Here is a 72,089-nt window from a genome sequence, read left to right as displayed (position 1 = left end):
TGGTATTTATTAAAATAACTCATTTGCTAAGCGTTTTATACTTGCTTTCTTTAGTTTAAATGAATTATATCATTTTTATTTATTTCTAACGACGCCATTTTAACGTACGTTTCCATGGAAACGAGCATGGTGACCCCCATTTTTTATTTCATTTTTGCACTTGCACAACTTACAAGAATATTTGTGCAAAGTTTCAAGAAAATGACACCACAACCTAATTTTGACGTAATTTCGTACGTACTTCACCTTAGTGAGCATGCGCGAAAAAGTTCAAGACCCCCGTTTTATAGTCCGGTCATTGTACGCTTTCGGTAGTTTCGAGACATCCAAACAATGCAAATGCATTACAAATGCACGGTACGATGCGCCTAGAGTTGATTGAAGTCGGTGAAATGTTAAAAATTAAAATAATTTTTAAAATCGTAGTTTCTTTGGTGTCTCTCCTATATCCATACGAACCTATTTGGAATTAGGCAGTGCTGGCCAGGTTTCCTAGCAGTGGAATGCGTTATCTGAGTCTGTGCAGTAGTGAGTTAGTTTCAGTCGGGGATTCGATATATATCGGATATTTCACCACTTTACATGTACATGTTTTCATAAACCGACTTCATGGACTGACTGTAATTTGATACTAAACGATACTAGATTTTGTCAAATCGCGGGTAATATCCGATATATCGGAAATTTCACCGCCTTACTGTTCTGTAAAACCCGACTTATATAAATTCCAGCATGCTATTTTTTACATCCATGATTCCAGGGACTGACTCTAACCTTGATACTAGCGATACTGAATTCTGTCAAATTACGGGTAAATATCCGATATATATCGGATATTTCACCACCCTATAGATCTAGCCGAGCCAATCTAACTTCGATATTGTATAATCTAGTAGCCGTAAATATTGGATATCATATAAAAAGTGCAATGTCGCGGTGTCCTCGGGATTCCGGGATAAACTCCTTTGTGTAGCGCTCATCCCGCCCGCTATCGCGTTCACCACACTCAGGTGTCTCACATCGCCTTCACCCACTATTTAAAGCATTCACAAATCACAGTTTACGATGCAGCAAGAAGGCAGCTCCATTTTCATACCAGTTCAAAATAAAATACTCATAGACTTGAGATATTTGTGCATGTTAGACTTTGATACATTCGCTTTACGCTTGAATTTAGCATGGAGCTTTAATGAAATTATATTACTACATAATTTTCTAACTTTCTTCCTGTCGCTTTGAATGGTGTCATTTTGACCAAACTTGGCGAATAACATCCCGACATAATACCATTTAGTTTACGCTTTTAATAAAAGGGTGTTTGGCTGTAGGTGACTGTGTAATTATGGATAATTGCGGTTTCCACCACGCGCGATATATCGAACACAATCTCCAACTACTATTGCGGAAAGTCTACCGTGAATTTTGAAAGTTAGGTAAGGGCAAAAGCATACGACTTATTTCACAAAGTAGAGCGAGTAAGGCACTCCTGAACGGCGAAAATGTTGGTGGTGCATTGCTGGCAACAAGACAATATCTTTACTGACGTTAGAAACTTGTGTTATTGGCTTCCGTAGAGATAAATTCGCGAGATTTTTCAGTGTATTGTGACGTGATATCGGAAACAGATTTTCAGAGAAGGCGCTCGCTCGTCTGCCGAGTCAACGTACTTCCGCATTCATATCGTGCAAATGCGCAATTCTTGTCGCGATATTTGAGCATTAAACTTGATCGTCAGTGAAACAAAAAGATGGTTCTCAATATCAAAACATTATGTATTTCATATTTTAGGGTTCTGTTTAAGTAATAGACATGAACATTTGGATTTGATTTCCGCGATCCGTGGCATGATTCAAGCTGGTCGTGAATACGCACTGATTTTCAGTTTTTTGTGATGACCCCTGACCCAAGTGTCATCGATACGTTGTGCGCGCTGTCCGAGCATCGCTTGCTAAAATTCATGGAGCTACCAAAGCTCCATGCTAAATTCAAGCGTAAAGCGAATGTATCGAAAGTCTAACATGCACAAATATCTCAAGTCTATGAGTATTTTACTTTTGAACTGGTATGAAAATGGATATCTAGTTCGTTTGAAAAACTGGTGTGATGAAGCAGGTTTCGTGCTGTTAAAGCGCGACATGTACAGTACAGCACTGATAGCGATTGCAGGTTTGTTACCAAGGCTGCGTTCACATAAAAAAAAAAACGGTTAGGGGGGGGGGGGGGCTGGAGAAATTAAGGAACAGTGATTCGAAAATTTTGAGGGTAGTAGAGAGGGAACTTGAAATATTGCCCCACCTGTAGGGGGCACTTGAAAATGTTTTGGTTTCCTTTTATGTTTTACATTTTCCGATTCCAAGTTTTTGTAGGTAATTAAATGAACAATGAATACCATTTTTATGTCATTCAAATGTTGTAATGTTGGTAATAATTTAACAGAATCTACAACCATTTTGTCACATTCCATGACTTTTATCTCGAAAAAAATCTAAACATTTGTGATTTGTCGTATAAAAATCAGACTTGAGCCTAGTAACAGGGCACAAGCTCCAACCGTTGATGATTTTTGCAATATTTCTATCCAATATATCAACTACAGTTTCTTGCTGTCTCCTACAGCATGCTCAAACACACAATGTTCAGTTTCTCGACAAAGCCAGTATATATAAATATGTATCAGGTGATAGTTTAATTAGAGTCCAGACTGACAGTCAGTTGTCAGCATTGGTGCATGGTACACATACACTGGCTGTGCCAGCAAGCTGAATACTGGACAGTTCAACATGCTGTAGAGAGTAGAACACGAACGCAGTTGTATAAACTGAACATAAATATTGTCAAAATTATCAAAGATAATACCGCTACTGCCTATGGGCAACTGTCACTATCAGATACTGCCCTGTTATTGGTACAGTAGTGTCACTGTTACTGCATACGTGAGCAGTGACAGAGAGAGCTCTGACTCTGATGTACATGGTAGTTGAAGAATAGTGTGTGTCAAATGACGCTCATGACAGTGAAACATTATACCTAAACAAGATCAGGCCAGAAAGCAATACAAGGAAGAACACATGAAAAATTTTTGAATTCTGGCATATTAGAATAATCAAATATTACAAACAAAAGATGGAGTCACCATGCTTGATATTCTAAATTTTCACGTTCTTGTCATAAAATTATACAAAAGTAAAACTTTGAACACTAAAGATGAAAAGGAAAATTAAAGCTGCAAGCAGCGTTGGCGGGCCCAAGCGGTTAACAAGGTTGAAAAATCTTGCACTAATGATATTTATGTGCAAAATTCGAGCTTTAAAAAGTAGGATTTTGAACATCATCTAATAGTTACTGTACGTTTCACTTGGAATTTAATATTTTACGGAAAATCCAATATGGCAGCCAAACCACGTGACCGATCCAAACGCCTTTCACTTTTGCAAACTTGAAAGAGATCACACTTAAGATGTTACACATAAAATTTCAGCTCAATCAGTGTGTTTGTTGTGGAGAAGAAAATTTTTATAGATTAAATCATGATTTTCCTAAAATCCAATATGGCGGCCAAACCACGTGACCGATCAAGATGCCTTTCGCAAACTTGAAAGAGATCACACATAAGATGTTACATGTGAAATTTCAGTTGAATCGGTGTGTTGGTTCTGGAGAAGAAGATTTTTAAAGATTAAATCACGATTTTCGCAAAATCCAATATGGCGGCCATTCCACGTGACCGATCAAGATGCCTTTCGCAAACTTGAAAGAGATCACACTTAAGATGTTATACATAAAATTTCAGCTCAATCGGTGGGTTGGTTGTGGAGAAGGAAATTTTAAAGAGTAAATCATGATTTTCCTAAAATCCAATATGGCGGCCAAACCACGTGACCGATCAAGATGCCTTTCGCAAACTTGAAAGAGATCACACTTAAGATGTTAGATGTCAAATTTCAGTCGAATCGGTATGTTGATTCTGGAGAAGAAGATTTTTAAAGATTAATCACGATTTTCGCAAAATCCAATATGGCGGCCAAACTACGTGACCGATCCAAACGCCTTTCGCAAACTTGAAAGAGATCACACTTAAGATGTTACACATAAAATTTCAGCTCAATCGGTGCGTTGGTTAGGGAGAAGAAATTTTTAAAGATTAAATCATGATTTTCCTAAAATCCAATATGGTGGCCAAACCACATGACCGATCAAAAACGCCTTTCGCAAACTTGAAAGAGATCACACTTAAGATGTTACATGTCAAATTTCAGTCGAAGTGGCGTATTGGTTCTGGAGAAGAAGATTTTTAAAGATTAAATCATGATTTTAGCAAAATCCAATATGGCCACCAGGTCACGTGACCGATTAAACGCCTTTCGCAAACTTGAAAGATATCACACTTAAGATGTAACATGTGAAATTTCAGTCGAATCGGTGTGTTGGTTCTGGAGAAGAAGATTTTTAAAGATTAAATCATGATTTTCGCAAAATCCAATATGGCGGCCAGACCACGTGACCGATCAAAACGCCTTTCGCAAACTTGAAAGAGATCACACTTAAGATGTTACATGTCAAATTTCAGTCAAATCGGTGTATTGGTTCTGGAGAAGAAGATTTTTGAAGATTAAACACGATTTTCTCAAAATCCAATATGGCGGCCAAACCACGTGACCGATCCAAACGCCTTTCGCAAACTTTGAAGAGATCACACTTAAGATGTTACATGTGAAATTTCAGTCGAATCGGTGTATTGGTTCTGGAGAAGAAGATTTTTAAAGATTAAATTGATATTTTCGAAAATCCAATATGGCGGCCAAGGTCACGTGACCGCATGCGATTTTATCGGCAAATTCTTAAGACCTTAGGCCATGCTTGCTATACAAAAAATTTCAAATCGACTAGACCCCTGGGTATTCTGGAAAAGCCATTTTTAGGTTTTTGGAAAATCCAATATGGCCGCCAGGTCACGTGACCAATCAAAATTTGTATACCCAGGTGCACGAGATCTCATAGTTACCTATTAGCCCTGCAAGTTTCAGAAGTTTGCGGTAAGCGGTGTTTGAGTTCTAGGTCGACAAAAAAAGAGCGGAAGAAGAAGAAGAAGTAGAAGAAGAAAGTTGAATTCCTATAAAACCAATAGGGGCCCAGCCGGTAGGCTTGGGCCCCTAAATATATGACTAAATGGAATTACAACAAAATTTGCAATTATTACACTCAAAATTTCAGAGATGAATACATTAATTTGATGCAATATTTCAGCCTTCCAGTATTGTCAATTTTGAGTAGCATCTAATTCATATATGTCTTGTACTTTTGAAAGACATTTTTGGTAGCTCACCGTGCTCAATTTCAGACTCCACATTTGATTTTGCGAAAATCGCAATTTATCTCTAAAATCTTATTCTCCAGAACCAAAACACTGATGGCAATGAAATTCCACTTTTGTCATTCTTAGTGAGAGCTCTTTCAAGTTTGTGAAAGGCAATTTGATCGGTAATGTGGTTTTTGCTGCCATATTGTATTTTGCATGAAACATACGATTACGATTGAAACAGACAGTAAATACGAGATGATGTTCAAAATTCTTCTTTACAAAGACTTGACTGTTTTCAAGCTGAAATTTTGCACATAATGAAATCACTGCATGAACTGGAAACCATCTTAATCGCTTGGGCCCCGCCAACGCTGCTTGCAGCTTTAATTAGGGGCCCAAGCCGACCGGCTGGGCCCCTATTGGTTTTACTGGAGTTCAATATTCTTCTTCTTCTTCTCTTTCTTCTTCTTTTCGTTCTTCCGCTCCTTTTTTGGTGACCTAGAACTCAAACACCGCTCACCGCAAACTTCTCAAACTTGCAGGGCTAATAGGTACTGATAAGATCTCGTGCACCTGGGTATGCAAATTTCGATCGGTCATGTGACCTGGCGGCCATATTGGATTTTTCAAAAACCTAAAAACGGCTTCTCCTGATGATCTAGGGGTCTGGTAAATTTGAATTTTTTTCTGTAGGAAGCATGACCTAAGGTCTTCAGATTTTGTAAATAAAATCGCGTGCGGTCACGTGACTTTGGCCGCCATATTGGATTTTTGAAAAATACCCATTTAATCTTTAAAAATCTTCTTCTCAAGAACCAAAACACAGTTTGAGCTGAAATTTTACTCTTGTCATCCTTAGAGTGATCTCTTTCAAGTTTGCAAATAACATTTCGATCGGTCACGTGATTTGGCCGCCATCTTGGATTTTGCGAAAATCGCAATTTAATCTTCAAAACCTTCTTCTCAAGAACCAAAACACCGTTTGAACTGAAATTTTACTCATGTCATCCTTAGAGTGATCTCTTTCATGTTTGCAAATAACATTTCGATCAATCACGTGATTTGGCCGCCATCTTGGATTTTGCGAAAATCGCAATTTAATATTCTAAAATTTTCTTCTCACGAACCAAAACACCGTTTTAGCTGAAATTTTATCATATCATCCTTAGAGTGATCTCTTTCATGTTTGCAAATAACATTTCGATCGATCACGTGATTTGGCCGCCATATTGGATTTTGCAAAATCGCAATTTAATCTTCAAAAATCTTCTACTCAAGAACCAAAACACTGTTTGAGCTGAAATTTTACTCATGTCATCCTTAGAGTTATCTCTTTCAAGTTTGCGAAAAAGATTTGATCGGTCACATGATTTGGCCGCCATATTGGATTTTTTTTAAATACCCATTTAATCATTAAAAATCTTCTTCTCAAGAACCAAACACCGTTTGAGCTGAAATTTTACTCATGTCATCCTTAGAGAGATCTCTTTCAAGTTTGCGAAATAGATTCGATCAGTCGCGTGATTTGGCCGCCATATTGCATTTTGCGAAAATGGTGATTAATCTATAAGAATCTTCTCCTCCAGAACCAACACACCGATTCGACTGAAATTTGACATGTAACATCTTAAGTGTGATCTCTTTCAAGTTTGCGAAAGGCGTTTTGATCGGTCACGTGGTTTGGCGGCCATATTGGATTTTCCGTAAAATATAAAATTCCAAGTGAAACATACAGTAACCAGTAGATGATGTTCGAAATCCTACTTTTCAAGCTCGAATTTTGCACATAATATCAATAGTGCAAGATTTTTCAACCATGTTAACCGCTTGGGCCCCGCCAACGCTGCTTGCAGCTTTAATCCTCTTTTCTTCTTCTTCTGCCGATTCTTTGTCGACCTAGATCTCTTAAACGGCTGAACGAAAACTTCTCAAATTTGCAGGGCTAGTAGGTATCAATTAGTACTCGTGCACCTGACCCTTGAAATTTTGATTGGTCACGTGACCTGGTGGCCATATTGGATTTTCCAAAAACCTAAAAATGGCTTCTCCAGAAGACCTAGGGGTCTAGTCGATTTGAAATTTTTGTATAGTAAGTATGACCTAAGGTCTCTAGAATTTGCAAATAAAATCGCATGCGGTCACGTGACCTTGGCCACCATATTGGATTTTCTAAAATAGTCATTTAATCTTTAAAAATCTTCTTCTCCAGAACCGAAACATCGATTAAGCTAAAATTTTACTCATGTCATCCTTACAGTGATCTCTATTAAGTTTGCAAAAGACATTTCGATCGGTCACGTGGTTTGGCCGCCATATTGGATTTTTGAAATCACAATTTAATCTTTAAAAATCTTCTTCTCCAGAACAAATTCACCAATTGAACTAAAATTTAATAAATGTCATCTACAGTGTGATCTCTTTCAAGTTTGCGAAAAGCGTTTTGATTGGTCACGTGGTTTGGCCGCCCATATTGGATTTTGCAAAAAATCGTAATTTAATCTTTAAAAATCTTCTTCTCCAGAACCAAAACACTGATTAAGCTGGAATTTTACTCATGTCATGCTTACAGTGATCACTTTCAAGTTTGTGAAAGGCGTTTTGATCGGTCACGTGGTTTTGCCGCCATATTTGATTTTGCAAAACTCGTAATTTAATCTTTTAAAATATTTTCCTCCAGAACCAATACACAGATTGAACTAAAATTTTACACTCATAATCCCTAGTGGTAGTTCTTTCTAATTTCCGAAAGGCGTTTGGGTCAGTCAGGAGGTTTGTTCGCTGTAGTGGATATAGCGAAAATCGCAATTTAATCCTTAAAAATTTTCTTCTCAAAAACCAACACACAGATTTAACTGAAATGTTACTTCATATCTTTCTTAGTGCGAGCACTTTCAAGTTTGCAAAAGGTATTTGGATCGGTTAAGTCGCCCCAATGTTCATAAGGCAGCAGTTTAAAACCTCGTCAGTCAGAAGATCGATCAGTGATGTATGTTATATTGTACACTTGAGAGTCAAAGACGGAACAACAGACTGCAATGCCCGCTGTCAAATTCAACTAGCAGTCGCACGAACCCTAATCTCGGCCCATTGTGTATAGTAACTTCAGCGCCCAGGTTTTGTACGCCAGGATGACGTTGTCAAGTATACTGCCACGGAAGTACTTAGAAGAGCATGCCACTAACTTTAGGGGTGGCCGACTGCTGTTATTGACTGAAATAGAGCGGGACAAGGTCCTGCCACAATTACTGGGGTCTACACACAGCTGTTTTGTGAGTGTCAAGGATCATAAATGAAGCTATTCGGGTAATTTTGTATGTAGGTGTCTGAATGCACGCTCACTTGTTCATCACGAATCAAAAAGTAAGATATATGACATTGCAAGGTGTGGTGATTTTTTATGTTTCTCTATCTGACATGCATGGAGTGGCCCTGGTGTGTTGTGTAACTGAGAGCATGTAGCTGATTAAAAATGTAAACAAGACCACATCAAAATTGCTGATACACATCGATTAAAACAACACTTTGTGTAATGAAGTTCGTGGTGACGTTGAGATCTAATTGAAACTAAAATGTCAATATTATGAAGTAAGGGTATGATAAACATTATAGGCTGTTTGTCATAAACATTTGAAATCGGAAAGTGAGAAGTAAAATACTTGTAGAAAAATGTATTGCGTCACTGTTGCTGAAATAACAGGCTATCGACTCAATGCCGGCGAACTGCAAAATCGTCACTCACAGCCTGCAGGTAGAATGGTTAATCAGAGCTGGACGCTCTTGCCATTGTTCTAGGTCTAATTAGGTGCGACCATATCAGTTGTTAGTGTAGCTGTTCAGAATGTTTGTTTGCGCAGCTTATTACAATGGGAACACTCAGTAAATATGCACTTCCTCAATTCCAAGGTTTGAATATTTAAGCATGTGGACTTGAGTGACACCAACGTTCAGAAACAACAATGCTAGAAACTTTTGCTCCAAGTACCACTACTGTCACTATTCAGTTTCAACGATCAACTCCATGAGTAATTTAGAACGTTCTTGTGTATGTTATCCAAACACTCTACATTAGGTGCCATAAAATAAATTCTTTGTTTGCCGTTCGCGTGCTGGTAGGATTTTCAATGGATTAAATCTGAAAAACAAACATAAATCGCCTGCTTGAAAATAAGGTGCGTTGTGGCCTTCCTTTGTTCGCAATGACGCAGGCAGTGTTTCCGCTGCCTGCTCGCAAAATCGCAAATGCGAGAAAAAAGTAGCGTTTGCCGAGAAGATTTAGGCAAATATTATCCAAACTTGCGGATCGAAAATTGCAGATGACGTCATCACTTAGTCTGTCCACGCGCTGTCCTGCACAGTACAATAAATTACCCACAATTCTCTTTGATTTGTATCCATGAAGGTTACTTTTCTAAAAACTTTTTCAGTTCTGCATCTAAGCACTAATGTTCAGCATCAGAATAACTGTTAAATAATATCCAGTAAAAGTACGTTCAGAAATTTCAGCAAAAGTTTCAAAATAACCATGAAACAACCATGGAAGTCGTGTTCTGTAGGTACTACAAATGCCATATTTTTTAGGCAGCAAGTTATGACGAACTGAAGGGGTCATTCTCTGAGAAAACTTAGAATGCAAATTTCTTTTGTCATTTCCATTGGAAAAAATCAATATCCTTTTGTTTCAAAAAACAGTGCAACTGGTCTCCCTACTTTCCATCACATTATTCTGTATGGCTGAAGACACAATCAGTGGAAAATTTTACAAAAATGCCATCTCCTCTCTCAATCTTGCATTATTTTCGAAATCATTTAAAATGAGAATTGAGAAGAATGGTGCCCTTAAAAGTACGTTTTCAGAATTTTTACAACTAGTCTATGATTTGTCTACACATGGGAGACCTGGTAGACTTCTCTGGGGAATCTCCGAGGATACAAATTGCAATGAATTATGGGAAATTTACAGTACTGTGTCCTGCATTCAACTTGAGAAGTAATACTGTAAGCTTATCTCTGTGCATCCCCGACCTTATGCGTCAGAAGATCGTATTTGTAACACATACAGTAATGAATAAAATTGTTACGAAATAGCTAACAAACCAAAAGTACCCATGTTTACCATGACTATTTGACTAAGATGTTACTAAGTTTTGGGTTGGACAACTTCGCACAATGTACCTACAGATTGCTCCGTGCACTGTGCAGTACAACGTCGTCACAGGCGTGCTGTTTACTTGGTAGTTTGTATAAGTATAGTTTGACGTTCTCTTCCGTAGAACGTCAGAACATAGCATAAACTACACTTATACAAATACCTAGCTCTGCATGACAGGGCTGTGTGTTACCGGCGTTATACGATGTGGTGGGAGGCCGTATAACGCCGGTAACACACAGCCCTGCCATGCAAACAGCACGCCTGTGAGTGTCATCATCAACACTGAAGGATCGTAGTGACGGCAAAAAAAACGGCAAACTTTCGTATTTGACTTTAGGCAGCTCCACCAATATTGGGGAGAAACCACCCCAAACACAGGTTCCAAGTGCAAGTAAAGCTATGAAATGGAAAAAAGATTATGATCAGAGTAGGAAAGTCGACTGGAATTTGCAAAGTTAGGAACCGCATGGTTAAAAGCATACGGCTTTTTTCAACGTAGAGCGAGTAAGGCACTCCTGAACGGCGAAAATGTTGGTGGTGTATTGCTGCCAACAGAAAATATCTGTACTGACGTTAGGAACTTGTGTGAATTGGCTTCCTTAAAGATGAATTCGCAAGAATTTTCAGTGTATTGTGACGTGATATTGTAAACAGATTTTCAGAGAAGGCGCTCGCTCGTCCGCAGAGTACAGTCGACGTACTTCCGCATTCATATTGTGCAAATGTGCAAGTCTGGTCGCGATATTTGAGCATTTAACTTGACCGTCAGTGAAACAAAATGATGTTTCTCCATATCAAATCATTATGTGTTTTATATTTTCGGGTTCTCTTTACGTATTAGACATGAACATTTGGATATATGATCCGTGATTTTCGCTATCCGTGGCATGATTCATATCAAGCTGGCCGTGAATAGGCACTGACGTTTTTGATGATGACCCCTGACCCAAGTGTCATCGATGCGCTGTGCGCTGCCAGTGTCCGAGCATCGCTTGTTAAATTCATAGAGCTACCAAAGCTCCATGCTAAATTCAAGCGTAAAGCAAATTTATCGAAAGTCTATAATGCACACATTTCTCAAGTCTAAGAGTATTTTACTTTTGAACTGCTATGAGAATGGATATCTAATTCGTTTGAAAAACTGGTATGCAGAAGCAGGTTTCATGCCGTTGTCTATAGCGATATGTGCAGTACAGCATTGATAGCAATTACAGGTTTGTAACTATTAAATATAGCTGCATCGCATACGCCTAACTTTTGCCTCAGGACTAGTATTATTTGACACTTAAAAAGGAGGATTCGTACTCAAGGCTGTTATGATTTGTTCAGCTACCCACTCTTCTTACTGCAAAACTTGTAATCTTATAAAAGAGACTGTAGTTTCAACTTTTACCACAATGTTTAGCATTTGTTTCCTAAGTAACAACTCCATACTTTGTTATTGCCAGTAACTTTTGCATTTTAATATTTGGAATTTTCAAGTCTTGAAGAACACCCTTTTGTTCTACCCAACATTTTGAAATTCATAGTGTACAGGTCATTAAAACAACTAGTACTACGCCAAGAAAAATAAAACGTTTCTTTCTTATTCTAGACATATTTCAAAAATGATGTGGTGACGAGGGTTTCTTTTTTCATTCTTCAATCAACAACGCAGGAAAAAATGACAACATCATGATGCACGCAGAGACAAATGTACAGCAGTGTTGCTTTATTATTTTTGTACAGCAACAGTTCAGCGGTTTAAGTGCAGCATTTGCACAGTTTTCACAGAGTAATATGAGTGAAATATGTATACAGTTCTGATTGGAATGTTAGTGTCAATTATTTGTACGGTTCTGTTTTATACATGCACTATCGTGATGTATTTTTTGCAGGTTTTTTTCATGTATTTCCTCATTAGCAGAAAATAGGACGCAGAGGAAGAAAAAAAACTTTATTTTTCTTGTCATCACATCAGTCTGTATGGCTGACAAGTGACCACACAATTAATGGACTTTTATTGTAATACTATTTCCCATTTGTCTATGACACACACTTTTTAAAGTCATGTAAATGGGAAATGGGGAAAATGATCTTTGACACGAAATTTTCATGTATAACAACTAGTTCAAGGATATATCAACACATAGGACACATATTAAATTTACAGAATGAGCTAGGATGGTATACATCAATTTGGCTTAAAATGCTGGTTCGCCTAGACATAAAATGATGTGGTGAGGCAGGAATTTGTTACTGTAATTTTTTTTTTATTCTTCAATCAACAACACGGAGTTAAACATGACAACATCATAGGAATGCACGCAGACTGCACAGCAGTGTTGCTTAATTATTTGTGTATAACAACAGTTCTTTGATTAACTTAAGCGCAGCATTTGCACAGTTTTGACAGCGCAATATAAGAGTTACATATGAGTACAGTTCTGAATGGAATATAAGTGTCAATTATTTTTTTAAGCTTCTGTTTTATACATATACTATCGCCGAGTTTTTTGTGTTTATTTTGTTTTTTAATTATTTCCCCATGAGCAGAATAAAGGCTGACGCGGCGGATCTGAATTGACGGGCACGAGGATGACAGACAAAATTTTTATTTTTCTTGTCATCACATCAGTCTGTATGGCTGACAAGTGACCACACAATCAGTGGAAATTTATTGTAATGCTATTTCCCGTTTGTCTATGACACACTTTTCAAATTTATTTAAATGGGAAATGAGAAAATGATCTTTGAATGGAAATTTTCACTTTTAACAACTAGTCCAAGGATTTGTCAACACATAGGACACATGGTAAATTTCCAGAATGAGCTACGATGCTCTACATCAATTGTACTTAAAATGCTTGTTCGCTCTCTCTGTCAAGCATACTTTTCACAATCATTTCACATGGGAATTGAGATGCGTGAGCTTATAAATGTATTTTCACATGTGTTAACAACTAGTCTAAAGATTTCTCTACACATGAAACACATGGAAGCTCAAAATTTGCACATTGTATCATCAATGCAAGTACTTTCAACCATGGCAACCGCTTGGGCCCCGCCAACGCTGCTTGCAGCTTTAATTTATTGTATAAGTTTCGTGTGTAGGTCTTATGGGTTCCACTCTCCCTGTTTCAAGCAGTTTATTTTTCATATTCATTACGTATTTGCATTATAATAGAAGAACCTTGCCCTTACCGTGTGTTATTACTGTCGGTTTTTTGCTTAAGTTTTCTTAATAAAATTATCCCCGTTGTACAGAGACACTTGAAGTATGTGTCGCCTGTGTTCGTCGTCCGCCCGCTTTCAGGCTGTTGTGACAGCGCCGCCACTGTTTGGAATGAGTGGAGCGTCCCTGTATTTAAAAATGGTTTCTGACACATGTTGTGTATAGCCAACCATATCACTGGTACCTGCCGCACCTCCAAAACTTTATGGCCGGGTCGTGCAGTCCACTGAATAAACAGATCCCGGAGTGCAGTGATGACAGTAAGACACAGTTTTGCTTTGGCAATCGCGGATCAGACAGGACCGCGTTCTTCGATGGAGCTTCAGGTTAGTTCATGGTTAACACAAAGAAACCACACAGAGACTGGGTCAGGCCTAAGGCTAAATCCAGGAGCGAGGTCGAGGGCACGTACATTTAGCTTTTGGTCGTCCATAGCTGTGCAACAAGGCAGGAATCCCGTCTAGTCTGCAGCCTAGTGTAGCCCTACGAGTATGGCGAGAGTGTCCGGCTTTGGCTACGCCGCCTCCCACCTCCGGAGGCCGTATAACGCCGGGAACACAGACCTGTATGCAGGGCTACGCGTAGCTGTGGGTCCATAAACTGAGAGATTCATCGTGTGATATCGATGACCATCGTTCGTCTTATGGACATTCCCAGTCTCACAAAACTGAAACCAAACTTTTACTTGGGGGGAAAAAAGTTCAGTCCTAGGATCTATGATTATTCGTGGCGCCCCGCGCGGATGCTGGCCGTAAGTTAGTTTGTGTTCAGAAGTTGAGAGGTCACGGCCCTACGTCACTGTAGTGATGTTCTGCAGGGATCCTCGACCAACAGTTTACCGTACGCTAGCAAAATGGCGGTCTCCGTGTAGTCATGTCGCGCAAACGTAGAAAAAAGGCGATATTTCAGTGAATTTTGAGCGGATTTCTGGTCTGGTGAGTCCCTAATAACCAAGCTGTCGATGAGTGTTGGCAATTTGTAATTTGGATGGAAAATTTTTCGAAATATCGTCGAACAAAGTTGCGCAAAGGGTGCTTGCGGCGGAACATGGATGCTAGTCTATGGAATATCCCATAGCTGTGGTGGCGGGGTTAAAATCGTAAAAGTCAAACCAGCCCGTAAAAGGCATGAATCCCGTCTGAAAACACCACAGCTATGGACCCACAGCTAGGCTACGCGTAGCCCTGCGTACGATGCTGTGTGTTCCGCTACATCGCCCCGCGGGGCGATTAGCTGTAGCGGAACACACAGCATCGTACGCAGGGCTAGGCTACGCGCACCTGTACTACAGGCCAGGCTGTAGAAGGATATGTGTAGAAGCTAGTGACTGCGTGTGACCATGGATGTAAATCTATTTTTTACATCCATGGTGTGACTCAGTGACTGGCTTCATCATGGCGACGGGATGTGCCCTAGCTGTGGATCCATCCATAGCTGTGGTGTTTTCAGACGAGATTCCTGCCTTTTACGGGCTGGTTTTGACTTTTGCGACTTTTGACCCCGCCACCACAGCCTATTAGATATTATACTTACCTATAGGTATCACTTTATTCCATCTGGAAATTTTAAAAAAGCAAGGCTTTCTTTAAAAAACAAAGCACTGCGTTCACTATTTGCTTTTATGAATAACCTTTAACTCTCAAAATGGGACGCCAGTGGTGGTACAACTGCATCTCTTTTTGACTCTGTAGTCAAACCATGCAGTGTTATTGTATGGATCAGAGGTTGGGGGAGTTACTTATTCAGAAAAGTAAGTTCAAAAAGATTTAATGATTACTTCCTGAAACCTAACTGTGAATTGTTCAGATGAAGGCATGCAAACACATTCTTGGTGTTAATAAAAGTGCATGCATCCATGCCTGTTTGGGAGAACTTGGGCGTCTCCCACTTCTGCTATATATGTATTATCGTTAATGTGATTATATATTGGAGTCGTTTAGTAAGCCTTAAAAATAATAGTCTCCTTGCTGTAGCATTTGAACTTGAAAACAAATTGCACGAGAAGGATCAATCTACTTTTTTAGACTTCGTTAAATCTGTTTTTTTTTATTCTGTGATTGTTTGCGCTTAATGAGAGTGAAGAATTACATGTATAAATTGTCTATGTATTTCCAAAACTACTCATCTGATAGCTTTGCAATTTGATATACAGGTTCCTACAGATGAACTTAATGATATTTATTGAAATTCTGATGAAATCTTCAATTTTGTAATTTTGGGCCAATTTTTGCCATTTTTGGTCAAAAATGTATTCCTCAAAAAGTGCTGGTCTGATAGCTTTGAAATTTGGTATACATGTTTCTATCGATGAATTCAATGATATTTTTTGAAATTATGATGAAATCTGCAATTTTGAATTTTTGGAGCAATTTTTGCCATTTTTGGTCAAACAATGTGTTTCTCAAAAAGTACTGGTCTGATAGCTTTGAAATTCGATATGCATGTTCTTACAGATGAACTTAATTTGACCTTTTGAAAATTATGATGAAATCTGCAATTTTATTTTTGGGGGCAATTGTTGCCATTTTTGGTCAGAAAATTTTGTTCTCTAAAAACTACTCATCAGATAGCTTTGGTTGATGTGTTCTTAGGGATGATCTGCTTTGATATATTCAAAGTATGATGAAATCTTCAATTGTGTATTTTTGCAGCTATTTTTGCCACTTTTTTCTGGCCACTGCATTAAGCTATCAAAGATTTCGACCTCCTTCATCAACATGTGTCATTCATTCATTCATTCATGTTTATTGCCATTGAAGCAAAATATATATATACACAAATTACTTATAATTATCCAAACTACAAAGCACAACACTGAAATGGCAATTTGGAGTCCAAAAATTAGCTTTTCGCTTGTCAAGTTTGGCTCCACCTCAAAAAATTATTTTGCACGTAATACAATACTGTGTCAAAAATAGTTATTCTCTATAAAACACAGTGGAGCTATATCGGCCGCTAGGTCATTTGTTTATGTAAAACTGTCGAAATTTCATGTTTTGCAAAGGAAATCCGTTTTGGAAAATTTTGCAGAAAAAAAATTGATAAACCGCATAACAGTAGTTTAAATATATCATTGCGCCATTTGATGATGAAAATTGTTCCATTGTTAACAGATTTTCGTCTAAGATGGAAATAAAGCATTGGATTACCGGTATCATTTGCCAATAAATCTAAATATTTTGAGTGAAAACTGTGTGGCATGTAATAAAAACATTATAGCCCAAACATGGGACTATGTACCCTCAGGGCAGGAGGACCATTTGCCCTCCTTACGTCCGACAAATGGTCATCTGCCCTCGGGCACATAGTCCCATCTTCGGGCTATAATATATAATGTTACCTTGTGCAGTATGTAGTAAAGTTTGCGATAAATCATTGGTATATATATACACATACCAGCCATGAATGGCATCATTCAATTGCAGTTTTCAGCGTGCCCTTTGGGTGCATAACTTTAAGATATGAGAGATATGTGCTTCCGTATTTGTAAAATTGTCGTGTTTTGATGCTTTTTAATTTCTCTCCTTAATTACGCTAAAATATATATGGCACAATGTACACTCAATCACATTCATGCCATGCTGTGCGTATTTAAACATCAACAATAGTTAAAATGTGAATGACAATGCAATACCCATCAGAAGATGGTTCCATATCACGTGATGAAAGCAAAAAGCCTTTTCTCATAACTCAGACAAAATACCGGTATATTGAGTTGATGAAGTCCTAAACGGAATCTTCTGCTACTATTTTAATCCATTTTGTGAAAAATCGCACAGGTTATAAATTACAAAAATAGCTTTTCGTACATGAGCGACACCAAAGCCAGCACATATGTAAAAATCACCCTTGATGATCTTCTCTTTTAATTAATATGATCGTTATTAATGTTGGAATTTATAGACTTTGCACTACAAGTTTGATTGTTCTTTTTGTGGTTCATATACAGCCTTTGAAATCCATTGATTGTTTACCTCTGGTGCCGATCAAAAGAATAATATTACCTATTGGTCTGGTATTTTTGATTCATACAGATGTGTACCATGGGGGTTAAGACAGGGATTATATTCATCATCACTCTTGTAATTATGGTGTTTGGATGTCTACTTACAGCAGTGTCTGGTAGGTTGGATCTGAAATTGTATTTTTTAAAATGGGGAACTACGTACGTCTTTATATATTTGTTGAAATTTAGAACTCAAATCTTGTAATATTGAAGGTCATGTTTTTTTTTTTCTTGACACAATGCTAACATTTTTATATACAAAGTAGAAGGATCAGCTGGATTCATAGAATGCTTTGTGTATTTGCTTGACAATGGAGCTGTATGTACTAGTTGTTTTAGGGTGCAGGAACCTCATTATTTCCCAGCAATTACACCACATTTTGTTTAAAGTTTTCAAAATAAAAAACTGCTTTGCTAACAATGCGAATAAAAAACATATGCCTACAGGTGTAAATAATACTACCATAGACTATGGTGCATAATGTGTTATTACCTGGCCTTTTTGTATTGAAGTAGGTTTTACTCTAGGCAAGGCTAAGGTTATCATACTTGTCATGAAGGTGTAAATTAGTACAGTTCTCCATTATCAGTTGTTATTATGGTATTTTAATGTCTCCAGTGTATCTTCTCAGCTTTCCTGTTTCTTCATAGCAATTTATTCCGGATGGTAGCTGTGTTTTATAGCTATAAGCAAAACTAGCAAATGATGGTTATCTTTGTTTCATTTTCATTAAAGAATACACCAGTCATTATTGCTATGATATTGTTAAATACACTTGTCAATTTTTTGGTACGTTGTGCTTGTGTCATACTGAGAATGCTCTTTGTAAATTATATTTAGCAGGTTACCAATATGACTGCACAGAGCCTGACATGTTCCATTGTGCTGATGGAAATGGATGTTTCCCCATTGATCATTACTGCGACGATCATGATCACCCAGATTGTGAGGACCGCTCAGATGAACCTGCTAATTGTACTTGTAAAGTAGCAAACATGTTCTTATGTGACGGAGAGTGCAGGACTAAAAACCAGCTATGCAATGGTCAGAGAGATTGTATTGACTATGCAGATGAACGGGATTGCTGTAAGTTTTTCAACCAAACTTGTAAGATTCTTAGCCAAACTTGCTCAGTTGCAAAGTTGTTCATATAGTTGGCATCTTGATCATTGATGTAATATTTCAGAATGCTGTTTTAAATTTGTTTTTAAATACAGAGTTTCCTTACAGAGTGAACACGCATGCATTTTTAAGATGTCCACTGAGTTGGGTCATTCAAAAGGTTACATACTTTGTACATCGTATGATATATATTCAAAACATACATCCATGCAGGTTTTGATTAAAATACAGACCCATATGATACTAAATTTAATTGATATTGATCGATACAGGTCATATTAGCATCAATATATTGTGATCAAAAAGAGAGTCCCTTGTCTTAAACACAAATTTTTCAGTTAATTTAATTGAAGACTGTCTTGAACAAATATAGGTATTCTGTACTTGAGAATGTATTTTTAACTCCTCAAGGTAATGTATTGGAGAAAGAAGAAAAGTTTTCTTGCAAGGATGGAACTGCTTGCATCAAGAAGACTCTTGTATGTGACAACAAAAACAACTGCCGAGATAGATCAGATGAGTCAGAGGAGCTTTGCGGAACAACTGGTATGCATTATAGTCACTTTTTAATTTACTTTTGTACAAGCTTGGCCTTGTCCTTGCGTCCCTCAGTGCGTGCGTTCGTGCGTGCGTCCGTCCGTTCACACAGATATCTCAGAGACGCCTGTAGCGATTTTGTCCAAACTTGGTACAAGGATAGTACCCTACCCCATACAGATCCACGTCGATTTGTTTCACAATGCGATCAAATTTGGCCGTGCTAGAGGACTTTTTAGTTTACACCTCCATAGACTCCCATGTTCAAGGCAGTTCTCCATAGACTTCCATGTATAAGGCCAAGAAAAATAAAAATTTAGTTTCTCATCATATTCATATTGCAAAAACGATGCAGTGACTCAGTTTTTAGTCCCCATGGATGAAGTCCAGGGGGCTTATAGATTGGGTCATGTCCGTCCGTCTGTCCGTCCATCCGTGAGTCCATCTTTTCACGCAGATATCTCAGACATTTTGACAAAATGTCACGTGACCTCGGTGACCTTTGACCTCAAATATACATATTTGTCCGTAACTCAGTAACCACAAGTGCTACAACCTTCGTATATGGTATGATGGGACACCTTATGACGCCACATATTGTACCTCATTAATTATGTGCATATCTAATTTTGAGCGAGCTAGAGGTCTTATTTTTGGTATATAGGGATAACTTAGCAATACAATTGTTTTGACAAAATGTCACGTGACCGCAATGACCTTTCACCTCAAATATACATATTGTCCATAAATCAAGTGCTGCACCCTTTATGTATGGTATTATGGGAGACCTTATGACGCCACATACTGTATGTCATTAATTATGTGCATATCTAATTCTGAGCAAGCCAATAGAGCTGCTGGATGTCTGATTTTTGGTATATAGGGATAACTATAGGATAGAAATTTTTTGACAAAATGTCATGTGACCTCGATGACCTTTTACCTAAAATATACGTTTATGTCAATAAATAAGTAACCACAAGTGCTATGTCCTTTATATTTAGTAGGATGGGAGACCTTATGACAACACACGCTTTACCTCATTAATTATGCACATATCCAATTCTGGGCAAGCGAATAGAGCTAGAGGTCTGATTTTTGGCGTATAGGGATTAATTATTAATACAATTTTTTTTTCCAAAATGTCACGTGACCTCGATGACCTTTGACCTTGATTATACATATATATGCATAACTCAGTAACCACAAGTTCTATACCCTTCAATTTTGATAGGATATTAGACCTTAAGATGTCACATCTTGTACCTCATTTATTATGCACATATGTATTTCTTGGCTGGCCAATACAGCTAGAGGTGTGATCTTTTTCCCGATTTAGAACCTTAACTTAGACATGCCTCATGTGTTTCAAATTGGGGACAACGACATAGACCTATGTGCCCATTGGTCTCAACATATACACTCCAGTGATACTTCTTAATGACCAAATTTCCCTGCCCCATCAAAACTAATACTCCTATTACAAGTGGGGACTATGTCATTGTAATGACTTGTTTAAATGAGGAACCACATACGTTTTTATATATTTGTTGAAATTTAGAACTCAAAAATCTTGCAACATCGAAGGTCATATTTTTTCTCTGACACAATTCAGACAGTTTTCTCTACAAATTAGAAGGATCAGCTGGATCCATGCACATAATGCTTGGTGTATTTGCCTGACAATGGAGATGTATGCAACATTTGTACTAGTTGTTTTAGGGTCCAGGAACCTCACTATTTCCCGGCAATTACACCACATTTTGTTTAAAGTTTTCAAAATAAAAAATGATTCGCTAACAATGCAAGTAAAAATTAAAGCTGCAAGCAGCGGTTGGCGTGGCCCAAGCGGTTGCCATGGTTGGAAGTACTTGCACTGGTGATACAATGTGCAAATTTTGAGCTTCCATGTGTCTCTATGTGTAGAGAAATCTTTTGACTACCCTACCGTAGGGTAGTTGTTGTATGTGAAAATACGTTTATAAGATCACGCATCTCAATTCCCATGTGAAATGTTTTTGAAAAGTATGCTTGACAGAGAGAGGCGAACAAGCATTTTAAGTACAATTGATGTAGACCATCATAGCTCATTCTGGAAATTTACCATGTGTCCTATGTGTTGACAAATCCTTGGACTGGTTTTTAAAAGTGAAAATTACAAGTCAAAGATCATTTTTCTCATTTCCCATTTACATGATTTTGAAAAGTGTGTCATAGACAAATGGGAAATGGCATTACAATAAATTTCCACTGATTGTGTGGTCACTTGTCAGCCATACAGACTGATGTGATGACAAAAAATAAAACGTTTGTCTGTCATCCTCGTGCGCGTCAATTCAGATCCGCCGCCTCAACCTTTTTCTGCTCATGGGGAAATAATTTTAAAAAAAATAAACACAAAAAACTCGGCGATAGTATATGTATAAAAACAGAAGCTTAAAAAATAATTGACACTTATATTCCATTCAGGACTGTACTCATATGTAAGTCTTATATTGCGCTGTCAAAACTGTGCAAATGCTGCGTTTAAGTCAATCAAAGAACTGTTGTTATACACATTAAGCAACACTGCTGTGCATTTATCTCTGCGTGCATTCCTATGATGTTGTCATGTTTAACTCCGTGTTGTTGATTGAAGAATAAAAAAAAATTACAGTAACAAATTCCTGCCTCACCACATCATTTTTTCTGATATGTCTTGGCGAACCAGCATTTTAAGTACAATTGATGTATACCATCATAGCTCACTCTGTAAATTTACCATGTGTCCTATGTGTTGATATATCCTTAAACTAGTTATTATATTATACATGGAAATTTCGTGTCAAAGATCATTTTCCCCATTTCCCATTTACATGACTTTAAAAAGTGTGTGTCATAGACAAATGGGAAATAGTATTACAATAAAAGTCCATTAATTGTGTGGTCACTTGTAAGCCATACAGACTGATGTGATGACAAGAAAAATAAAGTTTTTTCTCATCCTCGCGCGTGTCAATTCAGATCTGCTGCGTCCTATTTTCTGCTCATGAGGAAATACATGAAAAAAACTGCAAAAAATACATCACGATAGTGCATGTATAAAACAGAACCGTACAAATAATTGACACTAACATTCAAATCAGAACTGTATACATAATTCACTCTTATATTACTCTGTGAAAACTATGCAAATGCTGCACTTAAACCGCTGAACTGTTGCTGTACAAAATAATAAAGCAACACTGTTGTACATTTGTCTCTGCGTGCATTCGTATGATGTTGTCATTTTTTCCCGCGTTGTTGATTGAAGAATTAAAAAAGAAACCTGCGTCACCACATAATTTTTGAAATATGTCTAGATAAGAAAGAAACGTTTTATTTTTCTTGGCGTAGTAGTAGTTGTTTTGATGACCTGTACACTATGAATTTCAAAATGTTGGGTAGAACAAAAAGCTGTTCTTCAAAACCTGAAAATTCCAAATATTAAAATGCAAAAGTTACTGGCAATAACAAAGTATGGAGTTGTCACTCAGGAAACAAATGCTAAACATCGTGGTAAAAGTTGAAACTATTGTCTCTTATGTAAGATGACAAGTTTTGCAGTAAGAAGAGTGGGTAGCTGAACAAATCATAACAGCCTTGAGTACGAATCCTCCTTTTTAAGTGTCAAATAATACTAGTCCTGAGCACTGTTTCTGTTGAGTGAAATGCTCCCTTAACTGTAACTTTAAAGGCTATTTAAGTTAGGTGTATGCGATGCTGCTATATTTAATAGTTACAAACCTGTAATCGTTATCAATGCTGTACTGTACATATCGCGCTATATATAGAGAACGGCACGAAACCTGCTTCAGCATACCAGTTTTTCAAACGAATTAGATATCCATTCTCATAGAAGTTCAAAAGTAAAATACTCTTAGACTTGAGAAATGTGTGCATTTTAGACTTTCGATACATTTGCTTTACGCTTGAATTTAGCATGGAGCTTTGGTAGCTCTATGAATTTAACAAGCGATGCTCGGACACTGGCAGCGCACAGCGCATCGATGACACTTGGGTCAGGGGTCATCACCAAAAACGTCAGTGCGTATTCACGGCCAGCTTGAATCATGCCACGGATCGCGAAAATCACGGATCATATATCCAAATGTTCATGTCTAATACGTAAAGAGAACCCTAAAATATAAAACATAATGATTTGATATGGAGAAACATCATTTTGTTTCAAGTTAAATGCTCAAATATTGCGACAAGACTGGCACATTGCACAATATGAATGCGGAAGTACGTCGACTGTACTCGGCGGACGAGCGAGCGCCTTCTCTGAAAATCTGTTTACAATATCACGTCACAATACACTGAAAATTCTTGCGAATTCATCTTTAAGGAAGCCAATTCACACAAGTTCCTAACGTCAGTAAAGATATGTTCTTGTTGGCAGCAAAACACCACCAACATTTTCGCCGTTCAGGAGTGCCTTTCTCGCTCTACGTTGAAAAAAAAGCCGTATGCTTTTGACCATGCCGTTCCTAACTTTGCAAATTCCAGTCGACTTTCCTACTCTGATCATAATCTTTCTTTCCATTTCATAGCTTTACTTGCGCTTAGAACCTGCGTTAGGGGTGGATTCTCTCCGATATTGGTGGAGCTGTCTAAGTCAAAAACGAAAGTTTGCCGTTTTTGCTTAGTTTTACCGTCACTACGATCCTTCAGTGTTGATGACGACACTCAGCAGTAGAGGACGTTGTACTGCACAGTGCACGGAGCAATCTGTAGGTACATTGTGCGAAGTTGTCCAACCCAAAACTTAGTAACATCTTAGTCAAATAGTCATGGTAAACATATGGGTACTTTTGGTTTGTTAGCTATTTCGTTTCAATTTTATTCATTACTGTATGTGTTACAAATACGATCTTCTGACGCATAAGGTCAGGGATGCACAGAGATAAAGTATTACTTCTCAAGTTGAATGCAGGACAGTGCGTGGACAGACAAAGTGATGACGTCATACTGCAATTTTCGATTCGCAAGTTTGGCTAATTTTTGCCTTAATCTTCTCGGCAAATGCTACTTTTTTCTCGCATTTGTGATTTTGCGAGCAGGCAGCGGAAACACTGCCTGCGTCATTGCAAACAAAGGAAGGCCACAACGCACCTTCTTTTCAAGCAGGCGATTTATGTTTGTTTTTCAGATTTCGTCCATTGAAAATCCAACCGCACGCGAACGGCAAACAAAGAATTTATTTTATGGCACCTAATGTAGAGTGTTCGGATAACATACACAAGAAAGTTGTAAATTACTCATGGAGTTGATCGTTGAGACTGAATAGTGACAGTAGTGGTACTTGAAGCAAACGTTTGTAGCATTTTTGTTCTGAACGTTGGTCTCACTTGTCCACATGCTTAAATATTCAAACCTGTAATCGAGGAAGTTCATGTTTACTGAGTGTTCAGGGCTCGAAAATTCTCGCCGCCCGACGCCCGTGACAAGTGAATTTTGAGTCCGGGCAAGTGAAAACAACATTCTCCCAGCCCGACGGACAAGTGAATTTCAATGAGGCCACTGTACGTATGCGCTGCCACTCTCTAGTTCTTTGAGTGTACCGCTTTAGATATGGCCGGCCGATAAAATAGCTCTGTTCTACTTGGTTACAAAATAGCAAAATATTGACGTCTTTGCACGATGTTTTTTTCTTCTGATGAAATCATGTCACGATGCCTCCTCAACAGAAAACTACAGCTTACAATAAAATGTTGTAAGGTGTTGAAACAAATTTACCCTCCTTCCTACAAAGTTGCAATGTATTGAAACACTTTACTCTCCTTTCTACAAAGTTACAAATTCCCTGGTACGTGAAGTAAACATTGTTGCTGTTTGATTCTGCAATCGCGGTCCCTCAGTCCCTCATAGACGGACCGTGCTACAAAACATCATGGAGGAATGATGAATACACTGAGGCTTGGCTTTGCCTCTGTGAGTCCCGCGTATCGGTCGTCCTTTTTAGTCCAAGTTTTATCTACTTTGCTTGAATCAAAATTTGGCCTGCAATTACTCAGTTTGATAGTAAAAACCATTATTTCAAAGGAAACTTTCACAAACAGAGTCAGAATACAAGGGAAAAGGAGAAAAAAATTGAGGTTTTCTGAAAGGTCAAATCTGGGTCATCTTATGTGATGTCATCAAATGAAGACCCTTTAAGTACACAATTATGGTTCAAAAGAAACCACCTGGGGAGGTCCAATAGGTACAATCTCATGATAAAAGGTAATTTCTTGGTGCTTTCCAATTTAATGGCATTTAGCTTGACTGTCAGTTTAAATTAAATTTTATTAACAGTTATGGCAAAGGGAAATTGTCAACAGTAGTTGCAGTAAGCATATCCATTTCAAATCATCACATTAATATTTCTGCAGAGTCCTCCAGTTTAATGATGTAATAGTGAACATCACTAGACATTTCTTGATGATATCGAAATATCAAATGAAAATGTTCCTGGGCTACAATGTTATCATTATCATTAAAACTATTATTACTCTTTAAAACATTGGGAAATGAATTGAACAATATCATTGTGTCTTGTTTTAAAGGATTTTGACCTGACCCTTTTTGTCTCAAGAAAAATACTTATGCTGAAGATGCTATTGAGCCTGCTTGATCACAACTATGACACAACACCACAATACTTGTATACACTGTCACTATGCTACCGAATGCTTTCTTCTGCATGGAAAATTTGTATATGTGTGGCTAACAAAATTTACATCATGACTTAAAGAGTGCATAAATGTGCCACATAAGGTAGTAGAGCATGTAGTGTATATGTATGATAAGTTGTCATACTGTGAACACTAACTCAATGCTGCAGAAGTATTCTGTATCTGTGGTAATACACTTCACATTGCTACCTATTTTAGAATTGCTACCTAATTATTTCTTGTGGCAAAAGTTTACCATCAGAAATGAAAAAGTATTTTGATCCCTTCAATGTCATAAAAAACACAGATAATTAATGTAATAAAAACTAAACAAATATTTCTTTAATGTAAAAACTATCATGAACAACATACAAAACATCTTGATTTGTAAAATTAGGAACTCCTGAATGCTGAGAAAGCTGTTGCTACACTTGAGATCATAAACTGTTTAAAAGTTGCTCAAAATGGCTACAAGATTTTTTATTTGGCTAAAGAGTTGGCTAATCATTTTGGTGACTTATGGGAACCCTGCAGTTTATGCACATACCACGTGGTAGCAGTAAACTAAATGATACTGAAAGTTTCATGTGGGCATAATTTGACACAACACCGCTGGCCCATTATATACTTACCCTTAGTGCACCTACCTGACTTGCCTATTAAAACCAGGTACCAGGTCATGATGACACACAATGACAATGTACCGGTGTTGTTTTATTGAAATGCATTACATGTCCCCCAAAAATTTAATTGGTCACCCATTAAGACCTACTATGGGTCACTGTGTCCCCATGCTAACAAAAGCTGGCTGAAACACTGTGTATGTGTACGTTACATAAGATATTATTTTTGATACACAGAATAAGGACACAAATTTATCAGTAAGTTACAGCTATTGTTTCTTTACAATGACATTAATAAAACCATACATATTTACTCTTAAAATCATCTGAAATTCAGGGCAAGTGAATTTTTCTTCCGGACAAGTGAAATTGAAAATTCACTTGCCCTATGGCAAGTGAGTTTTAAAAAAAATTTTCGAGCCCTGGTGTGGCCACTATAATAAGCTGTGCAAACAAACATTCTGAACAGCTACACTAACAACTGATATGGTTGCACCTATTTAGACCTAGAACAATGGCAAGAGCGTCCAGGTCTGATTAACCATTTTACCTGCAGGCTGTGAGTGACGATTTTGCAGTTCGCCGGCATTGACTCGATAGCCTGTGATTTCAGCAATGAGTGACGCAATACATTTTTCTACAGTTATTTTACTTCTCACTTTCCGATTTCAAAATGTTTATGACAAACAGCCTATGTTTATCCAATGAAATACCCTTACTTCATAATATTGACATTTTAGTTTCAATAATAGGGACTTAACGTCTATCTCAACGTCACCACGAACTTCATTACACAAGGTGTTGTTTTAATCGATGTGTATCAGCAATTTTGATGTGGTCTTGTTTACATTTTTAATCAGCTACATGCTCTCAGTTACACAACACACCAGGGCCACTCCATGCATGTCAGATAGAGAAACATAAAAAAATCACCACACCTTGCAATGTCATGTATCTTTCTTTTTTATTCGTGATGAACAAGTGAGCGTGCATTCAGACACCTACATACAAAATTACCCGAATAGCTTCATTTATGATCCTTGACACTCACATAACAGCTGTGCGTAGACCCCAGTAATTGTGCCCTGGCAGGACCTTGTCCCGCTCTTATTCAGTCAATCACAGCAGTCGGCCACCCCTAAAGTTAGTGGCACACTCTTCTAAGTACTTCCGTGGCAGTATACATACTTGACAACGTCATCATGGCGTACAAAAATCTGGGCGCTGAAGTTACTATACACAAGGGCCGAGATTAGGGTTCGTGCGACTGCCAGCTGAATTTGACAGCAGGTATTGCAGTCTGTTGTTCCATCTTTGACTTTCAAGTGTACAATATAACATACATCACTGATCGATCTTCTGACTGACGAGGTTTTAAACTGCAGCCTTATGAACATTGGGGCGACTTAACCGATCCAAATACCTTTCGCAAACTTTAAAGTGCTGGCACTAAGAAAGATATGAAGTAACATTTCAGTTAAATCTGTGTGTTGGTTTTGAGAAGAAAATTTTTAAGGATTAAATTGTGATTTTCGCTATATCCAATTCAGCGAACAAACCTCCTGACTGACCCAAACGCCTTTCAGAAATTCGAAAGAACTACCACTAGGGATTATGAGTGTAAAATTTTAGGTCAATCTGTGTATTGGTTCTGGAGGAAAATAATTAAATTACGAGTTTTGCAAAATCAAATATGGCGGCAAACCATGTGACCTATCCAAATGCCTTTCACAAACCTGAAAGAGATATTACTATAGATGATACATGTAAAATTTCAGTCGACTCGGTGTGTTGGTTCTAGAGAAGAAGATTTTTAAGATGAAATTACGATTTTCGCAAAATCCAATATGGCAACCAAACCATGTGACCGATCAAAGCGCCTTTCACAAACTTGGTAGAGATCACACTAAAGATGATATTTGTGAAATTTTAGTTCTATCAGTGTATTGGTTGAGGAGGAGAAGATTTTTAAAGATGAAATTGCGATTTTCACAAAATTCAATATGGCGGCCAAACCACATGACTGATCAAAATGCCTGTCGCAAACGTGAAAGATATTGCACTCAAGATGATACTGGTGAAATTTCAATTCAATCAGTGTGTTGGTTCTATAGGAGATGATTTTTAAAGATTAAATGAGTATTTTAGAAAATCCAATATGGCGGCCAAGGTCACGTGACCGCATGTGATTTTATTTGCAAATTCTAAAGACCTTAGGTCATGCTTGCTATACAAAAAATTTCAAATCAACTAGACCCCTAGGTCTTCTGGAGAAGCCGTTTTTAGGTTTTTGGAAAATCCAATATGGCCGCCAGGTCACGTGACCAATCAAAATTTCAAGGGTCAGGTGCACGAGTACTAATTAACATCTATTAGCCCTGCAAATTTGAGAAGTTTTCGTTCAGCCGTTTAAGAAATCTAGGTCGACAAAGAATCGGCAGAAGAAGAAGAAGAATTAAAGCTGCAAGCAGCGTTGGCGGGGCCCAAGCGGATCACATGGTTGAAAGATCTTGCACTAATGATATAATGTGCAAAATTCGATCTTGGAAAAGTATGATTTGAACATCATCTTATAGTTACTGTACGTGTCAGTGGGAATTGCATGTTTTACGTAAAATCCAATATGGCGGCCAAATATGAAGGGTGTAGCACTTGTGGTTACTGAGTTATGGACATATACTCATATTTAAGGGCAAAGGTCATCGAGGTCACGTGACATTTTGTCAAAAAAATTGTAATGCTAAGTTATCCCTATATACCAAAAATCAGACCTCTAGCTTTATTGGCTGGCTCAGAATTAGATATGCGCATAATTAATGAGGTACAGGATGTGGTGTCATAAGGTCTCCCTTCATACCAAATATGAAGGATGTAGCACTTGTGGTTACTGAGTTATTGACATATACGTATATTCAAGGTCAAAGGTCATCGAGGTCACGTGACATTTTGTCAAAAAAATTGTATTGCTAAGTTATCCTATATACCAAAAATCAGACCTCTAGCTCTATTGGCTGGCTCAGAATTAGATATGCGCATAATTAATGAGGTACAGGATGTGGTGTCATAAGGTCTCCCATCATACCAAATATGAAGGGTGTAGCACTTGTGGTTACTGAGTTATGGACATATACGTATATTCAAGGTCAAAGGTCATGAAGGTCACGTGACATTTTGTCAAAAAAATTGTAATGCTAAGTTATGCCTATATACCAAAAATCAGACCTCTAGCTCTATTGGCTGGCTCAGAATTAGATATGCGCATAATTAATGAGGTACAGGATGTGGTGTCATAAGGTCTCCCATCATACCAAATATGAAGGCTGTAGCACTTGTGGTTACTGAGTTATGGACATATACGTATATTTACAAAGGTACATATACGTATTCAAGTTCAAAGGTCATCGAGGTGAGTGATATTTTGTCAAAATATGAAGTGCCTATTGCCTAAGTTATCCCTATATACCAAAAATAAGACCTCTAGCTCTATTGGCTGGCTCAGAATTAGATATGCGCATAATTAATGAGGTACAGGATGTGGTGTCATAAGGTCTCCCATCATACCAAATATGAAGGGTGTAGCACTTGTGGTTACTTAGTTATGAACATATACGTATATTGAAGGTCAAAGGTCATGAAGGTCACGTGACATTTTGTCAAAAAAATTGTATTGCTAAGTTATCCCTATATACCAAAAATCAGACCTTTAGCTCTATTGGCTGGCTCAGAATTAGATATGCGCATAATTAATGAGGTACAGGATGTGGTGTCATAAGGTCTCCCATCATACCAAATATGAAGGGTGTAGCACTTGTGGTTATTGAGTTATGGACATATACTTATATTTAAGGTCAAAGGTCATCGAGGTCACATTACATTTTGTCAAAAAAATTGTAATGCTAAGTTATCCCTATATGCCAAAAATCAGACCTCTAGCTCTATTGGCTGGCTCAGAATTAGATATGCGCATAATTAATGAGGAACAGGATGTTGTGTCATAAGGTCTCCCATCATACCAAATATGAAGGGTGTAGCACTTGTGGTTACTGAGTTATGGACATATACGTATATTCAAGGTCAAAGGTCATCGAGGTCACGTGATATTTTGTCAAAAAAATTGTAATGCTAAGTTATCCCTATATACCAAAAATCAGACCTCTAGCTCTATTGGCTGGCTCAGAATTAGATATGCGCATAATTAATGAGGTACAGGATGTGGTGTCATAAGGTCTCCCATCATACCAAATATGAAGGGTGTAGCACTTGTGGTTACTGAGTTATGGACATATACGTATATTCAAGGTCAAAGGTCATCTGAGTCATGTCACATTTTGCTAAAAAAATTGTTTCCCATACCTATCCCCATATACCAAAAATCAGACCTCTAGCTGTGTTGGCTTGCCCAAAATTAGATATGTGCATATTTAATGAAGTGTATGATGTGTCATCATAAGGTGTCCCATCATGCCGACAATGAATGATGTCGCTCTTGTGGTTACTGAGTAACGGTCATATATGTATGTTTGAGGTCAAAGGTCATGGAAGCCATGTGACATTTTATTAAAAAAATTGTTTTCCATGGTTATCCCTATATACCAAAAATCAGACCTCTGGCTTTATTGGATTGCCCAGAATTAGATATGACTCTTACATAGGCCAGAATAAGCCATTGATATAGCTTAGCTGCAGAGGTATAGGGGAGGTCAAAGGTCATTGAAAAATCAGAGAAATAATACTTTAAAAATCTTCTTCTCAAAAACCGCCAAGTCAATTTCCTTGAAATTTCATATATAGCATCTAGGTAGTATTGCCTATCAAGTTTGCGAAAAGATTTTGGATCGGTCAAATTTTATGGAAATGGGACAGAAAAAAACATTTTCATTTCAAAATTGTAGCCAGGTCACATGACTAATTAAAAATACAAGGGTCAGGTGCACGAGTACTACCCATCACCTGTTACCCCTGCAAGTTTGAGAAGTTTCCGTTCCGCCGTTTCAGAGATCTAGGTGGACAAAGAAACGGCAGAAGAGGAAGAGGAAGAATTAAAGCTGCAAGCAGCGTTGGCGGGGCCCAAGCGGTTAACATGGTTGAAAAATCTTGCACTAATGATATTATGTGCAAAATTCGAGCTTGAAAAAGTAGGATTTTGAACATCATCTAATAGTTACTGTACGTTTCACTTGGAATTTAATATTTTACGGAAAATCCAATATGGCAGCCAAACCACGTGACCGATCCAAACGCCTTTCACTTTTGCAAACTTGAAAGAGATCACACTTAAGATGTTACACATAAAATTTCAGCTCAATCAGTGTGTTTGTTGTGGAGAAGAAATTTTTATAGATTAAATCATGATTTTCCTAAAATCCAATATGGCGGCCAAACCACGTGACCGATCAAGATGCCTTTCGCAAACTTGAAAGAGATCCACATAAGATGTTACATGTGAAATTTCAGTTGAATCGGTGTGTTGGTTCTGGAGAAGAAGATTTTTAAGATTAAATCACGATTTTCGCAAAATCCAATATGGCGGCCATTCCACGTGACCGATCAAGATGCCTTTCGCAAACTTGAAAGAGATCACACTTAAGATGTTATACATAAAATTTCAGCTCAATCGGTGGGTTGGTTGTGGAGAAGGAAATTTTTAAAGAGTAAATCATGATTTTCCTAAAATCCAATATGGCGGCCAAACCACGTGACCGATCAAGATGCCTTTCGCAAACTTGAAAGAGATCACACTTAAGATGTTAGATGTCAAATTTCAGTCGAATCGGTATGTTGATTCTGGAGAAGAAGATTTTTAAAGATTAAATCACGATTTTCGCAAAATCCAATATGGCGGCCAAACTACGTGACCGATCCAAACGCCTTTCGCAAACTTGAAAGAGATCACACTTAAGATGTTACACATAAAATTTCAGCTCAATCGGTGCGTTGGTTAGGGAGAAGAAAATTTTTAAAGATTAAATCATGATTTTCTAAAATCCAATATGGTGGCCAAACCACATGACCGATCAAAAACGCCTTTCGCAAACTTGAAAGAGATCACACTTAAGATGTTACATGTCAAATTTCAGTCGAAGTGGCGTATTGGGTCTGGAGAAGAAGATTTTTAAAGATTGAATCATGATTTTAGCAAAATCCAATATGGCCGCCAGGTCACGTGACCGATTAAAACGCCTTTCGCAAACTTGAAAGATATCACACTTAAGATGTAACATGTGAAATTTCAGTCGAATCAGTGTGTTGGTTCTGGAGAAGAAGATTTTTAAAGATTAAATCATGATTTTCGCAAAAATCCAATATGGCGGCCAGACCACGTGACCGATCAAAACGCCTTTCGCAAACTTGAAAGAGATCACACTTAAGATGTTACATGTCAAATTTCAGTCAAATCGGTGTATTGGTTCTGGAGAAGAAGATTTTTGAAGATTTAATATGATTTTCTCAAAATCCAATATGGCGGCCAAACCACATGACCGATCCAAACGCCTTTCGCAAACTTAAAAGAAATCACACTTAAGATGTTACATATCAAATTTCAGTAGAATCAGTGTGTTGGTTCTGCAGAAGAAGATTTTTAAAGATTAAATCATGATTTTCGCAAAATCCAATATGGCGGCAAAACCACGTGACCGATCAAAACGCCTTTCGCAAACTTGAAAGACATCACACTTAAGATGTTACATGTCAAATTTTAGTCGAATCGGTGTTTTGGTTCTGGAGAAGAAGATTTTTAAAGATTAAATTGGTATTTTCAAAAATCCAATATGGCGGCCAAGGTCACGTGACCGCATGCGATTTTATTGGCAAATTTTTAAGACCTTAGGCCATGCTTGCTATACAAAAAATTTCAAATCGACTAGACCCCTAGGTATTCTGGAGAAGTCATTTTTAGATTTTTGGAAAATCCAATATGGCCGCCAGGTCACGTGACCAATCGAAATTTGTATACCACAGGTGCACGTGATCTCATAGGTACCTATTAGCCCTCCAAGTTTCAGAAGTTTGCGGTAAGCGGTGTTTGAGTTCTAGGTCGACAAAAAAAGAGCGGAAGAAGAAGAAGTAGAAGAAGAAAGTTGAATTCCTACGAAACCAATAGGGGCCCAGCCGGTCGGCTTGGGCCCCTAATTAAAGCTGCAAGCAGCGTTGGCGGGGCCCAAGCGGATAACATGGTTGAAAGATCTTGCACTAATGATGTTATGTGCAAAATTCGATCTTGGAAAAGTATGATTTTAAACATCATCTCATAGTTACTGTACGTGTCAGTGGGAATTGCATGTTTTACGTAAAATCCAATTTGGCGGCCAAATATGAAGGATGTAGCACTTGTGGTTACTGAGTTATGGACATATACTCATATTTAAGGGCAAAGGTCATCGAGGTCACGTGACATTTTGTCAAAAAAATTGTAATGCTAAGTTATCCCTATATACCAAAAATCAGACCTCTAGCTCTATTGGCTGGCTCAGAATTAGATATGCGCATAATTAATGAGGTACAGGATGTGGTGTCATAAGGTCTCCCATCATACCAAATATGAAGGCTGTAGCACTTGTGGTTACTGAGTTATTGACATATACGTATATTCAAGGTCAAAGGTCATCGAGGTCACGTGACATTTTGTCAAAAAAATTGTATTGCTAAGTTATCCCTATATACCAAAAATCAGACCTCTAGCTCTTTTTGCTGGCTCAGAATTAGATATGCGCATAATTAATGAGGTACAGGATGCGGTGTCATAAGGTCTCCCATCCTACCAAATATGAAGGGTGTAGCACTTGTGGTTACTGAGTTATGGACATATACGTATATTCAAGGTCAAAGGTCATCGAGGTCACGTGATATTTTGTCAAAAAAATTGTATTGCTAAGTTATCCCTATATACCAAAATAAGACCTCTAGCTCTATTGGCTGGCTCAGAATTAGATATGCGCATAATTAATGAGGTACAGGATGTGGTGTCATAAGGTCTCCCATCCTACCAAATATGAAGGGTGTAGCACTTGTGGTTACTGAGTTATGGACATATACGTATATTCAAGGTCAAAGGTCATCGAGGTCACGTGATATTTTGTCAAAAAAATTGTAATGCTAAGTTATGCCTATATACCAAAATCAGACCTCTAGCTCTATTGGCTGGCTGAGAATTAGATATGCGCATAATTAATGAGGTACAGGATGTGGTGTCATAAGGTCTCCCATCATACCAAATATGAAGGCTGTAGCACTTGTGGTTACTGAGTTATTGACATATACGTATATTCAAGGTCAAAGGTCATCGAGGTCACGTGACATTTTGTCAAAAAAATTGTATTGCTAAGTTATCCCTATATACCAAAAATCAGACCTCTAGCTCTTTTTGCTGGCTCAGAATTAGATATGCGCATAATTAATGAGGTACAGGATGTGGTGTCATAAGGTCTCCCATCCTACCAAATATGAAGGGTGTAGCACTTGTGGTTACTGAGTTATGGACATATACGTATATTCAAGGTCAAAGGTCATCGAGGTCACGTGATATTTTGTCAAAAAAATTGTATTGCTAAGTTATCCCTATATACCAAAAATAAGACCTCTAGCTCTATTGGCTGGCTCAGAATTAGATATGCGCATAATTAATGAGGTACAGGATGTGGTGTCATAAGGTCTCCCATCCTACCAAATATGAAGGGTGTAGCACTTGTGGTTACTGAGTTATGGACATATACGTATATTCAAGGTCAAAGGTCATCGAGGTCACGTTATATTTTGTCAAAAAAATTGTAATGCTAAGTTATGCCTATATACCAAAAATCAGACCTCTAGCTCTATTGGCTGGCTGAGAATTAGATATGCGCATAATTAATGAGGTACAGGATGTGGTGTCATAAGGTCTCCCATCATACCAAATATGAAGGCTGTAGCACTTGTGGTTACTGAGTTATGGACATATACGTATATTCAAGGTCAAAGGTCATCGAGGTCACGTGATATTTTGTCAAAAAAATTGTATTGCTAAGTTATCCCTATATACCAAAAATCAGACCTCTAGCTCTATTGGCTGGCTCAGAATTAGATATGCACATAATTAATGAGGTACAGGATGTGGTGTCATAAGGTCTCCCATCATACCAAATATGAAGGGTGTAGCACTTGTGGTTACTGAGTTATGGACATATACGTATATTCAAGGTCAAAGGTCATCGAGGTCACGTGATATTTTGTCAAAAAAATTTTATTGCTAAGTTATGCCTATATACCAAAAATCAGACCTCTAGCTCTATTGGCTTGCCCAGAATTAGATATGTGCATATTTAATGAGGTACCGGATATGGCACCATAAGGTCTCCCATCCTACCAAATATGAAGGATGTAGCACTTGTGGTTCGTAAGTTATGGATGTATATGTATATTTGAGGTCAAAGGTCATCGAAGTCATGTGACATTTTGTTAAAAAAATTGTTTTTCGTAGTTATCCCTATATACCAAAAATCTGACCTCTCGCTCTATTAGATTGCCCAGAATTAGATATGACTCTTACATAGGCCGGAATAAGCCATTTGTATAGCTTAGCTGCAGAGGTATAGGGGAGGTCAAAGGTCATTGAAAAATCAGAAAAATAATACTTTAAAAATTTTCTTCTCAAAAACTGCCAGTTCAATTTCCTTGAAATTTATTGTATAGCATCTAGTAGTATGGCCTATAAAGTTTGCGAAAAGATTTTGGTGTTAGTTCTGGAGAAGAAGTTTTTGAATGATTAAATTGCGATTTTTAGAAAATCCAATAAGGTGGCCAAATCATGTGACCGATCCAAATGTCTTTCGCAAACTTAAAGAGATCACTCTAAGGATGATATGAGTAAAATTTCAGTTAAATCGGTGTGTTTGTTCTGGAGAAGAAGATTTTTATGATTAAATTGCGATTTTCGTAAAATCCAAGATGGCGGCCAAATCACGTGACCGATCCAAACGTCTTTCGCAAACTTGAAAGAGATCACTCTAAGGATGACATGAGTAAAATTTCAGTTAAATCGGTGTGTTTGTTCTGGAGAAGAAGATTTTTAATGATTAAATTGCGATTTTCTAAAATCCAAGATGGCGGCCAAATCACGTGACCGATCCAAACGTCTTTCGCAAACTTGAAAGAGATCACCCTAAGGACGATATGAGTAAAATTTCAGTTAAATCGGCGTTTTGTTTTGGAGAAGAAGATTTTTAATGATTAAATTGCGATTTTCGTAAAATCCAAGATGGCGGCCAAATCACGTGACCGATCAAAACGTCTTTCACAAACTTGAAAGAGATCACTCTAAGGATGACATGAGTAAAATTTCAGTTAAATCGGTGTGTTTGTTCTGGAGAAGAAGATTTTTAATGATTAAATTGCGATTTTCGTAAAATCCAAGATGGCGGCCAAATCACGTGACCGATCCAAACGTCTTTCGCAAACTTAAAAGAGATCACTCTAAGGATGACATGAGTAAAATTTCAGCTAAATCTGTATGTTGGTTCTGGAGAAGAAGATTTTTAAAATTAAATCGGTATTTTTCGAAAATTCAAGATGGCCGCCAGGTCGCGCGACTATTGAAAATTTCTATACCCAGGTGCACGAGATCTCATAGGTACCTATTAGCCCTGCAAGTTTTAGAAGTTTGCGGTAAGCGGTGTTTGAGTTCTAGGTCGACAAAAAAAGAGCGGAAGAAGAAGAAGAAGAAGTAGAAGATTAAAGCTGCAAGCAGCGTTGGCGGGGCCCAAGCGGTTAATCATGTGACCGATCCAAATGTCTTTTATAAACTTGAAAGACATAAGCCTAAGGATGACCTGAGTAACATTTCAACTGAACTGGTGTTTTACTTCTCAAGAAGAAGCTTTTTAAAGAGTAAATTGGTATTTTTCGAAAATCCAATATGGCGGCCAAATCACGTGACCGATCAAAATGCCTTTCGCAAACTTGAAAGAGATCACACTTAAGATGTTACTTGTCAAATTTCAGTCCAATCGGTGCATTGGTTCTGGAGAAGAAGATTTTTAAAGATTAAATCACGATTTTCGCAAAATCCAATATGGCGGCCAAACCACGTGACCGATCAAAACGCCTTTCGCAAACTTGAAAGAGATCACACTTAAGATGTAACATGTAAAATTTCAGTTGGAGTAGGTGTGTTGGTTCTGGAGAAGAAGATTTTTAAAGATTAAATCACGATTTTCGCAAAAATCCAATATGGCGGCCAGACCACGTGACGATCAAAACGCCCTTTGCAAACTTGAAAGAGATCACACTTAAGATGTTACATGTCTAATTTCAGTGGAATCGGTGTGTTGGTTCTGGAGAAGAAGATTTTTAAAGATTAAATCACGATTTTCGCAAAATCCAATATGGCGGCCAAACCACGTGACCGATCAAAACGCCTTTCGCAAACTTGAAAGAGATCACACTTAAGATGTCACATGTAAATTTTCAGTTGAATCGGTGTGTTGGTTCTCGAGAAGAAGATTTTTAAAGATTAAATCACGATTTTCTTAAAATCCAATATGGCGGCCAAGGTCACGTGACCGCACGCGATTTTATTCGCCAATTTTTAAGACCTTAGGTCATGTTTGCTATGTAAAAAATTTCAAACTGACTAGACCCCTAGGTCAGCAGAAAAAGGCATTTTAGGTTTTTCGAAAATCCAATATGGCCGCCAGGTCACGAGATCAATCACAATTTTAAGGATAACATGCACTAGTACCCATTAGTACCTATTAGCCCTGTAAGTTTGAGAACTTAACGTTAAGCGGTTCCTGAGATCAAGAGGGGCAAAAAAGCGGCGGAAGAAGAGGAAGAAGAAGAAGCGGAAGAAGAAGAAGAATATTGAACTCCTACGAAACCAATAGGGGCCCAGCCGGTAGGCTTGGGCCCCTAAAGAAGAAGAAGAAGAAGAAGAAAGTTGAACTCCTATAAAACCAATAGGGGCCCAGCCGGTCGGCTTGGGCCCCTAAATAGTAGAACTCGAGCAATAACAATAGGGGCCCAGCCGGTCGGCTTGGGCCCCTAAAAAGGGGAAGAAGAGGAAGAAGAGGAAGTAGTAGAACTTGAGCAATAACAATAGGGTCCCAGCCGGTCGGCTTGGGCCCCTAAACATATGCCTACAGGTGTAAATAATACTACCATAGACTGTGGTGCATAATGTGTTATTACCTGGCCTGGCCTTTTTGCATTTAAATACATGTAGGTTTTACTCTATGCAAGGCTAAGGTTATCATACTTGTCATGAAGGTGTAAATTAGTACAGTTCTCCATTATCAGTTGTTATTATGGTATTTTAATGTCTCCAGTGTATCTTCTCAGCTTTCCTGTTTCTTCATAGCAATTTATTCCGGATGGTAGCTGTGTTTTATAGCTATAAGCAAAACTAGCAAATGATGGTTATCTTTGTTTCATTTTCATTAAAGAATACACCAGTCATTATTGCTATGATATTGTTAAATACACTTGTCAATTTTTTGGTACGTTGTGCTTGTGTCATACTGAGAATGCTCTTTGTAAATTATATTTAGCAGGTTACCAATATGACTGCACAGAGCCTGACATGTTCCATTGTGCTGATGGAAATGGATGTTTCCCCATTGATCATTACTGCGACGATCATGATCACCCAGATTGTGAGGACCGCTCAGATGAACCTGCTAATTGTACTTGTAAAGTAGCAAACATGTTCTTATGTGACGGAGAGTGCAGGACTAAAAACCAGCTATGCAATGGTCAGAGAGATTGTATTGACTATGCAGATGAACGGGATTGCTGTAAGTTTTTCAACCAAACTTGTAAGATTCTTAGCCAAACTTGCTCAGTTGCAAAGTTGTTCATATAGTTGGCATCTTGATCATTGATGTAATATTTCAGAATGCTGTTTTAAATTTGTTTTTAAATAAAGAGTTTCCTTACAGAGTGAACACGTATGCATTTTTAAGATGTCCACTGAGTTGGGTCATTCGAAAGGTTACATACTTTGTACATCGTATGATATATATTCAAAACGTACATCCAGGTTTTGATTAAAATACAGACCCATATGATACTAAATTTGATTGATATTGACAGGTCATATTAGTATCAATATATTGTGATCAAAAAGAGAGTCCCTTGTCTTAAACACAATTTTTTCAGTTATTTTAACTGAAGACAAATGACTGTCATGAACAAATATAGGTATTCTGTACTTGAGAATGTATTTTTAACTCCTCAAGGTAATGTATTGTCAGAAGAAGAAAAGTTTTCTTGTAAGGATGGAACTGCTTGCATCAAGAAGACTCTTGTATGTGACAACAAAAACAACTGCCAAGATGGATCAGATGAGTCAGAGGAGCTTTGTGGAACAACTGGTATGCATACAGTCACTGTATAATTTACTTTTGTACAAGCTAAGCATACTTATGTATATATTGACAAAATATGGCCTGCAATGTCTGCTGGAGTTTAAAGTCAATCTACAAAACACAAACAACCTCTGATCAATTCAGAGTTATCAATGGACCTGGTTCTCAATGAAATACAGAATAGCAAGAAAGCTTTAATAGCCAATTTATGCCCACATTGGTTATGAAGAAATTGTCATGCAGGTAGGGAGATGGAGAACTGTTATAATGTCACAATATCTCTTGATCAACATCAGCTATCTATATTTTTCAGATGAATACAAATTTTAATGAAATGTTAATATTTCTCTGTGGATCATTTTTGTCCACAATTAAACACCGTAAAGGCCAGGGACTTGATCCCTGGGATCAGGTACAGGCCTTTAACTCAATTCATTTGGCACTTCAAGAGCTTTTAGCCCAAACAGGGACTGTGTTAGGTCAAATGAAGCCAAATCAGAAGTTGTTACCGGCAAGTCTGTTCTTCTAGTTTTTGCTATTAATTAAGGTTATAGGACATACATCATTAGACTGAAAGATCCGTCACTCGAGGGCGCTCTGTATGCTTCCCCCTCCCCCTACTCACGAGTGGACGCAGTCTGTCGCATGCCGCGGTGAGATGAAAGAAATTTAGTCACTCGTACAGCTGCTTCTGGCCACCGAAATGAGCGAAGTTTATGCAGCCTGCTGTTGAATATTTATTGAACTAAGTCCGCTCTCCACATAATAAGTATGGTGGTCATGGCAACACTGTCAATCAAATACGAGTGGGGGGAGCGTAGAGAGCACCCTTGAGCGACGGATCTTTCAGTCTAATACATCACAATACTGGAGTAAAACTTTATGAAAATGTGCAACCTTTATAGTGATGTGTGAATGCTGGACATGGCTCGAAATTAGCAGTAGTCCCGCGTCCATAGACTACCAACTTTTCCTTGGGCTACCAAACTCCATGAAATGGTAGCCCACACAGACTACCAAAGACCGGGACATAAAATTCAGTCAGTACTTCGCGTGTTGACATGCCATGTCCTGTCCGTCACTTTGGAACAAGCTACATTGCAGTCAAATTCAGTAGGACATAGCTACTTGAGTAAGGCCAGACTTTGACTTTGGTATGCAAATTACAAACATAACCGTGCAGTGAAACTTCGGAACCAAGTTTCAATATCTCAACTGATGTACTTGGATGACAGGCACAGGAAATGATGGCCAATGAAAATGCATTTTTATTGCATTTTGATCATAATGTATCAATCACAGACAATATGCCACCTCCCTACAGAAAGCCCATGGTCTATTTTAAGCCCTGCTACAGTATGTCTAGTCGTGCTGAGAAGGTTGCGGTTGTTGTCAGGACGACTGTCAAAATATGCCTACAACTCTGACAGTGAACAAGTTATCAACAGGTTACTAAATTTTGAGTATCATGTTGTCCATTAGGTCAAAAAAGATTGTTTCTGGTCACTGCGTTCGCCATTTCAGAACCTGCGCGTCATGACTTTTTTGGGATTACATACTCATCAGTTCAGCTATCCTTGATATCCCTGTTTGCATGTCCAAAAACGCTAAAAAGAAAACGGATGTATTATGCAGCCAGCGATAAAAGACAATAACTGTAAGTTGCATCAATAGTGCGAAAACCGGCATAGTTAAAAAGAAAAGAAAAAAGAGAAAACCGCTTTGCCGCATCACTTTTGCTGAATATCAGGACCAGAAACAGTAATTGTTTGCGTTTGCTTGTTTTGTTTTTTTGTGTTTTTTAGTCCCCACGGACACCGTCCGGGGGGACTTATAGGTTTGGTCATGTCCGTGTGTGCGTGCGTCCGTGCGTGCGTGCGTCCGTGCGTGAGTGCGTCCGTCCGTTCACGCAGATATCTCAGAGATGCCTGGAGCGATTTCATTCAAACTTGGTACAAGGATTACTTCATATGTCATACAGATGCATGTCGATTTGTTTCACAATGCGATCAAATTTGGCCGTGTTAGAGGACTTTTTAGTTTTCACCTCCATAGACTCCCATGTATAAGGCAGTCTCCATAGACTCCCATGTCTAAGGTAGTCCATAGACTCCCATGTATAATGCCAAGAAAAATAAAAATTTAGTTTCTCATCGTATTCATATTGCAAAAGGATGCAGTGACACAGTTTTTAGTCCCCACGGATGAAGTCCAGGGGGCTTATAGATTGGGTCATGTCCGTCCATGAGTCCATCCGTGAGTCCATCCGTTCACGCAGATATCTCAGATATTTTGACAAAATGTCACGTGACCTTGGTGACCTTTGACCTCAAATATATATATATATATATATATATATATATATATATATATATGTCCATAACTCAGTAACCACAAGTGCTACACCCTTCATATATGGTATGATGGGACAGCTTATGACGCCACATATTGTACCTCATTAATTATGTGCATATCTAATTTTGAGCGAGCCAATAGAGCTAGAGGTCTGATTTTTGGTATATAGGGATAACTTAATTAAGCAATACTATTTTTTTTCAAAATGTCACGTGACCTCGGTGACCTTTGACCTCAAATATACATATTTGTCCATAACTCAGTAACCACAAGTGCTACACCCTTCATGTATGGTATGATGGCACAGCTTATGACGCCATATATTGTACCTCATTAATCATGTGCATATCTAATTTTGAGCGAGCCAATAGAGCTAGAGGTCTGATTTTTGGTATATAGGGATAACTTAGCAATACTATTTTTTTCAAAATGTCACGTGACCTCAGTGACCTTTGACCTCAAATATACATATTTGTCCATAACTCAGTAACCACAAGTGCTACACCCTTCATGTATGGTATGATGGGACAGCTTATGACGCCACATATTGTACCTCATTAATTATGCACATATCTAATTTTGAGCGAGCCAATAGAGCTAGAGGTCTGATTTTTGGTATATAGGGATAACTTAGCAATACAATTTTTTTGACAAAATGTCACGTCACCTCGGTGACCTTTGACCTCAAATATACATATTTGTCCATAACTCAGTAACCACAAGTGCTACTACCTTCATGTATGGTATGATGGGACACTTTATGACGCCACATATTGTACCTTATTAATTATGCGCATATCTAATTTTGAGCGAGCCAATAGAGCTAGAGGTCTGATTTTTGGTATATAGGGATAACTTAGCAATACAATTTTTTTGACAAAATGTCATGTGACCTCGGTGACCTTTGACCTCAAATATACATATTTGTCCATAACTCAGTAAACACAAGTGCTACACCCTTCATGTATGGTATGATGGGACACTTTATGACGCCACATATTGTACCTCATTAATTATATGCATATCTAATTTTGAGCGAGCCAATAGAGCTAGAGGTCTGATTTTTGGTATATAGGGAAAACTTAGCAATACAATTTTTTTGACAAAATGTCATGTGACCTTGGTGACCTTTGACCTCAAATATACATATTTGTCCATAACTCTGTAACCACAAGTGGTACACCCTTCATATATGGTATGATGGGAGACCTTATGATGCTTCATACTGTACCTTATTAATTATGCGTATATCTAATTCTGAGCAAACCCATAGAGCTGGATGTCTGTCATACATATGCACATAGATTTCTTCTGTGATACGATCCAATAAGGCCGCCATGTGGCCATATTATTACGATTTTTTCATGTCCTGAACGACAGCTCAGACATGTATCAAGCGAATTTATTCAAAAGTATTTTTATCACAGACCTAATGAAGAGGACTCTATCCTCTCTGAGGACCTGTAATCTAAGTACCCATTAACAAGTGGGGACTGTGTCATCAACGATGCCTTTTGGGGGGGGGGGGGGCTTTATACCTGTTTCCTTTGGTATTAGGTGTGCAAGTATTCACATCAAATGACTAGAAAATTCACTTCATGGACAGAATCTTGAAAATTGCTTTTTCTTGTCTGATTAATGAAAAACAATATCCCTAAACTAAAATATGCATGGGCTACCAGCCATTGTCACTGGGCTACCAACTTCAGAAATGGTAGCCCAAGTGGACTACCAGGGAAAAAAAAAAATTTCGAGCCCTGCTGGAAGTACTTCAGCAGTAACTCATATTGTTATCAACAGCAATTGAAGATTTCATGTTCAGAACAAGTGGCGGACAGTTAAAACTTAATGAAGTTACATAAAAAAGTGGTCTGACTTGCTACTTAGCTTGATTAATTTTATTTATATTTTAATGAATTGTACATTTGATCCTCATTACTTGATGCTGTTTCATTCAAGGTTGGACTGTTTTCGGATACTCAATTTTTTACAATATTTTCCACAGTTCAGCTTTTTTTTAATATGTACCGGTATGTTTGTACAGCGTACACATTTTAAAAAAGATTTATTGTTTTTCTAACACTTAATGTATGGAATAGCAGCCATTTTCAGTGTCAAATAATACATCTTTAGGTAAATTTTTCTCTTTTCTGATATCCCAAATTTCTCTACAACCTCTTCATTTTTATTGTTAATTATCAAAGAATAATGTGAAGTTCCTTTGAGAGAAGTTTTGAGCAACATTTTTGAAGAGGGAATGGTAAAAGTGTAATGACCAGAATAATGATTGGTTGACCTTACTTACATTTTCTTTTAGATTCAACCACATCATCCTTGGAAACCACTTCCATGGATGGTCTGGTAAAATTGACCACGCTCAAAGACTCCAATACTTCAGTCGGTGAAGTAAAGAAACATCATTCAAGGATTTCACTGAACATGGAAATGGCATGCTATCATCTGGTTTATCTAATGGGGCAACAGTAGGCATTGCTTTTGTTGCTGTTGCTGTTATTTCACTTGTAGGCTTTGATATTGTTTTAAGGTAGGTGATACACATTTTAAGTGCCCCACTGCCAAGACTTTAGACAATAAATTTCACAAAGGTTGCAAGCTTGACATTAAATTTGGTTATCCGTACTTGTCCTGTCAACAAATTGTTTATTAGTCCCCACGGACACCGTCCGGGGGGACTTATAGGTTTGGTCATGTCCGTGCGTGCGTGCGTGCGTGCGTGCGTGCGTGCGTGTGTGCGTGCGTCCGTCCGTTCACACAGATATCTCAGAGATGCAACAAGCGATTTCATTCAAACTTGGTACAAGGATTACTTCATATGTCATACAGATGCACGTCGATTTGTTTTTGGATACGATCCAATATGGCCGCCAGGCGGCCATTTTATTACGATTTTTTCATGTACAGAGCCATAACTCAGACATGTTTCAACCAATTTTATTCAAAGTTGGTACAAAGACATTGACCAATGTCATAGATATGCACGTCAATTTTTTTGTGATAAAATCCAATATGGCCGCCAGGCGGCCATTTTATTACGATTTTTTCATGTACAGAGCCATAACTCAGACATCTTTCAACCAATTTTATTCTGGTACAAGGACATTGACCAATTTCATAGATATGCATGTCAATTTGTATTGTGATACGATCCAATATGGCCGCCAGGCGGCCATTTTATTACGATTTTTTCATGTACAGAGCCACAACTCAGACATGTTTCAACCGATTTTATTCAAAGTTGGTACAAGGACATTGACCAATTTCATAGATATGCACGTCGATTTGTTTTGTGATACAATCCAATATGGCCGCTAGGCGGCCATTTTATTACAATTTTTTCATGTACAGAGCCACAACTCAAACATGTTTCAACCGATTTTATTCAACGTTGGTACAAGGACATTGACCAATTTCATAGATATGCACGTCAATTTGTTTTGTGATACGATCCAATATGGCCGCCAGGCGGCCATTTTATTACGATTTTTTCATGTACAGAGCCACAACTCAGACATGTTTCAACCGATTTTATTCAACGTTGGTACAAGGACATTGACCAATTTCATAGATATGCACGTCGATTTGTTTTGTGATTCAATCCAATATGGCCGCTAGGCGGCCATTTATTACAATTTTTCATATGCAGAGGCATAACTCAGGCATATCTCAACCGATTTTATTCAAAGTTGGTACAAGGACATTGACCTATGTCATAGATATGCACCTTAATTTGTTTTGTGATACGATCCAATATGGCTGCTGTGTGGCCATTTTGTTACGATTTTTTCATATACAGAGGCATAACTCAGGCATATCTCAACCGATTTTATTCAAAGTTGGTACAAGGACATTGATCTATGTCATACATATGTACGTCGATTTTTTATGTGATACAATCCAATATGGTCTCTAGGCAGCCATTTTATTACGATGTTTTCATGTACAGAGCCATAACTCAGACATATTTCCACCAGTATCATTCAAAGTTGACATTGACCAATTTCATACATATACTCGTCAATTTGTTTCACGTCATGTAGCAGTAACATGTCAATTATTGAAGTTTCGTAAGTAGGCTGATATGTCAAGAAATATGTACTGCATCAAATTCATGAAACTTTATACAGATGTTAACCGATGTTAAGCTCACATTAATTTAACATTGAAAAAGACATTTATCAGTGTCATTTTAATTAATTTGTAATTGCATAAGTAATGAACTTTCCTAATTAGGGTGATATAGCCACAAATTAATACAATGTCAAATGTGATGAAACTTGATACAGATGTTGATCTCATAGTGTTGTAAATACTGCATCAAACTTTACGAAATATGGTACCAGTGATAATCTGTTAAGTGTTAGAATTGTATGCAAAAATGTTTTGCAACATCCTGTTGATTAATTCCAAGTTGACTCATTTATGAACTTTAGGATGGTGGCCTACATTGGTTTTATGTTTTCATCACCATGGAACTCATTCTTGGCCATTGAGCGCCATCTGTATCAAAGTATTTTTATCACAGACCTAACTAATGAAGAGGACTCTATCCTCTCTGAGGACATGTAATCAAAGTACCCATTATTAACAAGTGGGGACTGTGTCATCAACGATGACTTGTTTTTTCATGAAAGTGATCGAGTTTCCCAAAAACAACTTACTTTAATGAGGTCTCCTATATTTCATTGCAACTAAATTATCCAGTCAAGATCTACATTCACCATAATTTTGCAATGTGTAATAACCCCTTATCATATATCATGCTTTGGTTATGATTGTTTTCCTACGGACGCTCCGAAATTAGCGACAAAATCAACTGAAATCAACCTTGCTTGCTCCTGGCTGTACTTAAAAGTTGGTTGCTAAGGAGTGATGACAACCGTATCACTTCTTGATATTATTCCGCTATTGGGCCATTCCACTTCAAAGGAGGGTTTATGGAGCACCTTTTAAAGCAAACAATTTAAATATTACGATGTCAACACAGATTTCCACAATTTGAAGAAGATTTATTTTTAGTTTAACTCTTTTCCTGCCAGACAGTATCACTTCCCCATCAGGCAAGTCAGTAAAAAGCAGTATTGAGCCATAACATGACGTATTTTCACACATTTGACTTGGTCTGTTATAGCGTCTTTAGTCTAAAAAACTCAAGTTTACAGTATTTATGTTTTCAACAGCTTTCAAATGTAAGTTATGTTAAAATACACAATATGGAATATGTTGTGTTTCATTAATTTTAACCATCTTGACCTGGTGGTGAAATATGGACTTGGCAGGAAAAGGGTTAAAATGACGGTGGATGTAAAACATAGGCTGGAGTGTGTAAAATGGGTGACGTGTTTTCGTGTTTTGATGCATAACCTCATCCCTGCGTGAAAGTTATAAGGCCGCCAAAATACTCTCGCCACGCCAGCGTTCGATTTCAAACTCGATCGAGTATGAACAGCTGAGAGCATAGAGCAAGCAGCTCTGCGACATCTATGAATGCACAGTGGATATAATACCCGTACCAGTCAGTTTATCTCGAAGAATTATACATGTCCCCAGACGTCAAATATGCCGAATTTACCATCTTAGAAAGGAATTTGTGAGCGGATTAGGGAAAACATGAAGTGAGTACACTGTAAGCTGTAGTGTCGTTAAACTCGTTCGTGATTTTATTGCTGTATGAATAAAACATTTCTAAGGTATTTCCGTCGTTTGCTCGTATACTTTCTTCCCTGGCTTGCCTAAATAGAACTAAACTTTGACTATAAGTTTGACTGTCCCTAGATCTTACATCGTATCTGAAACCCAGTGGCACTGGTGGCACCAGACACGATTATGACCTAGTCTTACTGACAGGCACAAATCGGAAAGATGTGCACCTTCAACCTTGTCTGTCGCGAGTATTTTCAGTGCGGTTGGATTTTTGTGGTTGATTTATGGTTGTAAACGATGTAATTCACCACCTAGATACTTAAGCTCATCAACAGGAAAATTGTCGTTAAGCGATTCTATCATGATGCACTATCGACCAGTATATTAATCTTCAGCAGCGTAGACGACATGAAAAGACTGCACCGTATGGGACTGGCCGTGAACGAATGCAGGTGTCGGCAAGATACACATTTTCAATGCGTTATTTTGTATGTTTTTGGTACAACTGTGCTTGTGCCTAAGTGCAATGCCCATGAACTGACTGCAAACAACAAAAATTTGACCATAATCATAATAACATTTCGGATTGTCATTTGTCTTACTCGCTCAGCTGTTTTATATGTACATATACCAACGAAGGTCATGCGTACGTGTCGCTGTAAGTAGATCGGTTACAGTGAAACTATAATTCGTATTTTCACTAGTTAAATACGGGTTCATATCTGAGTACCGTCTAAACAATAGGAGAATGGCAATACAGGCATATAGCATATATGATAAAAACAATTTTCCGGGAACATTTCTTTCCATTCATGACAGGCAGAGTTAAATATTTTAAACGCTGATTATAACGAAAAAACAAGTAAAAAAGAAATTGCAAATTAGCTCTCTCTTGAATGAGACTTAATAATTTGAATCAATGATTATTTTTAATCAACAATTTACAGGATCTGGAAATACAGAAATAGCAAAAATACTACAACAAAACGATATCAAAATGAAGACCCATCAGAGCTTTTAGGTAAGTCATTTTATATAATAGTACAATCAAAGAAATTAATTCTGCAAATTTCAAAATTTACCATGACACGGTCATGGATTTTATCCATTTGTAAATAAGTCGGCACTTAAGTTTCACCTAAACACTGATATGCAGTGTGCTTTGCGCACAATTTTATGGCAATGAATATTATGTGTTGCCAAATACGTATCAGTGATTTGCATATTCAAGCAATACTCATTAATACACTTTGCAAAAATAAAAACAATTATTTAGGAGATAGCATAAAATGGATTAGGAGTTTACCCGTCTCGATAATCAGACAGGTGCATCAAATAGTCCTGCCATGCCAGCTTGCCTACATACATCAAACGGAAAACTTTGGTTGACCTTTCCTCACTGTAAAGAAGTAATGTTTTCCTTTCAAGATGTCTGCAAACATACACTTAATAGTTGAACAAATGTTATCATGAATCAGAGTGAATTTTAGGGTATTACCAGTTTTGTAGCAATATGCTGGGATTCCACATTTGATTTCATCGTCATCTATCCAGTATCCAGTCATAAACAAGTAGATCACCTCTAGAATGACTGCATGATGTATGTATGTCCATTTATCTTAGGTGAAAGTCAGGTAATATGACAGAACCCCATGGCCTTGGAGGGCACTCTGTGCCGATCCGAAGGTATTTCCCAAAGGATATGGTGTATTCTGCCTCCAGGGCTTTTCTGAGTGAAGCAAGGAAAAGTACAAGAAGTACCGTATCCCGAGGAAAATACCTTCGGAACGCCACAGAGTGCCCTCCAAGGCTGGCCATGTGGTTCTCTTATTACAGTCAAATTCGTTAAGCTGCAAAACTCATTTGGCCAAGCTGTTGCTTTATTCGACATGTATCAGCAATTTTTACAACATCAACACAGCAGGGCTTGGTGTGGTCTTGCTTACATCTTTAATCAGCTACATGCTCTCAGTTACACAACACACCACTGTGACCAGGGCCACTCGACACACATCAGACAGAGAACCATAAACAAATCACCACACTTTGCAATGTCATGTCGTGTATGTTTCTTCTTTATTCCTGATGAACAAGTGAGAGTGAAAGTTCAGGAAGTTTTCAAAATTTTCACTTGTCCAGTCTCAGTAAATCTACATGTTAAACAATTTTGGGAATTCCTGCTTGGACACAATGATATGTTTTTTGTTACTAACAACAGTCTCATAATTGCGATCCAAGTTCTTACAAATGAAAAGAATAATGAAATACGGTGTAATGCCAACAGATTGGTTATCTGTGGTACATATGTAATAATGTCATTTACTGCATAACATTTATGAAAATTACACACTTTTTTCTTGAAGACGTTCAGACATACCAGTAAAAGTGCGATGGATGTGTGGACTTATTGACCAAGATGGCAACCACATATTGCATTTTCTACAATGTCGCTCCACCTCAAGTCGGTTTGGCACTCTAACTCCATAGAACGCTAGCTAGTGAGTTCAAATGTCTATATACAGAATCAAAGCAATGTGCTTACTGGCACACATTAAATAGCAAGGTATAGCAAATAAGATTTGTTTATAAGCGTTATCACTGCAGTGGGCAGTCACCAGTCATACAAATATAGCACTTTATAATACTCAAGTTTTTCAGTCTTATTTGTGAAACATAGTAGGTACAACTAGTTTTTCTGTTTTGTGACATTTATTGCTACACGTGCAAGCATCATACTCTTCCATATTTACCAAAGCCAATGCCTTTTTATTAATATAGTTTTACTGTTACTTTTTAATGTTTTAATGATGATGTATGTTCCAATCTTACAAGAGTATGAGTTATGTTTGTGAAAGCCAGATTTATTGATATGAGTATTGAGAAATTCTCTGAAAGGGTACTCTTATATTATGTACATGTCTGTCTGCTTGCAGTGTTATGAGTGAGTCTTTCTCTGTCTTCTTAAAAGTCTTTTTACAGCTAACATTAACATGATCAAGTCTAGACATATCATAACATTGCCTTGTATTAATTAGTCAAGCCCAAAAGATAAGGTAAAGCAATAACATTGCAACTTTATAAAAGTCCAAAAATATGCAGTTTTTCCCTTGAGCCCCGTTTAATATGCCCATGATTGTCAGTTAAATATAGATGATCATAAGTCATCAACACTCATTGATATAGTGCTTGATTTCCAACTTGGCATATCAGTAAAACCTTCAAATCTGTCACAGAGTAGAGTACATCAGTAGCATTTCTGAACATTCAGGTATTAGGAACTCAGAAGCCATTTACCATGCTGAGGTATTGAGCATCACTTAAACTTTTCAAGCTATTATGTACCGGTACTAGGCATCCAACTCATTTGGCAAAAGTTAAAGTGCGTTACCGTAACATATGTCAGTACTTTTTTCTGTTGCGTTGAAAGCTAGCTGAGAGTGGATGATCAAATTGATCTATATGTTATCATATATGTGTAATTCCTTTGAAAACTTGTTTCTGTATTTGCTACAGTAGTGTCACTGATCAAAGGTCTGTATATATACCCATAATCATAACACACACACAGGGAAGTATCGTATACTGACGTTTTTTGATGAATGTATTTTTGTTTCTGTTTCTTGTTGTTAAAAATAGAAAATATATTCATCACTAGAATCTCTTCATAAATTCCATGTAAGAGGTATAAGGCAGCCCCTCTCACTTGCCCATGGAAAGTAGCATTTACTTTGCCTTCAGTCTTACTCAAAGTGCATTTGAGAGCATGACATTGATGAAATTCTAACCCTAAGGATATCACCTCTCATGTGCTTCCAACAGACTTCTTGTAATGAATCCCTTAAGAAAATCAGTGCTGCTACAAATTGAAAGAGTGCCGAATTTTCACTATAATAAGACTTTTTTGTGCGTAGAAAAGATGCTGCCACAAATAATAAATGTATTTAAAATGTGCAGGGTGCTACAAGCTATTTAGATAGATCAAGGGTTTATTTCATTTGCTTTAATCACTGCCCTAAGTACTATTGCAGAATGGCCAGTGTCTGTATTCTTACGTAAAAGTTGAAGAGACTTGAACAAAGGGTGCTGGAGTTTCCCACATATTTACAATGCAAGTGTAATCATTCATTCAATATCAGTACTTATTATAATCATTAACTGAAAGGAGAGAATGTTATCTTTCAAACAGTTAATTTAAATGTTTATATTAACTACTTGGAGTATGGAACATTTAATTAAAACTCAATCTTAGCTAATTAGGCAAAAATGTTTGTTTCTGCTAAACATCTACATTACCTCTAGACCTTAGCAGGGCAATTTTTTCCCCTCTTCTTCAGAGATATGTCCAATAAAATGCCCCCACACTATCTAAAAATGTATGACAAATGCTTGATGATGATATCAAGCAGCTTAAGGGGTAGACCCACCTTCCTTTAGTGATTTTGGTCATTTTTCGTTTTATGGTAAATTTTGAATCTGTCTAATATGGCCTTTGAGAGGACGATAAGTTTGAAACCATAACATACTCGGAAATGAGTAAGATTTTAACAAAAATGAGCATTGTAGGCCAGTTCGCGTGCCGTGTTTTCTTATGTCTTAACGGTTTCCAGATTAGTCAAGGCTATCTCAAGAGCGTAAGTAGATTACGTTAATTCCGTCCGGAGGAGTGCGCATGCGTCAGTCTTCTTCCCAGCTGGCGGCAGGAAGTATGTCGTGGCTACTGAACATGCTGCAGGTAGCCGTCGATTGCAAAAGCATGGTCCACATAAGCGAAATATCAAGCATATGGCCGGGAATGAGATAACAGTTGAAATTGTCAGAGTTACAGTCAGGCTTAAAACTCCAGTTTCCGATGCGTTGAAAAGGTGTAAACTGGAAATGGTCGCAAGCGAGGAATGTAACGCAGAACGCTTACTCATTCAACACTAAACTGAGCTTCGAACAAAAACTGGTGATACATCTTGCGCACAACAGAGAGGCTGCTCATTGTAGTTTACGTTATTTTTACCTCGTTTTCCTATAACACGTATTTAATAAAACTGTTCCCGTACAAAACAAATAACAGCCGAAAATCCAAATAGTAGGTCTTTGTCTTTACATGTTTGCTAAATAAAGTCCAGCATTCAAAATTAATCGCCGCCGAAAACCAAAACGTACATTTGTGTCCGCTAACAAATGACATGAATGACGTGGACTCAATGCAAAGTATAGTCTGACATTCAAAACTGACCCCGCCCTATCAAGCTAGGCTACTCAGAAAATCCAAAAATTACGTCTTTTTCTGATAACAGTTTACATGTTTGTATGCACCTAATGAAGTCCGACATTCAAAATTGATCCCGCTCCGAACTAATTGCGACTGATGATAAAAATGTCAGATGATTTTCTTACGTCTGCAAATGCCCAGTGAAGTCCGGCAACCAAAACTGTTACTGCTTACGTTACGGTTTAAAGCATGCAATGAAGATTACGTTCCTGTACGTCACTACAAGTTTTCTATCCTTTTTTGTGAAAATGGTTGCGACATCTTTTTGTTTCGACAGTTGGGCGAGCAACATTCCTCTCAGTAGAAATTAGAAATATGCCAATAGTTCAAAATTTTATAACGAGAAAATCGCGCCGGTGTCTGCTCTGCCCGGTTAGGAAACGTGAGCTTATTGTTTTGTAAATTCTATGCGGACACAGAGGGAACGTGATGCGGGTAATGCACGTAGAGTTTAGAATGATGCCGTGATTTACAATGCAAACACAATGTTGACCTAGCATTTGTTTTTCAATCTGTACCGGAGCTAATCATAGAGCATATATAATTTGTCTCGATCAACTGAACTTTTATTGGCGGACTGCTCATGAAGTGAGTCGAAGTCCAGGGTCGAAATCAATCTCGATTGAAAAGTATGCGATATTTCACAGCACAAATTCATGTCAGTATACCTTTAAAATCATTGCGATTTAATTGTTATTAGGTAATTATAAACTTATGCAATAAATTTCAAGAAACCAAAATTGAAAATGATAGCATAGTTTCCATGAAATTGAAAAAAATTAAACAACCATGAACGTGCTTTTTTCGAATCAGCAACTACTTTTTTTGTTGATAAACTCAATCACGCTGAAAAACAGCCTGCTGCTGGCCTGTCTATCGTCGTTATTATAGTAGTTCAACGGACAGTACAGTCACCACCGGAGAACGACGAATGCTCGTTTCCACATATCAGAGAACGCGATATTCAACTGTTTGACTGAAGTTCACGCATTTCATTACTTGTACAAAATTCGACCGTCGCGATTTTAGAATGACGTCTTCAGTCAGCGTGATCTCAGATTCACATCTGTTTTAGGTACTCGCCTCCATGGTATTCGCGAAGCCAAAACAAGTCGCTTTTAGAATTGTTCAAGTTTCTTGTCAAAATCGATTTATTTCAGTTTTTCGCCAACTTTTTATCTTTCTATTAGGAAATCGTTTTAGATACCAGATATTGTCAAGTGTTGTATTTAGTTTAGCCTAACGATGGGTTCTAATCTGGCACAACACAAAGTTAGCTCGGCAATGGTGCTTCTGAGGTCGGAAACCGCGTTCATGTAGCTGTCCGTTTTTAGCTCCATGCCATGTTCAAGGCGGACTGTGGTCGTACTTCAACATGCAGTACGGAACATAAAAGCTTAACGTCGCAACACGGCGTCTGAATGAACTTCGTCTTTGTCGGTATGTACCACATTGTAATTCATTGTCACGTGTCTCTCTCCGGGCAGGAAGCTGAAAACGCGGTGACGATTGCGCAACCAAAAAAAGGAAAACACGATGTCATCGGACTTGGCATGCAAAATCACATAATTTTACGAAGTATATACGCAGCCAGCCATTTCTTCGCTTGATAATCAAATTTTAACTGGTACACAACAGTGCACAGTTAATACGCTAGTTTGTATTTAGCAAGAAGATTATCCCCAGATTTAGCTCGGAATGACAGTTGTGTAAATAAAGCCTAACGCTTACGCCGCGAACTGGCTGTTTCAGTGTTCATTTTCTTCCAATTTTCACGTCATGTATCATTTCATTCATACCACAAATTCAGACAATTGTGTCAAAAGTCCTGTACTTCATTATGAGCAGCGAATTTCCACCGAAAATGTGAGCAAACCGGAATTTTAGCTGACTTTGTGCGACTCCAAGGGTCGCATACACATTTCTGCGATTTACTCCGTTCCGTTTTGGCAATGTATCGCAACTTCTGGAGAGTGTAACTTGGCGCCGCGTTGACGGATTAGCCTTATCTTTGCACAGGTTGTAGTTAGTGACTGTTTCTACACAACCGTGTCTCAGAATTCCGATAATGTTCCAAAAACAAAAGATATCGTGACAAACGTGGACAAAAGTCGTTAATTTATTCAGAATCCACCACTTCTCACTTTCAAGGCTAATTGTGCAAAAACAAAGCAGAGTATCAAAAATCCAAGACACGGTTTTTTACACACCTTACCCTGCTATCGATTGCAGTAAACGGCTCACCAATTGCCATCACCCTCTCGTACTTACACTTTTTAAGTGAAAAAACTCAAAAACACACATTTTTGAGCAAAACAAACACACGCAAACAGGTTTTGAAATATTCTTACAATATTTATAATCTTCAATTGTCGAGCTACCCAAACATATACTACATGTCGGGTTAAAGATTCATTTTAATGGTGAAAAATCAGATTAAAGAAAAGTGTCTGCGAATGTGGGTCTCCCCCTTAAAACAATACTCATAGACCAAAAAAAAGATCATTTCTGGTCACAGCCCACGTCATATGTGTTTTTTGGAGGTTACATACTCATCAGTACAGCTATCCTTGATATCCCTGTTTGCATGTCCAAAAATGCTAAAAAGAAAACAGAAGTATTATCACTTGTCATGTGCAAGCTTTTGAAAATTTATTTTGATATACATTTTAATTTTTTGGCCAGTAATTGTTGATGATTACATTGAAGTCTTTCTGATGTTACAGTACTACAATTGCAATTATACTGAAATATTTACATTTCTAAATTTAAAATGAAATATTCCATGAAATGACATTATAATTTTAAGTGAAGAATTTGAAATACTTAGGTCTGATAAGAGGTAGCTTTAATACTTGAAATGTTAAGTTGGAGTATGGATGATGTAAGTTAAATTCCATGATACTTGATATTTTTATTGAGTGTATAATTTCAATTGAAAGTTGTATTCCTGTATAACCAATTTTGAGATGTATATAATCTGTGTGATCTATGCAATGAACATTAATTCAATGATTTCAGTTTGTTTGTTATTAGAAAAATGCTGCCTAGAGAAATCTGTATATACAAATTTTACTTAGTCAGCATTATGCAACCACTCGTCATGTGCAAGCTTTTGAAAATTTATTTTGATATACATTTTAATTTTTTGGCCAGTAATTGCTGATGATTGATTACATTGAAGTCTTTCTGATGTTACAGTACTACAATTGCAATTATACTGAAATATTTACATTTCTATATTTAAAATGAAATATTCCATGAAATGACATTATAATTTTAAGTGAAGAATTTGAAATACTTGGGTCTGATCAGAGGTAGCTTACTTAAAATATTATGTTGGAGTATAGATGATGTGAGTTAACTTCCATTGCTAGATATTTTAATTGAGAGTTGTTTTCCTGTGCATTTTGAGATATATTAATCTGTGTGTTTTATGTTCAATCATTTCAGTTGTTTGCTGCCTAAAGACATATTTGTAAATAATATTACACTACTGAAATTTACTATTCTACATTGTCACACCAGTAAAGGCAGTATCATCAAGATTTACGATGTGTGTTGTAGTAAAATGTTTTGTTACTATCATCAGTTTTTGTTTAACGTTTTTTGTCTTGTCAAACTGTATTCTTCTAACAGTAACTTATCATATTGTTTTTTCTACGGGATTCTAAAAATTGTGTCCAAACATATTTTATTAAATAAAATACTTTGATATTCTGCAGTATGCTGTACTTTTTATTGAGGGAAATTTTCTTTGTGTCTGCAACAGATGCTCCTTTTTTAGCCAAACACAGGACAAAATCACAAATTTACCAGCCGTTTTTCATTAAGACAAATTTTCGTCGATGAGTCCTACAGTTTTGAATCTTGGATCATAGAAACAACTGATATTTTCGCCCCTCTATAAAAATCATGTGCCATGACAGTTTTATGATGATCTCTCTGAAATCACAATGAAAAAAAGAGATCCCAGTTTATCAATACACTTGTTGCAGTCTATGCAGTTTTTGGCAATTCAATCGACTCAATCTCAGGTACTATATTTATGAACATGAGTTAATTTGTTCAGTGATGCCGCAAACCTGTTTCTTACTGATATCTACAATTGCACACTATAAGCCACAGTCACTGGCTATTATGACTGTACCTGGAGCAATTACTACGAGAATGAGTGCTATTTCACACAACCTCACCAAGTTAGGCAACTGAGATACTTTATGAGTGTGCATATATCTTTGTGTTAATTGTTGAATCTGAGGCATCTTGCAGGGTGTCACCATCCTTTTTAGGATGGCGAGTTAGCCTACACTGGTCTTCATTGTCTGTGTTTGCTGTATGCTAAATATTGATGCAGTAGAACCTGATCCAACTCCTGGTAAAACCACTTACATTCTTTCTTTATTCATTAAACCCCAGAATCAAGATAATTATCTCTTGGGTACATCCAGAAGGGATGCCGGGTCAAGAAACGGTCATCACTGTTACAGTAGCATGTATAAATCTCAAGTGCACTTAATAACTACTGAACTCCAAAGCTAGAACACCAGAGGGAATAAGTCTAATTCACGATTCATGAACCGCAGTTTAAGCTAGAAACAGATGCATTGTGGACTCAAATTTACTTTATTGAACGTGTATGCTGATAAATCACCATTAACAGGGCCTTTATTACATATACTCCAAGTATGTTTGGACACCTTGGCCAATCAGCCACCCGCCTATGTCATATACAACTCTACACATATAGTGTTTTTATCGAGTGCTGCTCCACAGAAAGGATTAGCTCAACCCAGATGAAATACTGACTTGGTTTTAGGGATATTAATTGTTCATAATTATATATGATATATTATTTTTTAATAATTACAAAAATAATATCATATTTTCAGACTATTAATGTCTAGTTCGCCTGTGTCTGTATGCATGAAGTGATGGCCTGCACGCGATATGTGTATGACGAATATTTTACATGGAGGGGGTAGTCATTACAGTAAGGGCCTGGACAGAAATTACAATTCATGCGCAACTGAAACTGGTTTCTGATTTAAATAGGCAAAGTAGTAAAATCGAGGTTAAAGGCATATGTGTATGACGAATATTTTACATGGAGGGGGTAGTCATTACAGTAAGGGCCTGGACAGAAATTACAATTCATGCGCAACTGAAACTGGTTTCTGATTTAAATAGGCAAAGTAGTAAAATCGAGGTTAAAGGCCACTCTGGTCATGTGACATTTCGTCAAAAAAATTTACTCCAATACTTATCCCTGTCCACCAAAAATCAGACTTCTAGCTCTTGGATCTGGCTAGCCCAGAATTATATGTGAGCATAACTAATGAGGTACAGGATGATGTTAGAGTCAAAGGTTGAGGTAACCTCAAAATTTGGGTGTGCAATTTGGTTCTATATGTATACCGGTCATTCTTCAATAGACACCAGCCCTCTTGGACGCTTACATAGGATAAGATAAAGCCAAAGCGTAGCTGCTGAGGTGTAGGGCAGTTCAAAGGTCGTTGAAAATTCTGAAAAATAATACTTTAAAAATCTTAAAATTGACAGGACCTGTGACCTTGAAACTTGGCTCTATGGTCTACAAAAAAATTGCAAAGAAATTTGATTGATCAGCTTTGATGCCAATGAGGTCAATTTTATATATAAAATCCAAAATGGCCACAAGAGGAAGGGTCTAAATATTATTGATATGGATTCTGACACAGGGGAGGGTTATTGTGTTTGTTGTGCAAGAAAATTGGGAAAGGTCACTTTTTTCGTGCAAACACTTTTGAAGGGCCAATATTTTGAAAAACACTGATCTTCCCTCCCTGTAATTTCTGTCCAGTCCCTTACTGTAATAATTATTCTAGGCCCCTACGTGAAGAATTCATAAATACATATATCACTTTCAGGCCACTACTTCAGTGCAGTTGAAGTCCTAATGGTGATTTATCAATGTACACGTTCGATAAAGTAAATTTGAGTCAAAATGCATTATAGGCTGATTTCTGGTGACTTATGTCACAAACGCATGCATTGATTTCATTGATTCTTGCCTTCCTAGATTTTAAGAATAACTGCATGCCATTAAATGGCACTTTTGCAGCCAATCCAAAAGCATATTCAGACATGTTTCTTGGAATCGTAGTAAAATTACCAGCATAATAAGTCTCTTTATTTTTACTTTTTTCTGAAAAATATGCAAAGATATAGGGCCACATCCAATATTTATTTTTCAACAGACTAGAGGCATTATTTCTAGTTTTGGTGATTAGTGATGATTCATTTTACATGCATTAAAATTTGGAACTAAACATGCAATAATATGAAAAAATATTAGAAAGGAACAACAAAGAGAGGCTAGAAAGTATAAGGTCAGGGATAAACATATCCTGGCAGACGTATATGTGTCTCAGTCACCCATTTGAATGTGTCATTGTTGTACTACTTGCCACCAGAGGATAGTGTCCTGAGGTGGGAAGTAACTCGATCTTCACATGAGAATTCTGATTCATTGTAGTTTGACACACACACCTGAGTTAAAGTCAAGAAGATGGTCACGTCGCCACAACTTTTACACCTTCATGCTTTTAGGGGTACCAATAGCAGGCTGCTGCCTCAATAGTTTTTAGCTCACATTTGGTTACCAATGTGAGGTTATCATATAAGTTGAAGTCGGTGGCATCTGTATGTATATGTGTATGTATGTACTCCAGTCTAGTCTCCTGATGAGTGAGTTTCGCGACTCACGAAACAACGTTGTAGAGATAACATTGTAAAATCAATTCTCCAGCATCCCTTGTATATGTATGTATATATCGGGTATATATGTACGTATGTATGTACATGCATATAGTATGTCTGTCAACATCAAAAACTTGCGAACCGCTGTACTTTTTAGCGTTGTATTTGGTGTGTGGATGCATCCTGGGCTACAAATGGGATTTTATTCAAATAAAGTTTGCATTGCCCAAATTATGCAAATGAGCTTAAAAAATGTGAAAATGGTCAAAAAATCAATAACTCAAGAACCGCTGTTTTGATTGCTTTGAAAATTAGTGTGCGAGTACCTTACGTGGACCTAGAAGCTTATACAGTTGTATGTATATTGTGAAGATATCTTTATTTTGTATTTATCCTGAATTTTTTGGTCAATTTTCTCGTTTTAAGTGAAAATTATTCTGGCCAAATTTTTCTCAAATTTTAGTTGGATATTTAATTTAATTTGTTGCAATTACAACAACATTGGCAAAATTACCGTTATGGGGCAATTTTTAGCTCACATTCGGTTATACCAATGTGAGATTATCATATAAGCTGAAGTCAGTGGTGTCTGTATGTATGTATGTGTGTATGTATGTATGTATGTATGTATGTATGTACAGTATGTCCGTCAACTTCAAAAACTCACGAAACACTGCTCTGTTTAGCTAGGTATTTGATCTGTGGATGCATCCTAGTTGTAGATGGGATTTTATTCAAATGAAGTTTGCAGTGCCCAAATTATGCAAATGAGCTTAAAAATGTAAAAATGGTCAAAAATCAATAACTCAAGAACCGCTGGTTTGATTGCTTTGAAAATTAGTATGCAAGTACCTTAGGTAGACCTTATACAGTGTTATGTATATCATGAAGATATCTTGAATTTTGTATTTTTGCTGAATTTTTTGGTTATTTTCCTCATTTTAAGTAAAAATTCTTCTTCTCTGAAACCGCCAGCCCAGTTTCTCTCAAATTTGGGTTGGATGTTTGCAAGGGTGTTACCCTTCTTATTTGTTGAAATCACGACAAACTTTGAAAAATTACTGTTTTGGGCAAGTTTTGTTATTTTTGGTCAAAAAATTGTAAAAAATATTTCTTTTTAAAGCCCCTGGATAGACAGCTTTTATATTTGGTGTACAGATGTCCAGGGATGACAATAGTTAGATATGTGGAAGTTGTCCTGAAATATACAAATTTGTATTTTTAAGACAATTTTGTCATTTTTGGTCAAGAAAACTTGTCCTCAAAATTACTTGTCTGATAGCTTTGTAATTTGGTACAAAAGTCCCGAGGGATGTTATTAGATAAATTTTCTGCTCAAAGTGTTGGGAAGCCCCCAAATTTTTATATTTTAGGTAATTTTCTCAGTTTGTGACCTTAAATGACCTACACCAACCCAGGATATGTTGTGAGACAGTTTCGAAGGCTGTGAACATAATTTTGTCATATTTGGTATCGATTTGTAGTAAAATTTGATCCAGAAAACAAAGCTGAGGTAAATTTTTTCATTGCGGATCAATTTTTGCAACATTTCCATGTAAGACACACAAGAACTGATGAGAAATTTGGATCCAGGATAATTCCAGATGTCGTAATCACCCCCACAGTGGAAGGCATTTCACTATCTGTAACTAATTTAAGTGCTGTTTACATTCGAATGATAGCACTCATAGCATTAATTAAAAAATTCCCAAGGTTGTAAATATATTTCCTGCCATCTGGCCTTATGTAAACATGATCAACAAAGGGATGGAACATTTGATATTCAGGAGGGGGTAGGGTCTAGAAGATTGATGAGGTAGTATTACTTTTTACCAGATCCCATGTACATTTTTTACCCACTCTTTATTTTTTCCCCACTCTTCCAACCTTTTCTTTTTGTCAAGCCTTCTCTGGCTAATTTTTTGTTGACAATTGCTTATGTATGTAGGATCTGCTTGTCCTATTGCTATAGAAGTTGATATGCATGTTCCTAAAGATGACCTCCAGTACCTATGTTGCAGACCTTATTTGTTTTTGTCATTCATATTTTTCTGGTTTAAATATTTGTTGAATGGACCGATTCTAACCGAATGTGAGCACACTGTCCCTGACGGTATTTTTGTCAATTTTGGTCAAAAAATCATAAAAATTGTTTTTCTCTAGAACTGTTAGACAGACAGCTTTTATATTTGGTGTACAGATGCCCAGGGATGACAATGGTAGGATATATGGGGGGGGGGGGGGATACTGGTAGAAGATTGATGAAGTAGCATTATTTTTTTTACCTGATCCTTTGTACATTATTTTTTTCCCCACTCTTATTTGCTTTTGTCATTCTTATTTAATTTTCTGGTTGTACTGTGTAGAAATCATTGTCATAACATCAATGCAGAATTCTGCTGCACTGAATAGATAGAAACAACATTCATCGTTGATCTTTGGTACCAATACTAGTACTGGTAGGTACCAATTCCAATCAAATGTGATCAACATCGTATCATTGGCGGTATTTTTTTGTGCGCTCTCCAGAAGATCTCGCTTAAGTTTGTTCAAATTGTGGTGAAATTTGCATATTTGTATTTTTGGGGCATTTTTTCCGTTTTTTTGTTTGCAAAAAAATCTTCTTCTGTAAAACCGCATGTCTGATTGCTTTGAACTTTGATATGCAGTTTACTTAGGGTGATTTGTTTAAATTGTGGTGAAATTTGCATATTTGTATATTTAAGGCAGTTTTTGTTGTTTTTGGTCAAAAATCTTTAAAAATCTTCTTCAAAGTACTGGTCAGATAGCTTTGATATTTGGTACATAGGTCTCTAGGGATGATCTATTTCAGATTTATTCAAATTGTGCAGAAATATGCAAATTTGTATTTTTAAGGCAATATTTGTCATTTTTGGTCGAAAATTTATTTCACTAAAACATAATGTCTTACAGCTTTTATATTTGGTGTACAGATTTATAGGGATGAGCAATGTAATATATTCAAAGTACGATGAAATCTATTTTATGATTTTGGGCCAATTTTTGCAATTTTGATCCAAAAATGTGTTTCTCTAAAACTACTCATCTGATAGCTTTGAAATTTGGTATACAGGTTTCTACAGATGAACTTAATGGACGTATTGAAATTATGATGAAAACTGCAATTTTGTATTTTTGGGGCAATTTATGCCATTTTTGGTCAGAAAATTTGATTCTCACATTTATAGGGATGATCTTAATGTGATATATTCAAATTATGATGAAATCTTCAATTGTGTATTTTGCAGCTATTATTGCCATTTGTTTCCGGCCACTGAAATGAACTATCAAAGATTTCCACCTTCTTCATCAACACATGTGTTAAAAATAATTATTCTCTACATAACACAGCGGAGCTATATTGGCCGCTAGGTTGCTTGTTACACCCGAAGGTAAATTACTGTTAAAAGCATTGATGATCATGCATGTAATATGCAACTTGTACTTCACATATGTCATCATGTACAGCTGCATTGTCCAGAAGGGAATGGGTCAGGTTTTTACTGTGCATATGGACTGCTGCTCCATAATTATAATCTCAAGAGCACTTTCGGAGCTTTCATTATTTACGGCCTGGAGGGAGGAATCTGAGGGGGAGGGTGGTCACTCAACAAATTGAAAGCTGCAAGTGCGGGTTGTTCAAAATGTGGAGAGAAAGAAGGGAGGCTACTCAATTTTTTGGAAATGTACTGAAGTTCATGAAATGATACAAAAGTGGAAGAAAAGAATGAAAAACAATAAATTATAAAATAGTACAATTTTATGAAAAAATAGTACAATTGGATATGTATGTATACCAGGTATATTGACTATCATTACTAAATGAGCAAAATTTTTTAGTTAGCTGTGGGTCCATAGCTGTGGTGTTTTCAGACGGGATTCCTGCCTTTTACGGGCCGGTTTTGACTTTTCCGATTTTTAACCCCGCCACCACAGCTATGGGATATTCCATAGACTAGCGTCCAAATCCGCCGCAAGCACCCTTTGCGCAAGTTTGCTCGACGATATTTCGAAAAATTTTCCATCCAAATTACAAATTGCCAACACTCATCGACAGCTTGGTTATTAGGGACTCACCAGACCAGAAATCCGCTCAAAATTCACTGAAATATCGCCTTTTTCTAAGTTTGCGCGACATGACTACACGTAGACCGCCATTTTGCTAGCGTAAAACTGTTGGTCGAGGATCCCTGCAGTACGTCACTACAGTGACGTAGCCGTGACCTCTCAACTTCTGAACACAAACTAACTTACGGCCAGCATCCGCGCGGCGCGCCACGAATAATTATAGATCCTAGGACTGAACTTTTTTCCCCCAAGTAAAAGTTTGGTTTCAGTTTTGTGAGACTGGGAATGTCCATAAGACGAACGATGGTCATCGATATCACACGATGAATCTCTCAGTTTGTGTTTAGAAGTTGAGAGGTCACGGCCTTACGTCACTGTAGTGACGTACTGCAGGGATCCTCGACCGACAGTTTTACGCTAGCAAAATGGCGGTCTACGTGTAGTCATGTCGCGCAAACTTAAAAAAAAGGCGATATTTCAGTGAATTTTGAGCGGATTTCTGGTCTGGTGAGTCCCTAATAACCAAGCTGTCGATGAGTGTTGGCAATTTGTAATTTGGATGGAAAATTTTTCGAAATATCGTCGAGCAAACTTGCGCAAAGGTGCTTGCGGCGGATTTGGACGCTAGTCTATGGAATATCCCATAGCTGTGGTGGCGGGGTTAAAAATCGGAAAAGTCAAAACCGGCCCGTAAAAGGCAGGAATCCCGTCTGAAAACACCACAGCTATGGACCCACAGCTATTTTTTAGTAGTCCTGATAAATAAATTAAGCCCGATCAAAGGTGAGAAACATCTACTCTCCATTCTATAGGTAATGATTATTTGGGAGAATGTGTAAAGAAAGCTAACTCTACAAAGTATACAAAATATTGGACTGCCTCGATAACATACTAATCTTTTATCACAAGAAAATAACTTTTCATAGTCCAAAAATACTTGAGCAATAAAGATTTCTTGTAATCTTTCAACCAAATGTAAAATTAATGTCTACATTAATTTTTTAAGCTTGTTTATTGTCTTAGTCTGCTGGCCTCTTTGAAACAATTTTTGCAATCTCTTGATAAACATAATATTGCTTAAACAAAGTTTTGATAACCTATATGAATAAAATGCATTCTATGCATACAAAATATAATCTTAGAAAGTATATTTTACTTTTATAAATTTTAAATATAAACAGGACATCATGGAGGAGTACTTGCAGCAGATACCATTATTAGTAAACAGGATCTAGGACTAAAATGAACTGTTGTGAATTCATCCTTTATTATCACAGAAACATATATATTTTTAACAGTCATTTTGACACTTAACAATACCGTATTATCAGGCTTTTCATCAACAGGAGAAATTGCAATGGCGGCGAGGTCATTTCTCTAGCTGTAAAATTTCAAAGTTGCTAACAAACAGTGAATGGATTAAGAAAAATACTGACTGTTAGTCCATTAATATGGTTTAGAGAAATTTAAGATTTTGTAAATGACATAATAAAAATTGCAGATTTGCCATTCCTGCATATTCTTTGATCTGTTATCTCATGCAAACTGAGAACTGTTTGCATGTATCATTCATCTGCATATAGCAGATGACGTACCTGCCACCAGAGGATAGTGTCCTGTGGTGGGAGGTCACTCTTCATCTGAATCCTTTTGACGCCTATCACCTCAGTTGAGGTCAAGGAGATTCAGGGGCTAATAAAACTGAATGTATATGCATTTAACTGCCAATACTGAATCAGTTATTTGATGATTGTTCTCAAGGATGGCAGGACATTGTTTTCCACAAGGCTTTTAAGGATGCACAGAAATAATCAGAACAAAATCCTACTACCCACTAAGTAAAAAATAATCACACATGTTATGATTAAATAATTTTCTTAACATACTTGTAATAAGAGTAGAATTGATCACACACGACAGGATTCTGCAACGTTAATTCTCGCAAGTTTTAATCAGGAACAGATGATTAATTTCAACTATGCTTTCATCCACAAGCCTGCTTTCTTCAGACATTATATATTCAACTAGCATCAGTAAAATAAACATACGACAGGCTTGTCCAGACGATCAATCAGAGGTCATTCACTTCCAGCTGTCGGAGCAGCAACAAGTTTTCTTGCTGGTTAGTGTTCACCCAAAATTCCAGCAGCAGCAGCCTTGCAGCGCTCACTTGTCACTAGCAGCGTCAGGTAAAACACCAGGTTTCCTCCCAGAAATTGTGTACTAATTTACTTGCAAGTATGCACCTTGATACTAGCAAGTAAATAAATTTCCCCTAACTTGACCCAAACGTCTATCTTACCTCTGTTATGTACACCATCTTGACACAATTAAGGCTATCCTGGCTGCACCAGATTTTAAAAATGTTCTTTCGGCCAGTCATCACACTTTTTGTGTCATAAACTTCACATTTTCATCAAGTGCAGTTGCACTGTTTAGTAAGCTGGCTGGCTCAAAGGTCAATTAGACATTATTTGTGTTGACTTTTGCTGTAAGTATGAAAATAAATTTTAATAAATTATTAATATGAATGTTACAGAATAAAACCTTTTTTTACAAACAATGTCACCTGTTTTACAACACATTGCCCAGGGTCCAAGGTTACACATTTTCGAAAAGTTTTGTTGCACAAAAGGGTTTTACATACATGTATGTTATGGCTACATGTAGGGGCTATAGCATAGGCTTTTTTCAACTTTGGTCAGACGGAAGTGGATTAAAGTGATAGCATATTGTAGCAGTTAATCAATCTGAGTTCCAGACTGACAGTTATGAACTTACAAAAGACGAGGGCAATGCAATCACGTTTGTTCAACACTGTCCTCCTATCTCACAATGCTGGAACAGAACCAGATCAAGCTTTTGTTCCATTATTTGAAAAGTATACAGTAAGTTTTGATGGAAGAAATACGTGATTACATCTCTTCATTTGATTTAAGAGAAATTTTACATATTTACTAGTGATAACTACAAATTTAGCACTTCATTTGTTGGTTCTTGGCATATTTGATGATTTTGAAAAGTAATTTGACTCAAGTTTAGTCTTTCACAAATCATCAGGGATTCAGATGTGTATTGTGGTATCACATCGTGATGAATCAGGTTCAATAATCGCAATCATACCAATCCATAATCCAATAACACTAGGTCAAAATTTGTAAGACAATAGTTGTAAACATAGACACAAAACAGCACAGAATAGACAGTAAATAGACGGTACACAAACAAAGTCAAATTCATGAAAGAAAGATATATGGACCTCTGGCCAAAAGACCAAGAAGTGATGTCAGGTGTTTCGAAAATAGTAAGCGCATCCTGCCCCACATGTGGCACCCGCCATATATCAATCTGTAAGTCAGATAGGTAGTGGTCACTAACTAAGGCCCCATGTCACCGATGCCATCAATGATCATTGTCGAAGACAGATATTGTATTTATCTACCAGCTTGCGATACCTGCCAAAAAAGCGTTTGAATGTAGAGACAAGTCTTGCTCTGGTGTAACCTTGATTTAACAGTTTGTAAGAGAGATGGCCATGTCTCTCTACAAAATCACCATATGAACTGCATGCTCTTGCATATCGAATAAGCTGGGAAATGTATACCCCATAAGCAGGTAGAGTGGAATATTACTGATGAGGTGTGGAAAATTGATTATACTAAAGTTGAAATCATCTCTCTTGTCATATAGCCTAGTTGAAAGGTGACCATTAGAGTCAAATTCAAGTAAAATGTCCAGATATGAAGCAGAAGAGGCCGTTTCTGTAGTTTCTTTAATCTCCAATTCTGGAGGATAAATCATAGCGAGATATTTACTGAATTCAGAGTTATTCAATGAAATAACATCGTCTATGTATCTAAATGTAAGGTTGAAAGTACGAGCTACAGAGACCTTTTTCTGCTTGATAAGGTTCTGGATAAATTCTGCCTCGTATGAGAACAGAAATAAGTCGGCAAGTAAGGGAGCACAGTTAGTGCCCATGGGAATTCCTATACACTGTTGGTAAATGTGTCCTCCAAATTCAACAAATATGTTGTAATGAGGAAATCAAGCATACTGATAATGTCTTTCTCGGTATAAAAACACTTTAGCATTAGTAGTATTTTTAACAAAATATGTAGAATTATACCCTAATACCACATATTTGTAACGGCGTGAACCGTTTTTGTAGAAAAATGCTTGGTTGATGATGTTTTTCAAGCGTTCTTTCAATTTATCATGTGGTATTGTGGTATACAATGTGGAAAAATCGAAAGTCTTAATAGATGTTATTTTTGAAACAGATCTTGATTTCAAATTTTCCAAGAGTTCCTTCGAATTTTTTAATATCCACATTTGATTTATACCACTCCCAGAAAAGACAACATCACAGTATGCTTGAAGTCCCCGTCAATCATCAGTTTGTGCCATACAGACATTTTAATTAGAGAAGAAGTGTCATTAATCGGGTTTGTATATATTTACTCAAGAGATATACATCAGCTGAATAAAATAAATATTTAAATTTCAACATTTGTAAATTTGCCAGTGTTTTATTCCGATACTTTTTAACCTGTTCTCCTCTTTTGGCCTCCGTCCGCCTCCGCCTAGACTCAAGATCCACTTTTAGGGAGCCTTCAGTAATTACAGGGGGGGGGTGGGCCGGGGGAATTGGGGGGAGGGTCACTTTTTAGAAAACAGTTCAAGGGGGAGGGTCACTTTTTATAAACCTATCTTGGGGGGAGGGTCACTTTTGACAGAAGCTGATATTATGGCCAAAACTTTGATTGTCCGTGTGATATTTCCTGAATAGGAAATCACCAACAAAATACGCACACACTTATAGACCGCCATGCATAGTAAATTGACATTTGGTGAGATTCCAAAATCAAATTTCTTACACAACCATAGACTTGTAACCACTCTAGTCTAATCAAGAACAATAATGTTAATAATCAAGCATACATAAATGTACAGATTTATCTAATTTTGTACTGAAAAAAAAATTATTCATAGTTTCATCATAGACCCCTATGCATAGTGAATCGACATTTCAGTGAAATTCCAAAATCAAATTTCTTACACAACCATGGACTTGTAACCACTGTATTCTAATCAAGAACAATAATCTAAATAATCAAGCATGCATAAATGCACAGATTTATCTAATTTTGTACTGAAAAAAATTATTCATAGTTTCATCATAGACCCCAATGCATAGTGTATTGAATGACATTTGGTGAAATTCCAAAATCAAATTTCTTACACAACCATAGATTTGTAACCACTCTAGTCTAATCAAGAAAATTAATATCAATAATCAAGAGTACAGAAATGCAAAGATTTACCTGTTTTTGTATTGGAAAAAATATTCATAATTTCATCATAAACACCATGGATAGTGAACCGACTTTTAGATGAAATTTAGAAATCAATTTCTTGTACACAAATGTTCATTTTACTTCCCTATTCAAGCAAAGTACATTTAAATACATTATCAAACATGTATAAAATACAGATATAGCATGTTTTGTGGGGGCAAATTGTCAATAATTTGCCTGATAGACTCCATGTATTATGATTTGATATTTTTGGATGAAGCACTAAATCAGCTACATCTTGCCTTCTTATAGTTGCACAAAATATTGTGACCCTCCCTAAACTGTATGAAATACCATATCTCTTGAAAAATTCTTGCGTGATAAATTGCGACTGTCCCTCCAAAAACACCAGCCCTCCCCTCTGTAATTTGTCCCTAACATAACAATTGAACCAATTGTTATGTAAATTAGCTGATACTGTTTTATTTATTCCCGGGGAGAATACCGCAGTGATGGGGGGGGGGGGGAGGGTCAAGTTTTAGAATGTCGGACAAGGGGGAGGGTCACATTTTAGACAGGAGGATTGGGGGGAGGGTCACATTTTACGGTACAGGTGTTCGCGAAATTCCCCCGGCCCACCCCCCTGTAATTACTGAAGGCTCCCTTAGCACATTAGAATGAAACCAGCTCATTTGAAAGTGAATGGTCTGTAGGAGAGATGATGATGTCACTAGTATCCCTTTGATAGTCAATCAGTCAAAATGTTCCTCTGATGGTCTATGATGAAATGGGTGTTGCTCATTAATATTCATTAAGCCATATAATGGCACACATTCTCTGGTTAGTTTATGTCATGTCATTGTTTAATAAGATACCAACCTATTCATTGAATAAAGGTCATAGTACTGCTGTCAATAGAGTGGCACACTAATGTGAAATATTTGTATAAATCATCTGTGAAAACCCTACCGACTGATTGCTTTTTAATGTGATCGATGTTTATAGTACAATCTATGATAATTTTCAAGTTTTCACTAAGCAATTATGAACTGTTAATCACACACTCAATTGCTTCGATGTTTGGCTGTAAATTTCAGCAGACTTATCCATGCATGACCTCATCCAGTATATGCTTTGATTTGGTTTTCAGATTTCTTCGTAAAGATTTTAAAAGTAATTGCCGCTTACCCGAATGGTTTGACAATCAGCCAATCCCAAAGTATGATATGATGCGTTTGTTGAAATTGTAACAAAATCGCCAAATATCGATCTGTTTTTATTTTTTAAATCTGTCTCAAAAAGACAGGAAAGCTATATAGGCAGTATGAGAATAGAGAAATTTTTCTTCTTTTGATGATTATATTTACAAATCATTTTTGATATGCATTAAGGAACTTGTAATAATTGAAATGCAATTATGATAAAGAAAATAGATGCAAAGCCTATTTCAAATCAGAGAGAGATTATGGAAAGTAAGTTTTGGGAAACTTATTGATGCAATCAGCTAGACTCCAAATATTCATCTTCTGTCACTGTAAAGTGTGTCACAGTGTCGATGACCTGCCATCAGGGGTTACTGTCCTGAGGTGGCAGGTCCCTGACTCTGTATAATTGCAAATAAGGTACTTGAATAACCAGTGATGGCCCTGGCTATTGACAGGCACCTTTCAATATACAAACAAAAATGGTATTGACACGCGGGACGTTTTTCGCCGAAATTTACGGCATTTTAGCGAAACGATTTCCCCAATGCTTGTTAGAATATTGCTTGATGAAGCCTTTGTACACTAAATTATGCACAAAGTCGCCGCAATTTTGCGTAATAGTAGAAATTTATGGTATGATGTCGCACCAACTCCACCCTCAATATAGCCAGGATCTGGCTAATTGACATGTGGGACTCGTTCTCCAAATTTTACCGGATTGTAGAGAAGCACACTGCCCCATGCTTCTTCAAATGTTTTACACAGCCTTTTTTGCACAAAATACGGACGAAGCACCGTAGACTTTATATCTTGTACGGTGTCGTATCAACGCCTGTCAACAGACAAAAGTTGGCTCTTGACACGCGGGACTTTTTTTGCCAAACTTTAAGTGATTATAGCTAGAGAAACTAACTCAACCTTCTTGGAATATTTTACTCAGCCATTTGCACGAAAGAATGGTCGCCGTAGACTTTATCGCGTATGGTGCAATAAAGAAATAAATTAATACTAGATGCCCTGTTTATCATGTGGTTTATTAGTCCCCGCGGACGAAGTCCGGCGGGGACTTATAGATTGGGTCCCGTCTGTGCGTCCGTCCGTCCGTCCGTCCGTCATCAACAGTTTCTCAGACACTGCTGAACCAATTTCGTTCAAACTTGGCACAAAGGCATAGCACTATGACCTACAGATGCACGTCGATTTATTTTGTGATACGATTGAATTTGGCCGCGAGGCGGCCATTTTGTTGCGATTTTTCATGTCTTTGGACCATAACTCAGACATCCTTGAGCAGATTATCTTCAAACTTGGCACAAAGGCATAACACTATGGCTTTCATATCCATGTCAAATAATTTTGCGATATAATCCAATATGGGCGCGAGGCGGCCATTTTGTGGCGATTTTTCATGTCTTTGGACCATAACTCAGACATCCTTGAACAGATTCTGTTCAAACTTGGCACAAAGGTATAACACTATGGCCTACATGTGCATGTCAAATTAGTT

General features: G+C 37.3%; 1 protein-coding gene and 1 long non-coding RNA gene across 2 annotated transcripts; both read left to right on the top strand.

The window, feature by feature from the left end:
* The first annotated feature begins 17,738 nt into the window (after positions 1-17,738).
* On the top strand, positions 17,739-39,719 carry LOC139133688 (very low-density lipoprotein receptor-like). Its single transcript, XM_070700447.1, has 5 exons — positions 17,739-17,784; positions 18,510-18,755; positions 19,203-19,337; positions 39,150-39,395; positions 39,694-39,719. Exons 1-5 carry the CDS (start codon positions 17,751-17,753, stop codon positions 39,717-39,719), a joined length of 687 nt encoding a protein of 228 aa, XP_070556548.1. The 5' UTR covers positions 17,739-17,750.
* A 134-nt stretch (positions 39,720-39,853) lies between these two features.
* Positions 39,854-50,534, top strand: LOC139132601 (uncharacterized). The gene is made up of 4 exons (XR_011552371.1): positions 39,854-39,974; positions 44,641-44,868; positions 48,932-49,005; positions 50,348-50,534. It is a non-coding gene; the product is annotated as an uncharacterized lncRNA (long non-coding RNA).
* Positions 50,535-72,089: the final 21,555 nt, after the last annotated feature.

Source organism: Ptychodera flava, chromosome 5 (assembly GCF_041260155.1).
Source record: "Ptychodera flava strain L36383 chromosome 5, AS_Pfla_20210202, whole genome shotgun sequence".
Lineage (NCBI taxonomy): Eukaryota > Metazoa > Hemichordata > Enteropneusta > Ptychoderidae > Ptychodera > Ptychodera flava.
The sequence above is the reverse complement of the archived record's forward strand: the minus strand, read 5'-3'. Positions and strand labels throughout refer to the sequence as shown.

What these genes read in the sequence shown, in the direction of transcription:
- LOC139133688 (XM_070700447.1), top strand. Translation starts at nt 17,751, where the DNA reads ATGGTGTTTGGATGTCTACTTACAGCAGTGTCTG. An exon ending in TCTACTTACAGCAGTGTCTG is followed by an intron (nt 17,785 to 18,509) that starts GTAGGTTGGATC and finishes AATTATATTTAG; the next exon opens with CAGGTTACCAATATGACTGC. An exon ending in TGCAGATGAACGGGATTGCT is followed by an intron (nt 18,756 to 19,202) that starts GTAAGTTTTTCA and finishes TAACTCCTCAAG; the next exon opens with GTAATGTATTGGAGAAAGAA.